Genomic DNA, 61,212 nt, shown 5'->3' with positions numbered 1-61,212 from the left:
CTCTCCCCATCCCTCCACTTCCACTCTCTTGTCCTCACTGCTCTCCTCTCCCCATCCCTCCACTTCCACTCTCTTGTCCTCACTGCTCTCCTCTCCCCATCCCTCCACTTCCACTCTCTTGTCCTCACTGCTCTCCTCTCCCCATCCCTCCACTTCCACTCTCTTGTCCTCACTGCTCTCCTCTCCCCATCCCTCCACTTCCACTCTCTTGTCCTCACTGCTCTCCTCTCCCCATCCCTCCACTTCCACTCTCTTGTCCTCACTGCTCTCCTCTCCCCATCCCTCCACTTCCACTCTCTTGTCCTCACTGCTCTCCTCTCCCCATCCCTCCACTTCCACTCTCTTGTCCTCACTGCTCTCCTCTCCCCATCCCTCCACTTCCACTCTCTTGTCCTCACTGCTCTCCTCTCCCCATCCCTCCACTGCCACACTCTTGTCCTCACTGCTCTCCTCTCCCCATCCCTCCACTGCCACACTCTTGTCCTCACTGCTCTCCTCTCCCCATCCCTCCACTGCCACACTCTTGTCCTCACTGCTCCACCTCCCCATCCCTCCACTGCCACACTCTTGTCCTCACTGCTCTCCCCTCCCCATCCCTCCACTGCCACACTCTTGTCCTCACTGCTCTCCCCTCCCCATCCCTCCACTGCCACTCTCTTGTTTCTCTGTTGAATACCACACCTTTCACTCAGGGGCAGCTCTGGCATGCTCCTCAAAGCACACAGCACCTACTTGCATGAGCAGGCCCTTGATGCTTTGATTAAAGAGGCTCTAAGGCAACCTTTTGCGTCCACACTGCCCTGATGTGGGTCATCCATCCCAGCTCTGGGAAGACACCTCCTGTCCTTACAGAGAGAAGCCACCCTGAAAGCCAGGCCCTTCCCAGGCAGCCCAGCAGGCTCCAGGCACTGAGCTCACACACTGACACCTGCAGAGGGCTGGCCAGGGTTTTACTCCCTTGACACTGCTGTCATTAAAGCAGAGGAGCTGCTCCCTCCTCAGGAACACCAATCAAAGTCCTGCAGGGTTACAGAGCAACCTTTGTCATTGATAATTAAATATTAAAATGCATTCTAATAGGGGGGTTAATTATAGCATCCATACATACTTAAGTCCACTATTATTCATAGCTGCTCATCATGGCCCATTCATCACCCACCAAATCAGCCCAGAATCCCCTGCAAAGTTCCCTTTAAACTTTGTAAACCATCACTGCCCAAAGGGATGCAACCAGCCAGGAGTCTGCCCTCAAGAGCAAGGAGCCACAGCGTTTCTGAAGTCATTGCCTGACCCTCTACCCCTGCAGGAACTGGACAATCACTTCCCCTCCACCCAAACCACTCTGCCTCATGTTGGCCAGCAGGGAAGCAGGCACTGGAGGCTGCTTTTCTACTTTGGGAAGCTGCTCCCAGTGCTGTGGTATTCCAGAGCTCTCTGCCGTGAAGCATTGCAAGCAAGAGTTGTGCAAGAGGAGAGCTGTGTGCTGCACAGCTGCATGGGCACTGCCTGCCTCACTTTGCCCTACAGCTGCTGCAAGAGGTCCTCAGGGTGCTCTTCAAATTTGGTCTAATTGGGGCTTTAATGCTTGGGTAGGTTTAGGGAAACACATTCCCAGTTGGGCTGCTGAAAGACAAAGCCAGGAGAGCTTGCCCATGGGGCTAGAGGGGTTTTAACCCCTTCCCTCCCCTGCAAGGACATAAACAGCACCTGAAAAGGATCCATGGTTTCCCACACAGTTTCTAGGACTCTTCTAGTGCTGAAGGGTCAAAGGCTTCCTAGGGTTTGTCCTCCCTACTCTCCAGCCTGTGTGGTTTGGAACTTTGGCTCCATCAGCAAGGGGCAAGGATTTATGGAACTGGCATTTTGGAAAAACTCCTCCAGACAGTTGCAAGTGCAAAGGACAGGAGACAAAGAACAGAAGCCAACCAAGCTAAAATGGGCCTGAAGTGAGCAAATAGGAGTGGTGAACCCAGAGAATTCCTCAAGAGGGATGAATCCAGCTGGGACCAAAAGGCAGCAGCAAGTAGACAAGAGTTTTCCTGATTTCTACCTCCTCTCTCCTGAGGCAGAGCCATCCCAGAACTGTTAACCCCACACAGACAAAACTAAGGCACAGCTGTCCTGAGCTCACTCTGTGAGGCCAGAGAGAAAGTGCAGCTGTGCACAATGAGCCTGGCCAGAGTCAGGAGCCCTGCAGGTCAGCACAACCCTGGGAAGAGTTTTTTGGCCATAGAGCACAGAGGAGTCTCAAGCAGAGCACAGGAGGTGACTGATGCACTGAAGTGACCTGTACAGGACTTTCTCTGGAGCTGCAGTGATCAGGGGGACACAAACCTCTCAGCTTTCATACTCAGTGCCAAGGAGGAATGCCACAGGCTGAGGGAGCTGGGGGTGCTCAGCCTGGAGAGGAGAAGGCTCCAGGGGGACCTTAGAGCTGCCTTCCACTAGCTGAAGGGATCCTACAGGAAGGCTGCAGAGGGACTTTTCCTGAGGGTGTCTAGAGACAGGCCAAGGGGGAATGGTTTGAAACTGAGGCAGAGCAGGGTTAGACTGGAGCTGAGGAAGAAGTTCTTCAGTAGGAGGTGGTGGGCTGAGGGTGGTTTCTCTTCCCAGTCTCCATCCTTTCTTGAAGCAGATGGGCTGAAACACAACCCCACACTCAGAAGAGAAAATGAAAACATGACCTGGCAGTCATCAGAAGGCTCCCACAACCTTCTCCTTTTCTGCACACCCACATGTCATTGCTACACAAACATGAGCTGCCAGTGTGGGAGACTTTGGGGCAATGTTCCAGCAAGACAGGAGAAACAAACAGCAAAACAAGAGAGCAACAGCATTCTAACAGCTTGCCTGGAAGAGTCAATATTGACTAGCTAGCTGGAAAAAGCCAGCTCATCCTCCTTTTGGGGAGGGCAGTCCTGGCACAGAGCAGCCCTCCCAGGCACACTCTGCTTACAAAACACTGCAGGTTCCTTAGCAAAGGTTTCTGGCAGGTAGCAGCAAGCAGCTGATGTGCACAAGGCCTCTATTCACACAGAAAGGATTCCCAGAGCCTGTCTTAAGCCTCCAGAGAGTAAGCTGGAGACAGGAAAGGGCTTCACATGACACCAAGGGTAAGCAGGATTGGGTTCTCTGCACACCTCCCTGGGCAGCCACTGAGTGAGAACAGATTCCCAGCAACAGTTCTGCAGCAGAACAGGAAACTACACCCAGCTCCTCCTGGGGAGACCCTGGACACTGCTCTGCCCTCTTCTGTCAAGGAGTCCTTCCAAGAGGTTGAACTTCTTGCAGTTCTGCCCTGCTCTCCACAGTTGCATGAAAGGTAGGCATCAGCCCATCCATTTCTTCCCTAAGTTACTTCAACTCTCTCTCACCTGCCTGTGGCCAAAAGCAACCAGGAGGATTGCACCAGTTCCTCCACAATGACTCCCCCATCTCTGCTGGGAAACACAAGCACAGCCTTGGATCCTGGACCAGCTTCCCCAGGAAGACAACTCCTTATACTGCAGAGTGGCAGAAAGAGAGGACATTTGTTAGTGAATTCTGCAAGCCAGGGAGCCTCATGGAAAAGGAAGCAAATAATTGTTAGTTTTCCTTATAGAGAAGCATTAGCAGCAACTGTGGACTCTCTGGAGATAAGAAGATCCAGAAATAATCCCAATTAGGCAGGAAGGTTTTCTGGGTTGCTTTAAGAAAAGGAGAGGACTTGCTTTGCTTTACTTTGTTCAGCTTCTCATTTCTTGTGCACAGTAGCAAAAAGACCACCAGCAGGCCCCCAGGAAGGGAGAAGGGAAACCCTCAGCACCAAGTTTTGTCACTCCAAACTCTTCTGCCCACTGCAGGATTTCAGGCAGGGCACTCTGCTCTCACTCAGTGCAGCACCCAGGATTTGAAGGGGAGATGCCTGCAGCTCCCTAGCCTCATGCATGCCAGCTACAGGCTCCTTTATCCCTCTACAAGCCTCCAGCATGTCCTGGCTGTCCTGTGCTTGCCCCAGTTTGTGCAGAGGACAACACAGGGTGCAGCTGTACAGCTCTGGGGCTTTTCTGTAGAGCAGAGCATTGCCTGACAAGTGCAGGTAAGAGGAGCAGCCCTGGCTTCTGGCAGAAAGCTGAAGTCCTGTGGATCAAATACTGAGTGCACAAAACACAAACTCAGCTCTGCAAGGGAAGATAAAGCACCCCACAGCCAAAGGCACTCCTGGCCCACAGCTGGAAAAGGCAGAGAGCAGCAGCACAGGCAGGGGAGTCGAAGGAATCTGTGCTGGGAAGGTCTGGCATGGGGGGAAGATTGCTGCTTCATTTGGATGGGAAAGCTCCCAGCCTTGAAGGAGGCAGCAGACCTGTTGGGATCCACATGGAATACCTGCACAGTCCAGAGGCCTGCTGCAGGGCTTGGTGAAGCTGGCATTTGGCAAGCCTGGAATCTGTTGCTCCTCAAACAAGGGAGAGCAGGGAAATGCTGTGATCCCTGTTTCATGAGGCATTGAGGCTTCCTCCCAGCCATGCAGGGCCCTGATGGAGCTGAGCAGGGAACTGGACTCAGTATTTGTGTTTCAGCCACCAAAGCAGCTCATACCTACACACTGGAAAGTTCCCTGCTCAGCTGCTCATTGCTACTGCTCTCCCAGCCTGGCATTTACCAGCCTGCTGACATCTCTCATTAGCACAGCCAGAACTGGGGATGCTGGAAGAGCAAGGAGGATGAGCTCAGGTGGGAAGAAGCAGGCAGATCCTGGAGAAGAAGAGATCCCTTTTCCTGGCCTGCTCCTCCAGTGAAGAGCCAGAGAGAAAAGAATGGATATTTATAAGCAAACCTGTCTCTAAGGCAGCACTTTCCAAAGTCTAATAATAGGGCTTGGGTTTGTTTATTGCATGATTCAGATGGCATTGCATAAAGATGCTGGAAAGCTCCTGCCTGTCCCCAGAGCATATTCCTGAGAAGCTGTGAGTTAGAGGAGGGCCTGAATCCAGCTGCAGTGGGTTCAAGCCAGCAGGGTACTGGCACATTGTGTCCCTTCAGAGGTGCAGCCAGAGCCAGCAGAGATGCTGGAGCAGACACAAAAGCCTCCTCCCTTGAAAGAGCCACCCAGCTGCTCCCTGTCCTGAAACAGCAAGGTGAGAAGCCAGGGAGCCAAATCACTGCACCTCTTTGCCCCTTTGGTTTCTCAGCCCTGCAGCAGCACTAGGCAGAGTCCAGGAGCCCATGGTGCCATGTGTGCCTGGTGTGCTGGGGCACCACTGCACCTGCAGCAGTGCAAACAGTGCCAGGGCTGTGGGAAGCTGCCTGTCCCCAAACCAGGGGGAAAACCCAGCTCTGCAGATCACCACTGCCATGCCTGGGCACCACTGGGCTGCTCTCAAAGCAGACCTGGCAGCTGCTTATTAGTTCACCACAAAGCCCACATCCAGTGGCTCTCTTGCTGTTTACTGCTGAGTCAGGTACAAGGTGTGGACAGTGCAGCTCCCCCAGCCAGAGCAGGAGGGAGGATTAAAAACAGGAAAGGTCAAAAACAGCAGCAAGCAGGGCTCTGCAGCACAAAGCAGCACCTGGACAGCATGCTCTGAGGCAGAGTAATTGCAGTGATCCACCCTGCTCTTGGCTAGGCAGGAAATCTTTGCCACCAGCCCATTTCAACCCAGGGCAGAGGAAACTTCCCAGAGAATTCCTCTTGGCTCACTCCAGGCAGGGCAAGTGCTAAAACAATGTGGACAACTAGAAATCAGGGAAGGCCAAAGCAGCTTTCTCTGTGCTGGTGCTAGGATGTTCCCTTGATGTGTTAGCCCCCAATGCTTTTGTCTCTGTGCAGCTTGTAAAGCAACTTTTTTCCACCTGCTTAGACATGGCTGTAACTGGTGACAGGAAAGAGCTAGGCCAGAATTGCAAGCTCCATTTAGTCTCTCTCCTCAAAAGACACCAAATGTGCTGGGTGGAACACAGAGGCTTGGGGTTTTTTTTTTCCTTGCAAAAGGTGTTTGAAACCTGTTTTGTCAATCATGTTTGAACAACCTCCCAGGAATTTCCCCCCAGGCAGGACTGATGGAGTTCAGGACACCTGAGGGACCACACTGCATGAGAACCCAGGCTCTCCAGTCTGGAGTCAGGCATCCAGCACATATTTGGAGGACACCAGGAGGACTCTGCCTCTCCCTCTAGCCTCAGTCCTTGCCCCTTCAAGCTGCCCAGTCCAGCGTTGCCCAGCAGCTATCCTCTGGATGAAGAATCTGGGCAGGAAGGCAGCAGAGGACTGCACTGCTCAAGAGTCCTGCTAGGCTATGATGGATGCTCTCTCATCCTGCACATCCATCCTGACCCTTTTCTTTTATTTTTCTGCTGCTTAGCAGCCACAGCTGGAGTTTGCAAAGCAGACAGATGGGGCCTCATTAGTACCTCTCCAGGCAAGCAGATAGAGACATGTGCAGCTACTCCCAGGGACATGCACTGAATCTCAGCAGGGCTGGGATGATGCTCAGGTTCTGACAGATGCTGAAGGGAAAAGAAATTCACAGCTCTTTCCTCCAGCAGTGCCTGGAGAGCTAGGAGCTCAAACCCACTGAATTTCATTAGCAGAGCCTCTCTCCACTACTGCTTTGAGCCCTCCTTACAGCCACATCACACACACACAACCTCCTGACTCCATTCCTTCCATGGGATGCACCCAAATACTCTGCTTCTGAGGGCAGGACATGCAGCAAGGAAGGAGCTGCTACCAGCAAGGCCACAACCAAGAACTATCTAAGCAGTGGGCTCACCAGAGACACAGCAGGGAGAGGAAACAGCAGATCCTGACCATCTCTGCCCCAGGTACCAACCTTTGGTCTGGTCCCTTCAGTGTCACCCAGAGGATGCTTTAGGACTCTTCTCCCCACCATGCTTTGCAGAAACCTCAATGGAACATGGCAAGTGACTGTGCTTCCCCATGCCTACAGACACAGAGCTTGTCTCTGATGGGACAGAGCAGCTGCCAGCACACCACAGACCTGTCCTAGAACAACCAGCTCCCTGCAGAGCTGCCAGTCACACCTGGAAGCTGGCCCCTGGCACTCCCAGCTAAGCCAGCCCAAAGCCTTCCCAAGCCTACATGCAGCCCTCAACATTTTATTCACCCTTATTCATGCCCAAGGTGTCTGCTCCACACACCTCAGCACCTTTGCCCCTACCTCTTCACACCCTCCCCTCAGCTCCTGCCTTCTAAAAGAGTTCACTTCCACTCATTTTTCCTACAGAAAGAAGCTTTGAACAGGGGAAAATAAAACCCTGAGTCACAGACAGCTTAAGCATCACCTCTGTGGAGGTTCACAGAGGGCATCAGGTTGGAAGTGACCCCCAAAAGTCATCTTGTCAGCAGGGAGACCTCCAACTAGATGAGGCTGCCCAGGGATGCAGTGTCCAGTGACCATCCTTGGGAGCATGTTCTGGTCCAGGAGTGCCCTCTTCTGACAACCCCCAAGCCCAGGCAGGGCTGCTGGGTCAGGCTAGGGGGAGATGACCAATTTGGACATTTGCAAGTGAGCCACAGAAGAAGAGGCAGAAAAAGCAGGAGCAAAACTGAAATGGAGCCTAAAGGCTGCTGCTGCAGCAGACAGGCAGGAGAAAAGAGCTCTGCCCAAAGCTGCCTGCTTCTGAGAGTGCCAACCTCACTGCTGCTGCTTCCTCAGGGGCTCACAGACTGGATGGCTCCAGACAGGATCAAACTTGTTGGCTCAGTGTGCCAGGTCAGACTCTAGCAGCCCTGAAGAAAGCCATGTGGATACCTTCTTGTCCAGAGCTAGCCAGAATAACAGCCAGAGCCTTTCCTCCAAAGAGAGGAGACCAAGGTGGAGTGCACACACACTTCTGATGTGCTACCCAACAGCCCTTCTGCCTGAGGCAGCTCTAAGAGGGGAAGCCAGCTGAGGCAGAGCAGCAGTGTGTGGTGTGACCCTTTAGTCACCAGCTCACCAACCACAAGGCTTTATATGCTTTTTCAGAGCTCACAAATGAGCTGTCCCCAGCCTGCCTCCTCAAAGGGAGATCATCTGTTTGCTTTCATCAGATTCACAGAATGGGTTGGAAGGGACCTTCAAGATCATCCAGTTCCAATCCCCTGCCACGGGCAGGGACACCTCCCACCAGCCCAGGTTGCTCAAGGCTTCATCCAGCCTGGTCTTGAACACCTCCAGAGAGAGGACATCCACAACCTCCCTGGGCAACCTGTTCCAGTGCCTCCCCACCCTCACTATCAAGAACTTCTTCCAGCTTCAACCTCCCCTCCTCAAACTTCCTCATTAGAGTCAAAGCAAAGAGCAAAAACTACCATCAGGATCCCCTCCCACCTCAAGCTTGCTACCGAAACCAGAAAAGCAAACTACAAAAAGCCTTGAAAAAATGTTTTTGTCTTGGATGCAGCTCCACTTTTTGGTACCACAGCACAAGAGGTACAAACTTCATGGCTTCCACACCTGCATTCAAGAAGCAAGATCCTTCACCCACCTTAAAGCTGAGCCAGCCAGGCAGTCCCTGGCTCTGGTGCACTCACTCTTTGGACTTGTGCTGCTCACTCCAAGTCTGCTTATTTACTGCTGACCTCCTTGGGACTGAGGGCTGTTGGCTTTACCTCAGCACTGCAGAGACTACAGCAGCCCCGACTGGAAAAGCTGAGGGCAGCCCAAGCATTTCCTACCACACACCTCACCTGTGGCTCAGCCTTTGCTGGAGAGGCCATTAGCAGCTTCACCTGGCTTCAAGTGGTCTCAGCTGGGATCAAGAGATGGCCTCTGGGCTACATTCTCTGCCCATTAGCAGCACCCACGACAACAATTCTGTGCTAGCAGGGACTGGCTCCTGGAAGGCAGCTTAAGTGACCAAGGCACTAAAGGAGAAGCAACTTGTAGGGGGACTCCAGATGTGACCTTAAATGAGTTGTTGAGGCAAGGCTTTTGCAGCACTGAGGCTCCCAGCTGAAATCAGCATTAAAATGTGAGCTGCTCTTGTCTTCAGCAAGAGAAACCCAAGCCTTGGTTTCACAGACAACCAAAGCACTCTGGTCCCATTAAAACAGCCAACTGACTCAACTCCTGCTTTGGGAGGTCCCTCCCAAAGGCACAGGTTTATCCCACAGAGTGTCTCCTGGACACATCCAGGGACTGAGCAGAAAGCTGGGGACAGACTTCTGAGCAGGGCCTGTTGTGACTGGACAAGAGGTGATGGTTTGAAACTAAATGAAGGAGATTCAGAGCAGGGAGAAAAGAGCTCCTCACCATGAGGGTGGTGAGACCCTGTCCCTGGTTGCCCTGGGGAGTGGTAGATGCCCCATCCCTGGGGTCACTCCAGGGTAAGCTGGGCTCTGGGCAGCCTGCTGTAGTTGCAGCTGTGCGGGCTGATTGCAGGTGGGTTGAAGCAGAGGATCTTGAAAGCTCCCTTGCAACCCAAAGCAGTCCAATGCCAAGATTCCATGGACAGAGCTGTCCCTCTGTGGCTCATGCTGCACCATTCCTTGAGATTCAGGCCATTTCAGATCATTTTCTCTCAGGTGTTTTCCTCTTTTCCCCATTTTTTTTTTTTTTTAACAAATAATGATTCCTAAACATTGTTACCTGAAAAAAAAAAAATCCCTAGGGAAAAACAGGAAAAAAATAGAAGGATAATGGAGGGGCAGGAGAAAAAGAAAGAGAAGCTGAGCTGGATTCTCCCAGTGCCAGACTGCAGGCTGGAGCAGCACTTCAACACTGCCATTCCTTTTTATTTCCCAGTTTTCTCTTCCCTGGTGTAAGAAAGAATTACAGAGGGAGCAGCAGGGATAATGTGGTTGTAGGGGGCTGCTGGGTTTCCAATTGGTTCCTTACCAACAGGTTGTGTGGAGGCAGAGCAGAACCTGACACTGGAAGCAGCTGCTGCACCCTTTTCCCAGCTGGGAGCTGCAGGGAATGAAACCACTTCATGGGAAATCTTTATTAGTGGACCTTACAAGCAGAGCCTTCCCAAAAGAGAACTGAGGATGACTTGGGAGGCAGCTGCCCAAGAGTGTCAGCAGATGCTTTGAGATTGGTTGCTCAGGTGTGTTGCTACCCTCCCATTTTCCTCCTGCTTTGCTTTGACCTCCTGGATTTCAGAATGGTGTAGTTTGCATACCAGGTGTACTGCTCCGAGAGCAGAGGGATGTAGAATGCACGCAGCAGCTTGGAGGACCTAAAAGCAGAAAGACAAAGAAAAGAAAACACCAAATCAGCCTTAAAGTGCTCATTTGGCAGAGGGTTCAAAACCAGACCAAGGCAGCTTTGCAAAGGAGTTGGGCTGAGGAGTCAGTGACAGGAGGAATGCTGCTGGGTCAGGGATAGAGAATCAGAGAGTCACAGAATCAGAGGAGCACAGAGTCAGAGAATCACAGAATCAGAGGAGCAGAGAGTCAGAGAATCAGAATCAGAGAATCACAGAACCAAGGAGCACAGAGTCAGAGAATCACAGAACCAGAGAATCAGAGAGCCAAGGAGCACAGAGTCAAAGAATCACAAATCGGAGAATCAGAATCAGAGAATCACAGAACCAGGGAATCAGAGGAGCACAGAATCAGAGCATCACTGAGTCATAGAATCACAGAATCATAGAATCATTTCAGCTGGAAATCCCTCTAGGATCCTCCAGTCCAACCTTCAACCCAACCCCACCATGGCCACCAAACCATGTCCTCAAGTGCCATTGCCAGAGGTTTCTTGAACACCTCCAGGGATGAGGACTCCACCACCTCTCTGGGCAGCCTGTGCCAATGCCTGACCAATTTCCATTTAACACCTCTAGAAGTTCAAGAATATGAAGCTGATTTTCTCCCTGGTTTGTGCCAGCATCACCAATTTAAGAGCAGCAGCCTGCCCAGTCCTTCAGCCCACTAACCATTCCAGCAGGATTAAGGGGGAGAGAGGGCAGGAAGGTTTTGTAATTCTTGAAGGAAACTTAGATCCTGGCTCTCTGCCCAAAAAGCAGCCAGCAGAGCCCTGGGGGCCTTTGGTAGCAGGCAGGCAGGCAGGCCCTGTCTCTGAGGGTATGCTATGAAGATGAAAGACAGCAGTGATGCATTTAGCTCCTGGCATCTCCTCTTTTCTATCCAATCTTTCTGGCTGCCTTATTCCTCCACACATGTCTGCAGGGCAGATGAAAGCTTTGCTAGGCACTGGCATTCTGAAGTGTTGCTCTGGTGCCTGCTCTCCTGTTGAGGGCACTGAATTAAGGAGGGCTGGACTGCTCCAAAGCCTCCAAGGCAGCTTGCTGCAGGCTGCCAGCAGTCAGCTCCATGCCCTGCTGCTGCTGGATGCTGGCATTTCACAGCACTTCGCAACAATTGGACCAATGGAGTGCTCCAAGCAGGGAGGGTTTAATGGCTGCATCAAATTAGTACCTTTTGTTTGGTTGCTAATTCCTGGAGCTGTGCTAGCTGAGTACATTTTAAATGCAGCTATTCCCTTACTGAGCAAACTCATAGGGAAAGTCAGGTTTCAATGGATGCCCTTCAGCAGCAGCAGCACTAAACCTTGCTAGAAGCTTCCAAAATGTGAAAGCAGGGCTGGGTTGAATCTTGCTTCCTCAGCACTGAAGGTTTATTCTCTTTTATCTCTTTAAAATCAACTTGTTGGGAAACTATCAACCCCTGACAGACCTAAGTCTCATTTCATCCACATAGAGCTTGGAAAAGCAGCAGCAGCAGTAGCACTCAAGTTTCATTTAGAATCACAGAAACCTTTGGGTTGGAAAAGGCCTCTAAGACCATCCAGTCCAACAAGCAACCCAACCCCACCATGGTCACCAAACTATATCCCCAAGTGCCACAGGTTTCTTGAACACCTCCAGGGATGGGGACTCCACCACCTCCCTGGGCAGCCTGTGCCAATCCCTGACCACTCTTGCAGCAAAGAAATTGTTCCTAGCCCTCCCCTAGCACAATTTCAGGCCATTTCCTTTCCTTCTATCACCTGAGACTAGGAAGAGACCAACCTCCCCCTTACTGCAGCCTCCTTTCAGGTCTCCCCTCTTCTCAGGAGCAGGCTGAGTGGGCAGGGCTGGCACACAGGTCCAGACTGTACCTGCTGGTCACTGCAATTCACACAGCCTTGCTGGCACCACAGCCCAGGTTCTGCACATCCAACCCAAGTGACTTCTTCAGCAGAAAGATGAATTGTGTCTGGATTGTTTAGTGCCAGGCAGCAGAGGCTCTCTTTCCAAAATGCAGTCTCAAGAAACAATGGCAGGAAGTGTCCCTGGGAACTCCACCTCCTTGGAGGCTTCTTCTTACAGCCTCACTGTGAATCCAGCAGAGAAGCAGCAGCTCCTCAGCTCCTGCAGCTTGGAGGGAAAGAGCATCCAGGAATGGACTGGTTACAGCTCCTTGCACTGCCACAGCACTACCAGCAAAAGCAGCCTGGCTGGTAGGTCGAGAGGAGATTCTGCTGCTTTGCTCTGTTGAGACCTCACCTGCAGTGCTGTGTCCAGCTCTGGAGACCCTCAGCACAAGGACATGGCCCTGAAGGAGCAGGTCCAGAGGAGGGCCATGAAAATGATCAGGGAGTTGGAGCAGCAACTTTCTCATGGAATAGAGCCTCAGACTGGAGCCAAGCACAAGGCTGCTGCCTCTGCTGCTGCTAACTCTGTGGCAGCAAAGCCCTGGCTGCCTGCTCCCAGCAGCAGCCATGAGAGAACCACAGCTGCTGGTGCACCTATGGCTCAGGAAGTCATGACAGAGTTTTAAACTCAGACAGGGAGCCTTCACCTCCTGTCACCTCCCTTTGCCAGGCTCAGACAGCAGATGGCACGTGGAAGGGGTTGGCATGACAGATGCCAGGGAATATTTATAATGTTCCATTTGCATTTGCTGCTAAGTTTGGCCCCCAGAGACTGTCAATGTGTGCAGCCTCAATCAGCACAGAGCTCCTAAGCAGGATGCTGGCAGCAAGATCAAGGCCATGAAAGCTCCAAGCTGGGTAGCCAAGGGTCTAGTGCAATGCCACTGGAGCCCTGATGCAGCCAAGCAACTGGCAAATTCTGCTCAGCTCTTGCTCTGGGGGGTATCCCACATTCCAGGGGCTGGGATGAATTCTTTGCCATTTGTTTGGGTTCCAGGGGAATATCTGCTCCAGCACCCAGAGCAGCTCCCAGCTGGGACTGGGGTGCAGAGTGAGCAGGAGGCGCAGCAGAGCTGGAACCACTCTGCTCTTGGGTGCTAAACACTTCTGCCAGCTGCTCACTGGGCTGCCAGAGGAAGCATCTCAGTTCTGCCAGGGGAGCCTCTCCTGGGATTGAAAGCAAAGCACTGCCAGGTGAAGAGGTTCCCAGGCTCACAGAGTGACATGAAAGGAAGCAGTTAGATAGGGGAGGGGAGGGGAAGGGAAGGGAAGGGAAGGGAAGGGAAGGGAAGGGAAGGGAAGGGAAGGGAAGGGAAAGGGGAAGGGAAGGGGAAGGGAAGAGGGAAGGGAAGGGGAAGGGAAGGGAAGGGAAGGGGAAGGGAAGGGAAGGGGAAGGGAAGGGAAGGGAAGGGAAGGGAGAAGGGAAGGGAAGGGAAGGGAAGGGAAGAGGGAAGGGAAGGGAAGGGAAGGGAAGGGAAGGGAAGGGAAGGGGAAGGGAGGAAGGGAAGGGAAGGGAAGGGAAGGGAAGGGAAGGGAAGGGAAGGGGTTGCATCCCTGCCACATGGGCAGGACCTAGTTCCTTCCAGCTCTGGGCATGCACAGGAAGCTGATGATCACAGCTCTCTGAGACCCACAAAGCTTTGCACTTTCTCTGGGTGTTGTGCACTACCCATGCACCTAAGAAGCAATGTAGCTACTTGCAGAAGAAAAGTAGGGGAAACATTTCATGCACCATGGAGGAGAGCAGCACCAAAGGGAAGGAGACTATGCATCTTCTCAAAGCAGGGCAATGATATGCTAGGAGAAGGGCACCACATCATTCATTTTGCACTAAGAATAGTTTTTTCAGGGGGTTGTTTTTGTATTTTTTGGAAAACCCAAACATTTGTAGCAAGCAGAGGCTCAGCCTAAAGAGCTGGGAAAATATCTGCTCCTCAGTGGGGAGCTGTACATTTCCCCTTTTCTGTGCCAGCTTCAGAGTGCTCAGCCAATATAGAATTAAATGGACCTTGGCAAAGCAGCTTCCTGAGGAGCATAATTAGCTGGTGGCTCGGAGTGCTCTCTAATTCAATTAGCAGCACCATTTATCAGAGCCAGCTGAGAGCCACACTGGCGCTGGCTGACGTCAGTGTGAGACTGGCAGCCAGTCCCAGAAGCCTCCAGTGCAGCAGGAGGGAACTCAGCTGCTGGGGTCATTTATCCTCAAAGAACAAGGGCTGGAGCCTGGGCTGGGGTGGGGAGCTGCTGGATTTAATTTCTTTCCTTCTTTCCTCCTTTCCTTCCCTTCCTCCTTTCCTCCCTTCCTTCCTCCTTTCCTCCCTTCCTTCCTCCCTTCCTCCTTTCCTCCCTCCTCCTTCCTCCCTCCCTTCCTCCTTCCTCCTCCTTCCCCTCCCTTCCTCCTTCCTCCCTCCTTTCCTCCCTTCCTCCCTTCCTCCCTCCTTTCCTCCCTTCCTTCCTTCCTCCCTCCTTTCCTCCCTTCCTTCCTTCCTCCCTCCTTTCCTCCCTTCCTTCCTTCCTCCCTCCTTTCCTCCTTCCTTCCTCCTCCTTCCTCCCTTCCTGCTTCCTCCCTTTCCTCCTCCTTCCTCCCTCCTTTCCTCCCTTCCTTCCTTCCTCCCTCCTTTCCTCCCTTCCTTCCTTCCTCCCTCCTTTCCTCCCTTCCTTCCTTCCTCCCTCCTTTCCTCCCTTCCTTCCTTCCTCCCTCCTTTCCTCCCTTCCTTCCTTCCTCCCTCCTTTCCTCCCTTCCTTCCTTCCTCCCTCCTTTCCTCCCTTCCTTCCTTCCTCCCTCCTTTCCTCCCTCCTTCCTTCCTCCCTCCTTTCCTCCCTCCCTTCCTTCCTCCCTCCTTTCCTCCCTTCCTTCCTTCCTCCCTCCTTTCCTCCCTTCCTTCCTTCCTCCTTTCCTCCCTTCCTTCCTTCCTCCTTTCCTCCCTTCCTTCCTTCCTCCCTCCTTTCCTCCCTTCCTTCCTTCCTCCCTCCTTTCCTCCCTTCCTTCCTTCCTCCCTCCTCTCCTCCCTTCCTTCCTTCCTCCCTCCTTTCCTCCCTTCCTTCCTCCCTCCTTTCCTCCCTTCCTTCCTCCCTCCTTTCCTCCCTTCCTTCCTTCCTCCCTCCTTTCCTCCCTTCCTTCCTCCTTTCCTCCCTTCCTCCCTCCTTTCCTCCCTTCCTTCCTTCCTCCCTCCTTTCCTTCCTTCCTTCTTCCTTTCCATCCTTCCTTCCTCCTTTCCATCCTTCCTTCCTCCTTTCCTTCCTTCCTTCTTTCCTTCCTTCCTTCTTTCCTCCTTTCCTCCCTTCTTTTTTTCCCCCAAATGCTCCTTGCTCTACAGCCACTGAGCTGCAGACCTGAAATCTCCCCTGGCAGCTTCCTTCCCAGCTCAGTCCCAAGTGACACTGCTCCTGTTGCTCCTTGCCTCTGATCCAAACCAAGCTGCATTTCCATAGAGTGTTTTTTACACTTACTTCATAGCTAGCAGGGGACACTTCCACCTCACTGTGTGGAAGCAGCTGCTGGATTTGAGAGGCAGAGCTGGGGAAGGAGGAGAAGGTAGATACTCAGAGATGGGAGCAGCCTGGATCATTTGAGGAGTTCTTGATGCCTCCTCACTGACTCTGCCCACAGACCTCCGTGTCTGGCCCTGGAGCCCTTCTGAGGCTCCTCTTGCTCCTGATGCTGTGGGTGTGCTGGCAGAAGGGGCCTTGTCCCTCTCTGCAGTATCCAGTTTCAAATGTGACACCTTGGCCTGACAGCCTGGCTAACAGCAGGGCAGACCAAACCTTGCATGGTTTGTTCCTTGTGCTCCTCACTGTCCTGGGAAGCTGTGCCCTCTGCTCTGCATGTGCCCTGCTGCTCTTCTGCATGGGAAGCACAGAACCTGGCAGGCAAGCAGGGTGACAAGGTGGGGGAGACACTGCTGCTTCTCTCATCCCTTGGCATCAGTGATACCCTGCAGGGAAGCACAGGCCCTCCCAGTGCTTCCCTGGCACTCTGCACTCCAGCTGCCTCACCTGCTGGCTGCTGAGGCTTTGCTGACGGGACAGAGCCCAGCACTCCAGACTGCAGGAGCTCTGGAGATACTCACAGCAGGGATGGAAATCAGACCTGCTGCTATGGCAACCTGGCCTCCTCCACTGCTGAAGGCACCACACCTCCCCTCTGCTCCAGCTGTGAAGCACTGATAAGGAGCAGCATGGAGAATTTCCACACAGCACAAGAACAGGAGCAGAGGAGGCTGGCAGGCAACACCAGCAGGGCTAAGGATCGGTCTGCCTCATCTACTCCCAGGTCATGCTTTGCAAACCCTCTTCTGTTCCAGCCTACCACTAATGCTACAGCACCTTTTGTTAAAGGGGACACTCAGCAGGGTCCCCTTCCCTCCTCACCACTTTTAGGTGATCTGCCCTCTGGCCTTGGTGATTGTTTAGCCACGGAGTGTGCTCCCCTTTCCCCACCCTGCCTTCACACCTCATCCTTGCCAGGCTCAGCATGCTCTGAGGCTTCATGATTTTCCTGACTCTCAGATGCTCACAAGCTGCTGTTCCATGGTGAGATGACACTGCTGCTGCCACGAGCCAGCCCATTCCTTCCAGAGCTAACAGCCACAGGGGCTCTCCCCTCCAAAGCCATGAAGGACCACACAGAGAAATGGACATCCCTGTGCTGAGTGAGCTACTGGAGTCTGACTGCAGGTTTCAGAGACTCTTAGGCAAGGAGAAACATGCAGGTTGGGAATCTAGCTGGGGTTTGCAGGTGATCTAAATGCAACACAGAGTATCCTAGAGCAAAGGAAAGAGATTGTAGAGGTTTGCACTGCCAGCTGGGAAGGAGTTACCAGCCTCAGCCTGGTGGCTGTCAGGAAGATGGAGCTCAGACTCTTCTCAGTGGTCCCCAGTGACAGGACAAGAGGCAATGAACATCAATTTGAGCATAAGAAGTTCCATCTAAACATGAGGAGGAACTCAGTGCCTCTGAGGGACTTCAAAGGTCTTCAGATCAGGTCCAAACAATCAGAGCTTGGCTGTTAAGCAGAGGATAGGAAGCTTTCAAACTACAATTCCTTTGTCATCCAGGCAGAAATGTGCATTCAGGGGCATGTGATCTAACACAAGGAGTCCTCTGCAACACTCCTGTGCAGATGCTTCTCTTGCCTCATTCATAAGACTGATTGGCCACCTCCATCCTGCCTTCCCAAAGTCCTGCCTGGATGCAGCAGCAGGTCTCTTGGAAAATACTAGTTCATGAAGGACCGTGCCAAGGAAACTTGTTTGTGTCAGCAAGCTGGGAACATGAGAGCACTCCTGGGAGCTGCTCTCACATGATCACTTTTTCTCACTCTTCAACTGCTTTTACCAGCCACCCCCTCCCCAGAGGGTCCTATTACTAGGAAATAAAAAGGTCTCACAGAAAATAGGAGGGCCCTGAACTCGGTGTTGGGTTTTTACAGAGGTTTTCTTTCCAGTCCTGTTATGACAGCTCCATGAGCAGAGCTGTAAATGGCTACACAACCATCCCCTTCCAGCTGAGGCTTTCTGTATTTGCAGATGAACCACGACCCCCAGTCTGCCAACCCTGACTGCACCTCCTGTTAGCCTGCAGGAGAGCAACTTCAGCCTCAGCTTCCCACAAAAATTCCTCTTCAGACACACAGGGAAACTGTTCAGCGAGCAGCAGAATTCATGGAGGATGGATTCTACCAGAGGTCATCTGCATGGACTCTCAGGTGTGTAACACAGGTGTGGCCTTGCTCACTCTTCACTCAGTGAGGCAGCCTCCCCTCTCTGCCTGCCAGCTCTCAGAGCATTTTAAGAGCTCAGTGCCCTTTCAGACTGCCTTATGCTTGTCTTGAACGTGGCTGGAAGAAGGCTGCAGATTCAAAAGGCTGCTGGAAGTTGGTGACACACCTCTCATTTCTTTAGAAAGCAAAACAAGCAGCACTGCTTCAGCAGTAAGTGCCCAGGGAGGATTCTTATCCAAAGCAATCCTCAACACCCCCCTCAGCTAGCTTCAGCCCAGCAGGCAGCTGTGTGCTGAGCTGCAGCCAGAGGAGTGTGGGCACCAGGGCAGGAGAGGGGATTCTGCCCTTTGACTCTGCTCTGCTCAGACCTCACCTCCAATCCTGCCTCCAGTTCTGGTGTCCCCAGCATAAGAAGGACACAGAGCTGCTGGAGAGAGTCCAGAGGAGGCCACAAAGATGATCCGAGGGCTGCAGCAGCTCTGCTGTGAGGCCAGGCTGAGGGAGCTGGGGGTGTTCAGCCTGGAGAGGAGAAGGCTCCAGGGGGACCTTAGAGCTGCCTTCCACTAGCTGAAAGGATCCTGCAGGAAGGCTGCAGAGAGACTTTTCCTGAGGGTATCTAGAGACAGGCCAAGGGGGAATGGTTTGAAGCTGAGGGAGAGCAGGGTTAGAGTGGAGCTGAGGAAGAAGTTCTTCAGCAGGAGGGTGGTGAGACTCTGGAACAGGTTGCCCAGAGTGGTTATGGAGGTGTTCAAGACCAGGTTGGATAAGGCCTTGAGCAACCTGATCGAGCTGAGAGCTGTCCCTGCTCATGGCAGGGAGGTTGGAGCAGATGATCTCTGAGGTCCTTTCCAACCTGAGCCATTCTGTGATTCTGTGTCTGAGTTTGACAAAGGCTGCACTGAGGCCAGCAAGCTGCCTTACTGAAAGGTGGATGTCAAGCTGGCATTAGCTAATGTCTCTCTCTGCCCTACCCACAGCTGCCTGTGCAAGCAGGTAACTGAACAGGATGAGGTCACAGACCTTCCTCCCCCCTCTCAAATGGGTAAAGCATACCTGGAAGCATCTAGGAATGGCTTGTAGGCAATGGTTACCCACTCTTCCTTGTGGGAGGAATACCTTGGCTCCCTTGGGGTTTCAACTCCTGTATCCAAGTCCACCAGATAGTGGCATTTGGAAATGTCAATCTGCAGAAAGAAAGACATTGGTGTGGTTCATTTCCTGCAGGCTTCTGCTTGGATCAGTTCTTTTATACAGGCTGCTACTTATCAAGGAGAAAGGGGTTCAACTGCTAGCAACAAGTGATGTCAAAATGCAGGATTAAACTATCTTGAATGCTTTCAAGCAAAACCTTTATGGAGGAACACAAGCTATTAACTCCACTGTCACCTAGAAAGGCTGGACAAGATGATCCTTGGGGTCCCAAACTCCACAGTCACCTAGAAAGCTTGGACCAGGTGATCCTTGGGATCCCAAACTCCACTGTCACCTAGAAAGCTTGGACCAGGTGATCCTTGGGATCCCAAACTCCACTGTCACCTAGAAAGCTTGGACCAGATGATCCTTGGGGTCCCTTCCAGCTGGCATTCTGTGGAGCTATGATTCTATTTGGCTGTATTCACTCTGTTGGTCTTTTCCAGTGCTTGCCATCTTTATTCTTTCCTCTTTCCCTTCCCCCATGTATTCTTGCAGCTGTAGGCTCACTAAACCTGAGGAAAAGATCTTGTTTTCTTGCTCTTGTTCATAGGTCAGGAGTAAAAGTTTTTCAAACCCCATTTAGAACTCACATCCAGCAAATCCCTCCTGTCCCAGGCCCCTTTTTGCCTGCTTGCATGACAAATACCAAATTGCAGGGTGCCATTAAGGAACAAGGCTGAAACAAAAGTGTGGTTTGCTGTGTTAGTCACAGGCTGTGCAGCAGCCAGCTGTCTGTGCTAAAAATATGCCACAGGGAAAGATTGGCTCCATGCAATGCACTGCAGCAGACAGCTCCTCTCAGGTGGGAACAGTCCTCCTTCTCATTTCCAGTAACTGCATAATGAGGCTCCAAATAAGAAAGCTTCATCCCAGAAGGCTTTACCCACACAGTTTGCTCCTGTATTACAGCACTGCCTTCCAGCCACTTCTGAGAGCAGATCACAAGTGATGGGCAATGGGCAAGAGGAAATGGCCTGGGATTGTGCCAGGGGAGGTTTAGCTTGGAGATTAGGAACGATTTCTTCCCAGCAAGAGTGGTCAGGCATTGATTGGGACAAGCTGCCCAGGGAGGTGGCGGTGGGGTTTGGTTTGTAACTTCTGTGGTGCCCAGGAAACAAAATGGGGAGAGCCAATCCCAGGCTCACAGGATGTTAAGGGTTGGAAGGGACCTCAGGAGATCATCCAGCCCAACCAGCAGGGGCCAGAGCAGGACCACAGAATCCAGCACAGGTCACACAGGAACACATCCAGATGGGGCTGGAAAGGCTCCAGAGAAGGAGACTCCACAACCTCTCTGGGCAGTCTGCTCCAGGGCTCTGTGACCCTCCCAGTGAAGAAGTTCCTCCTCATGTTGAGGTGGAACCTGCTGTGCTGGAGTTTCCATCCACTGTCCCTTGTCCAGGGGCATTATATTAACACAAACTACAGAGCAAGGTAAGGAAAAGGCAAGAGGGATCTAATCCTTACATATCTGGATGGCTCCTCCCTGTTTTGGTCATTCATGTCAGTGGGGATGATCCGTGTGGCCATGGCTCCCTTGGCAAATGGTTTTGGTAACTGGCCCCTGAATTCTGACAGGATGAACTGGAGCTGCCAGCTGCAGAGAGAAGAGTGTCAGAGAGCCCAGTAGGAAAACCCAAGAGCTGGTAACACTGTGTGAGAAAACCAAAAGCATAACCAAGGACATGTCAGTGACTGCTCAAGGAGCAGGCACAGGACAAATTCTCAGTAGCTTGTGGCCAGCAGAATCTGCTGACAACAAACTTCAGGACCTTTTGTTTTGGAGATGCTGGTGGTAACAGAGATGCAAGGGCTTTAAAGTTGCTCCCATGAACAGTTCTTCTGGGGAGTGCCCCTCATGAATCACAGCAGGATGAAGCTTTGCATGAAGCAACTTACTTGTCTGGCAGGAGAAAGCTGCTAGGGAACCTGTGCCATTCCTTTCCCACACAGACATTAACTGGCCTGCCCTCTGGCACTGTGTGAATGCTTGGGTCAGTAGCAATCCTGTGGAACTCTGGGTACAGGTCCAGGGGCCCATGGTAGCCTGGGGAAGGCAGGAGGTTGCAAAGAAGGTTAGAGAAATAGGTGATAAGGACATGGCTGCTTGTGAGAGACAACAAAAAATGGTTCATACATGACTTTTAACTGGTAACTTCTTGAACAAATCACAGAATGGGTTGGGTTGGAAGGGACCTTCAAGATCATCCAGCTCCAACCCCCCTGCCATGGGCAGGGACACCTTCCAGGGTTCTCAAGTCCTCATCCAACCTGGCCCTGAACACCTCCAGGGAGAGGGCATCCACAGCCTCCCTGGGCAACCTGTGCCAGTGTCTTGCCTCCCTCAATGTCAAGAGTTTCTTCCTAATCTCCAGTCTCAGCCTCTCCTCCTCAAGCTTCAATCCATTCCCTCTTGTCCTACCACTAAAGCCCCTTGTAAACAATCCCTCCCCAGCTCTCCTGGAGCCCCATCAGGTACTGGCTCTGAGGTCTCCCTGGAGCCTTCTCTTCTCCAGGCTGAACAGCCCCAACTCTCCCAACCTGTCCCCACAGGGGAGGTTCTGCAACCCTCTGATCATCTTAGTGTCCTCCTCTGGACCCACTCCAGCAGCTCCAGGTCCTTCTAGTGCTGGGGGGGGAGCAGCAGAACTTCCAAGCTTCCTTCCTTTTGCTGCGCTGCTGCAGTCAAAGCAGCACCACTTTGGGAGGCCTCAAGGCCAAGAGGCAGGAAAGCAGCGGAGAAGTCTGAAGTACCAACCTCTGAACAAGGCAACAGAGCGTGAGAGTGACAAAAGGCCAAAGAGAAGGACAGTCCCCAGGGCCAGCCAGTTGGAGGAGACTGTGTAGTGCTCCAGGCGGTAGCGCTGGAAGATGAAGTGGTAACATTTCTGAGGGGAGAGGGAGAAGAAAGATACAATTACTCCAACACTCTCTTTGTCCTACAGAGCCTTCCAGCCCTGCCTGCACCTCCAGCCACCTTCCTGGTCTTTGGGGTTGGTTTGTTTGTTTTTTCATTCAGAGCAATAAAAGCAAAGCACAGAAATTGCTACGGCTCTGCCACATGTCTTGACTGTGAATCCAGAGGGTCTGAAGAAAGCATCCTCTGCTGTGAGCCAGGCTGAGGGAGCTGGGCTTGGTCAGCCTGCAGAGGAGCTGGGTTTGGTCAGCCTGCAGAAGAGAAGACTCCAGGAGGAGTCTTAGAGTCCAGTCTTAGAGCTGCCTTCCAGCCCCAACCCCCTGCCATGGGCAGGGACACCTCCCACCAGCCCAGGTTGCTCAAGGTCTCACCCAACCTGGCCTTGAACACCTCCAGGCAGGGAACATCCACAACCTCCCTGGGCAACCTGTTCCAGTATCTCCCCTCCCTCATTGTCTAGAATTTCTTCCTAATCTCCAGTCCCAGTCTGCCCTTTTCCAGCTTCAATCCATTCCCTCTCATTCTGCTACCACAAACCCTTGTGCAAAGTCCCTCCTCGTGTCTCAGCTCACCAAAACCATGTTCCACAGACACTCACCTGAAGAGCAGAGAGAGCCACAGCACCAGAGAGGCAGATGAGGGGATAGATGGGAAAGAGAAACCTCTCCTCTTTGTGGGGCTGAGTGAAGAAAATCATGATCCAAATGTACATAGGAGCAAGCGTCAGCCAGTAGGGACGGCCCAGATTCTGAACTGAAAGAAACACTCAGCCAAGTAGTAAGGAAAGAAAAAGGGCTTCATCCTAGTCCCCCACTTGCACAACCCCTCTCACATTCAAAATCTCATTCCTCAGCTCCAGACCATTGCCTTCAGACCCAAACACACCATGTGCTGAGCAGCTACCTTGCTGCAATCCAGCCACCATAGCCGAAGGCAATACAGAATTTGGATCCCAGGGGATTTTTTTCCCCCCTACAATATTACTTATTTCAGCAGCCTTTAAAAGACCAAAAGCAGCAAATAAAGGACAGCAGGTTGGGTGAGGTGTTCAAGGCCAGGCTGGATGAGGCCTTGAGCAGCTGAGTCTAGTTGAGAGCTGTCCCTGCCTGTGGTGGGGAGGTTGGAGGAGATGAGCTCTGAGGTCTCCCTTCCAGGGGGAGCCATTCCATGACTCTGTGAAGAGGTAAAACCCATCAAGAACTCCCAGGTCTAAATGTGTAGCCAGCAATACTGGAATCCCTGCTGTGATCAGAAAGGATCTCCTCTGGACCTACCCTTCCACTCACAAACGTTTTGGTTTTTTTTCCTCTCCAACCTTCATCACCTCATTACAAAAGCCAACAGCCAGAGAAGTCTCTCAGGCACCTTCTGCTGAAGGAAGGAAACAACTGATTCAAAAATAACAACAATTCCCCTGAATTTTAATCACACCAAGGAGGGTTCTTCAGCCCCTGACAATTTGCAGTCCCTTTTCTGCCCCTTTTGCTGCTCCCAACAGCAGAGTTAAGCAATTAGGCTGAGGGCATTTCGCAGACAGCAAGAACAAAGCAGCTGGCAGAACTGCTAAGGCTGCTGAGCAGGAGAACACCGAGGGAGCAGCAGGAGAGCTTGCATTTACAGGACCTCCTGCTGAGCTTTTACTGGCTTCTGACGGTGTGGCAGTCACACCCGAGGCACAGCTAGAAGCAAATCGCCCTGAAGATACATTTTCAGCAAGGATTGGGATGGTTTTGTTTCCTGCATTCAGTAAGATACCAGAGAGGGAAGCACTAAGGGGAGTGATGAATCTGGAGGCTGCTGCTGACGCTTGATGAATCTTCCTGGCAGTGATATAAAAGAGTAGCAATAGAAGAGCCAGCAAAATAGTCCCCAAATAACCACAAAGGCTGCCACTTCCAGCTGCAGGTACAACAATGAGCACACAGCTTCCTTCCCCTTTAAGCATTACTTCTAATGCACATCTGGCTGAGGTACACATCTGTGTACCACACAACTTGCTAAAGCTTACTCTGGGCATGAAGAGTTCAGCCTTGCTAACACATTCTTCTTCAAGTGGAGACAGGGCACCCAGGAATCATCCTCCAGGCCATGTCTCTGCCTTTTTGCAGGCAGCACCTGGGTGGATGCAACTCACTACACCTCCTTTCCACAGCAGCTCCATTGTGGGGTCAAAACTGCAAGTGAGTAAGGAGCTCTAGGAACTTTCCTCTTACTCCAAAGGTTTTGCCTGAGCCTAGTTTCACTTCCAACACAGGGAAGCTGCTCTTTGGCAGGCAAGCTCTCCCTTCAGTAACTCAGGTGGAGATCCAGGCTGCCTGTGCTTGGCTCTCACAGCTGGCTTGCACTCACCATGAAATTTCTGAAGCAGACACTCCATCAGACAAGTCAGTGGCAGCACAAGCAGTGCCAAAATGAATGCCACGTTGAAATTCAGAAAGCCATTGATGAAATAGAAGGTCCAGGGTTCTGTACCTAAAGGGTGAGAAAAGGAAACCAGAGCTTCTAAATACAGGCATGTATGAGATCTGCCTGTACCTGCAGAGTTGTTGCTTCTCTGCCTGACACAGACTGAGATCAGCAGCAGGCATCACAGCTCCCACCAGCCCAGGTTGCTCAGGGCCTCATCCAGCCTGGCCTTGAACACCTCCAGGGAGGGAACATCCACAACCTCCCTGGGCAACCTGTTCCAGGGTCTCCCTACCCTCAGTCAAGAATTTCTTCCTCATCCAGTCTCAATCTCCCCTTTTCCAGCTTCAATCCATTCCCTCTTGTTCTATCACCACAAACCCTTGTGCAAAGTCCCTCCCCAGCTCTCCTGCAGCCACCTTCCTTAAAAAAAGAGGAAGAAAAGGAGTCACATTCCCACTTCACCTCAACAAGCACTGCCACCCAAGGTCATCCAGATGCTGGCTGTGGTCAACACTGTTTAAAATGTCCCTGCTTGACTTTGTTCTTACCATGTAGCTTCAAACAGGACCAAACCAACTCTGCCTCCTGCCACCACACACTTGGGGGTTGTTTGCCAGCTTCAAAGGATGCAAAGTGAAAGAAATCCCACCTTCAGCTGTCATTTATTTGGACTCTGAGCTCAGGATGCTTTCAAACCCTGAACAATAAGGAATGCCAGCTCCTCTCCACTCTCTCTGTGTGATTAGCTCCATCAGTCAGCAAATGACATGTGGGGGCTTTAATCACTGCACTGTTGTGACATGTGTCACATGCCACAGCAATTTCCTGCAATCAGAGCCACTTAAATAGGGTCCATGTTGAAGTTAATCAGACAAGGGAAAAGCAGCAAGGAAAACCCCACACCTCTGCAAGCTCCCACCCCTAAGCATCAGCAGGAGCTGCACTGGGAGTGTCAGAAACATGGCACTGGCCAAGACCAAGCAGCTGAGGTTCTTTTAGGAAACCTTTAGCTGTTAGCTCTGAAAGCAAACAGCAATTACAGGTCTGGATTTTGAGGAGCAGGGAGTCAATGATTAGGAATTCAGCTTCTCTCTCCCTTCACCTGCCTCAGAATTCCTGCAGGTCCCACAGGAGCACAATCCTCAGCCTGTGAAAGGCTGAACATGGGATAGGGTAGATTGGAAGATTACACTGAGTGATGGACATCACAGAGCTACCTGTGTGGCAACACTGCAGCTGTGCCAATGTCCTTTCCTCTTTCTCTAGCCCCTGTTGGTGACTCCATGTTTATGGACCTGCACTAAACAGTCACTGTGACAGATCTTGCTCTGCAGAAGGCAGAGCATTTTAGACCTGAAGTGTATTACCCTTCCTAGCCACCAGGACTGCTGACTGAGGTCCACCTGTGAGGGCAAACGAGGCACTGTGGGGTACCACACTGTAACCCTTCCCTGTGGACACCCAGAAATGTTTACGCAAAGGGACCCTTGGGTACTCCCCAGCCCTGCTGCCTCCAGAGTCTCTTCTGGGGCAGCAGTGCAGGTTTCTAAAGACTTAAAGCAGGGTTAACCCACTCCAGGCACTACTACTGTGGAGCACCAAGGCCTTTCCTTACACAGCAAAGCACTGGAACTGGGTTCCACTGCCTGCTTTCCCACCCCCACTGCTCCAGACAACAGCAACTTCACCACAGGAGACACCAGGACAAGACAGAAAGCTCTTTGCACTAGTCTAAACTGTTACCCTCCAGTGGGTGCAATTAAGCTGCAAAGCACAGCCCAGCCTCACATCTTCAGAGAACAGTGCCAGGGACCCTACTGTCACCCTTCTACCTGCCCTGGATGCTGTGGAAAGTAAAGAGAAGTAACCATGGCTCTCTCTAGCTTGGTCTCTGATTTGGTAGCCTGGGATTCAGGAATGAAGGACCCTCATGATCCACTCCTCCTCCACAATCCAGACACAGCCTGAAAGGCTCAGAGGTGTCCTGAGGGACTCAGCTAAGGAAGAGGGCAGCTGCTCTGATGCCCAGCTTTAATAAAAATCCTACTTTCTCTGATATTTTTTCTATTGTTGACTGAGTTGCCCTTTAGAACTAAGCACTGTAACCTCCCCTCCTTCTCCAGTGAGGGATTTTCCTCTCTGGGTGAGGAGAAAAAAAAAAAAAAAAACACTAAAGAAAGGGAAAAAAAATAGAAAGAAAAGAGAGAACAGTGCATTATAGAGGCAAGGAAAAGAATTCCCAGACACCAGGCAAGAGGCACTGTGATGACTCACCCATTCAGAGACATTCAGTCTCAATGCCTCCCAGGGCAAAATGCTTTTATTCCTCTTATCCACAACGACTCAAGGTGAGCTGAGAAAGAACTGCAAGCTAAAAAAAGAACAACCCCACTGCATGCCTGAAGTCCTAGCCCAGAACACCTTTCAAGAGGTACACTTGAACTCTCCATCCACAGCACTGCACTCACACCATGGCTGATTGAACTTCTGCAAGGACCCCACATGCCTGAGATGAGCAGATGTGGGCTACAGATGTGGGACAGGCTGAAAGAGTTGGGGCTGTTCAGCCTGGAGAGAAGAAGGCTCCAGGGAGACCTTAGAACTGCATTTCAATGTCTGAAGGGGAGCTACATGAAGGCTGGGGAGGGACTGTTCAGAAGGGCTTGGAGTGACAGGACAAGGAGCAATGGTTTGAAAGTGGAGCAGGGGAGATGTAGGTTGGACATCAGGAGGAAGTTCTGCACAAGGAGAGTGGTGAAATCCTAGAACAGGCTGCCCAGGGCTGTGCTTGAGGCTCCATCCATGCAGACATTCAAGATCAGCCTGGATGTGTCCCTGTGCAGCCTGCTCCAGTTGGGGTGTCCCTGCTGCCTGCAGGGGGGTTGGACAAGATGCCCTTTGAGGCTCCCTTCCAACCTGATGCAATCTCTGAATCTGTAAAAACAAAATCCCTGGGAAGAACATTGTGGCCCAGTCAGCTCCTGGCACTGTGGTTCCATGGGGCTGATGGCACTGCCAGGCACTGAGCCAGAAACTGGCTTGAACTTTGTGCTGTGGGAGAGGCTCTGGGAGCAGTTCTAGAAATCAAACCCTCACACCAGTTAACAGAACTCACTAAGCTACCATGCTGCAGCTTGACCACTGCCATGGTGAGGGTGGCTCAGGACAAAGCAGGGGAGTTGTAAATTAGGCTTAACCTAAGATGTCCCTCCCTGTTTGTCACAGGCTAGAAGGCTGCATGCAGAGTGGAGCTGTAGTTCAGCTGTTGAGCAGTAACTAAGGCACAGTAATTTGATCATGAGTCACAGCCCTCATTCTAAGCAAGTCTGATTCAGTGCTGGTACAATAAACATTCTGCTTTCTGCACCTCAGCTGGTTTCAAGCAGGACCCAACAGAGCAAGGTGTCACAAAACCAGCTGCAGCTTACTGTGCCCAAGCTGAACAAAGATTCCCAGAGCACCTCCCCACTGCAAATCACAGCCAAAGCTCTGATCAGAGGAAGTGGGACACAACTTTTGTCACAAATTGTGCCTTCTTAGAACAGAAATGCACCAAAAAACATCCCAAAGCCTCAGAACCAGCTTCAGGGACATATACTTAGGAACTACTTTCCTTTGGCTGCAGAATCCTCACCACCCCAGGGAAACATTCATTGCACAACCTGAATTTATCCAGAAAGGAGTTCATTTGCTAAAGACTAAACAAAAAATAAACAAAATCCAACCTTGCCTCCAGAATTCCCAAAGGAAAAACACTGTGGTGTTTACACTGAGGATGCTGTGGGTTGATGACTCTGCACAACCTCCAGCAGCTCTTGCTGCCATCATGTGAAAGTTGGGAAATCCCAGCTGCAGAGCCAAAAGGGATTGTCCAACCCTTTCATCTCCCCTGCTAGTGTTATTTTTCCCAAGTGTTTTGAAGCTCTCTAAACACACAGTGTTGTTCTGGCCACACTGCCTTAAAGAGCAATTCCAAGCAGGCTTCTCCTACTAGCCTGAGGATGTTGCATGAATGTCACCATGAATAAAACACTTTGGAACAGATTGGTCCCTGGAGGCTTCTGGAAACAACTCATGAACCAGTGTGGAAAAGGTCAGGCACAAGTCCATGCCAAAACCTATCAGAGACAGAGCCTGGAGTTTAGTTGCAGCAAAATTCACAGCAACAGACTTCAGAGCCTTCCTGCAAAGTTGAAACCCTGGCGAGGCAGTTGCTGCCCTGCTGTGCCACAGAGCAAGCAACAAATCAGCACCACCCAGACACAGCCCTTCACATGAACCAACAAATCTGGCCTGCAGGGCACTGCCAGAGAAAGCCTTGCTGCTAACCACTGCTCCTTGAATATCATCTCACAGAATGGGTTGGGTTGGAAGGGACCTTGAAGCTCATCCAGTTCCAACATTGCTGCCATGGACAGGGACACCTCCACCAGCCCAGCTTGCTCAAGGCCTCATCCAGCCTGGCCTTGAACACCTCCAGGGAGAGGGCATCCACAGCCTCCCTGGACAACCTGTCCCAGTGTCTCCCCATCCTCACTGTCAAAAATTTCCTCCTCATCTCCAGTCTCAATCTGCCCTCCTCAAGCTTCAATCCATTCCCTCTCATCCTACCACTACAAACCCTTGTAAAATATCTCAACAGGGCTTAAAGGGATGAGAGAGATGACAGAGAGATCCTGCACCCTAACATCCCTGAAGACTCTGCCAAGCCCTCTGAAGCTCTGCTGGAGACAGAATACTTTTCTACTCTTCAGCTCTAGAAGTACCTGCTAGGAACAGCTGAGCGCAGTGGCAGCTCCCAGGCGAGCACTACAGCATTGCCATCAAGGCTCAGCCCTGAGGTCTGGGTCACAAAGTCTCCTGCATGGGAACTTCTCTTAGGCAGATGATTTGCCTGCAGATTAGATACTTCTGTAACCTCAGATTCTGCTTACAAGCAAAGCCCAGGCCACACACTGCAGCAAGAAAGGAGATTTCCAAGGCACAAGCAGGGACTCAGGGAGTCTGTAGAGACCTGATGTGAAGTGGGAGAACTGTGGGTTCTGCATCCTGTGAGGAACAGCAGCCAAGCAGTCAATCAAAGCAGACAAACACATAGACAGCTGTGCCTACTGCACTCACAAAGCACACAGACACCTTTGCTACTGAAAGTTCTCTGCTGTGACATCTCAGGAGGCTTTGCAGCACTTTGAAACAAACAACAGCAGCTCGATTTCCAGGGCAGAGAACCACGGCAGCGGCCTGCTGATTCCCAGCCCGAGAGTGACATCCTGTGCCAAAAAGCTGCAAGTGCAGCCCTGTGGAGCTTGGAGGCTGGAACGGGTCACCATGGATTGGTAACCAAGAGCTGGTGGGTCCCAGGAGCAACGCAGCAGCCGATTGAAACTGCTGACTCTTTTCCTGTCGTCTTATCTTACACTCACCATAGAGATCAGGTCCGTGAGGGGTGAAGACATTGTATAAAACAATGTTGAGAGGTGCAACTACCAGCTTCCCATAGTGATAACTGTCCACAGCTACCAGTGGCACCTGGAAGAAAGCATCAGCTGTTATTTCAGGTGCCAGAAGCTCTTGGCTGGACTGCCAAGAAGCTCCATCTCCCATTTTCTGAATGGAATCCACCCCTTCCCTTGCAATCCTAGTCCATTCCCTCTTTCAGCTGTCACAGGTGCTTACCAAAAACAGGATCAAGGACACCACACACCAGTTGAAGAAACTTTTCCACCTCTGCTTCAGTATCAACAAGTCAAAGGCAATAGGAAGCCTGAAAGAGAGATCTGGTGTCACCTGGAGACTTTGTCTTTTCCCCACTGCAGGTTTTCCTGCCCCTTGAAAACAAGCAGGGCAGTAGCTGGAAGAAAACCATCACTTCACTGGGCTCTGCTTCTACTCCATAGTCCATATTCCAGTCATCCAACTCAGGTCTTACTCTCTGTACCTTAGGGTCAGGAAATCTCCCCAACCTAAGGTCTTCAAAAGCAAAGCAGTCAGGCTACGGAAGCCTGTAGCCACACTCCTGGACCAGGCTAGCAGCTCAGTCCCTGCTAGTTTCTTCTTTCAGCTCTCCAACCCCTACATTCTCCCCAAGCAGGCAAGAAACATTTGGCAAAGTGCAGAATTCCTGAGCCCTCCTCTCCTTACCCAAGAGCTGCACTGAAGGGCCAGCCCAGAAGGGCTCCAGCGGCCACCCCCAGCACTGCTACAGAGGTCTTGTCCATATACCAACCAGTTATGGCAATCACTGTGGTGTACATGCAGAAACTGCTTGGGAGGAAAGCTGCAACACAGGGAAAGAAAAGGGTTAGCACAGCTTTCCCACAGTGGGAGAACTGCAGGAGGCCAAGATAAGGCTAATCATCTCTCATTCATTGCCCCTGGAGCGGGGATTGGAGACAGGCCACTCTCATTTCAGTGAAAGCAAAACACCAAAAGAGGATTCTGACAAGACCAGAAGGCTTCTTTCCTTGGTGGCACTCAGCACTTGATAGCACCCACAGCTACCACTTGTAACACTTCCTGCACCCTCTGTACTCCACTAGGCTGAGAAAAATGAAATGAACCTGCTCAGGAGGCAGCAGAAAATGGGAGCTGACTGACTGCAGTCCCTGAAACACCTGCGCAGAATGAGGAGACCTCTGACACTGCAAACACAATGAAGGGAAAGTCCTTTCTCCACTGGCCAGAAACAAACTAAAAAAAAGGGCAAACCAGGAAATCTCAGCACTCCTAAGCTTTAAGTTTCTGTATGCACACAATACAGAAAACCTTGGCCCAAAGTCTCTCTCCACACTTCACTCAATACCTGTAGCAGATGTTTCAGAAGTCTGGCAGTGGGTGGCTAGACAAATGGGTACAAGCAGACAGAAGGCACAGGACACAAAGGCACAAGACAGAAGATGATCCTCCTTCCTTGAATTATGTTCAAGGAAGGTAGGCCAGGACTCTGTTTAAATGGCATGGCCCATTGCAGAGAGACTGAGGCAGCAATAGAAACAAACCTGCCCTGGAAAAGGGAAGAGACAAGACAGTGATGCAGGGAACATAATTTGAACCCACATTTATTCTGTCTTCACACCTGCCCTGAGAAATATCTGCAGCAGAATACAACAAATGATTGCTGGAGAATCACAGAACTGTTTGGGCTGGAAAAGCCCTCTGAGATCATCCAGTCCAACCTGCAACCCAACACCACCATGGCCATCAAACCATGTCCCCACGTGCCATGGCCACAGGTTTCTTGAACACCTCCAGGGATGGGGACTCCACCACCTCCCTGGGCAGCCTGTGCCAGTGCCTGAGAGATTTTTGTGCTGCAGATCTTCTTCTCTCTGGACCTGTCTTTGGACAAAGTAATTGCTGGTGTCATTGCTAAGCAAACTTACCTGCAGATGAGCAAAACATCCCTGTGCTGAGTACTAAGAAGGCCAACATCAGGCGGCTCACATGTAGCCCAAACTTCTTGCACACAGCCCTAAGGAAGCAAAAGACTGTTAGATACCACAAAAACATCCTCACTGCATAAAAGAACAGTACCTAAGGCACACACCATAAACCTCACTCACTTGTAGAAGTAGAGTTCACAAATGCAGCTCAGGAAGGCCAGGAAACATCGGAGGAAATAGAAGATAAGAACCTAGGAGACACATTCAGAGTCTGAACAAGGTTTGCAGTGAAAATTATGCAGCTGTTACTAAGCTGGTCTCAAGAACAACAGCTCTGCACAGGATGAAACAAGTTTGGCAGTGGTGAATGAGCCTACTCTGGTAAATCCAGATGCCAAAACAAGGGATGCTGAAGATCCTGGCAGCCCTCTAACACTGAACAGGAAGTTAACTCAGTTCACTGAATTTACCAGAGCTACTCCTCTTTTCTGTTGTCAAAGTATGGCAATGGATACCCAAACAGGATGAACATTCAGTGGTTTCTGTGGCTTCAGTTACAATATCCTTTGCAAAATACTGATTCATTTTTTATAGTTCATTGCAAAAAAAAAAAATAATCAAAGCAGTCATTGCTAGCTGGCATAAAAATCAGTACGGGCTCCTAAAGCATCAGGGTGAAATCCAGAGGGGTGAAGGAGAGCCTGTGGCTGCCAGGTAACTATCCCCAGGCCTGCACACACTCAAGAAGCCAAGGAGCCTGCAGCCCTTCTTGGACAGCTTCCCAATCAAACTGGAGCCTGATAGCACTTCCCTGCAACCTCCCAGTCACTTTTCTTTGGATTCCCTGGGGTCAGCTCACAAACTCTTGAAAATCCTTGCGGGGAAGTTAGTGTTTGCAAACCCATCAGCATTTTGTAAACACTAATTCTCTTCCCTCTGCAAACAAACAAAGCAGCTGTCTGAAATAGACCAAAGGCACGTTTATTCATCAGCAAAGAAGCTTTGCACCCTTTAATTTACCTTGTTAGTCTGCAGAACTCTAGCGTGGAACAAGGCTGGTAAGGCATGAAGCCACAGGTAAGCATAGGAGCGGATGGCATAGGCTGGGGAATATTCCCACGTCTGAAACCCCTTTCCATAAACGAGGTAGTGTGTCTGCAGTGGAGAATAAACACATCAAGAAATACACATCACACGAAGCAGACAGCTTTGCACTTCCCATCTCTGAATTCTTCAGTAAGAAATGTTGTCTTTGAAAGACAGAGATCAGCACAAGGTTGCACTTGCACAGGGCAGCTACAAATTCCTACATTTCTGCAATTTCCAGTGAGGGTGGGGAGACACTGGAACAGGTTGCCCAGGGAGGCTGTGGATGCCCTCTCCCTGGAGGTGTTCAGCCCCAGCTGACGAGGTCTCGAGCAACCTGGGCTGGTGGGAAGTGTCCCTGTTCATGGCAGGGGGTTGGAGCTGGATGACCTTGAAGGTCCCTTCCAACCCATTCTATGAATCTATGAAGGTAAGAAAAATATTTACCGGTTCCCAGTAGTTAAATGTCTCATCACAATCTGAGATGTTGCTCAAGAGAGCTGCACAGAACCGGGCTGAGATGAGACACTTGAAAGCTGTTGATCCTTCAGGGGCCCAAACTTGTCCTGCTTTGCTCCCAGATGACCTAATCCAAAGGAAAAACAAACAAACAAACAAAAGGCAAATATGCAGCGAGAAACCTCAACAACGAGATCGAGACTCGCAATGCGACACCAGGCACTGAAACTGACAGCCGTGTTTGCCACTCTGCCATTTCAGCAGGGTGCAAGCACAGATGAGGCTTTCTCCCACGGAAGCACCATCATCCTCCTCACTGTGCCGGAGCAAAGGTTTGAGTGCTTCACGCACTGCTGCAAGCCATCCTCCCAGCACCTCACTCTCTCCCCCTACAACGGAGAGCACAGCCACGTACTAGCCACGGCAGGCCCGGGAGGAGCTGCAGCGAAGGCAGCGCCACACGCCACGGCCACCCGGCGCGGAGCTCCCTCGGGCCTATGGGCACCGCTGAGCCGGAACACCCAGCAGCGAGGTAATCCCTGGGCGGGTGCTGGCAGCAGACACCGCCCCGCCGGCGCCGGGCCTGCCGTGCCCCCCTGGAACAGCCGGGATCCCGCCCGAGTGACGGCTGCAGAACCCGCCCCCGACAGACGGCCGCGGGGGGAAGGTGCAGCCGCCCGCTGCAGCCCAGCCGCCCGCTGCAGCCCTGCGCTCCACCACCTACTCCGAGCGGCTCTCCTCCGCGCCCGAGGCTTCCGACCGCGGCCGAGCCGACTCCCCGCCGCCGCCAGCCCGCGTCCGTTGCCGGGCCCCTTTGGCGGCCATGCCGAGTACGGGAAGCCGAGCGCCCGCTCCTGCCGCCAGCGGACGAAACGAGAGCAGCGCCGAAGCCGCCGGCCGCCATGCCGGGTGTGGGCACGGGACCGAGCCGCGTGCGCGGGCAGCCGGGTGCGCGCTCTGCTGCGGCCAGCCTCACCCACCTCTGCCCGAGCACCCTTCCCTTCCCATCTCACCCCCATCCCCCTCTCTTTCCCTTTCTCCTCTCCTTTTCCTTCCCTTTTCCCTTTCCCCTTCCCTTCCCAGGCAGCACTGGGCAGGAGAGCAGCTCAACGTGGAACACACTACTGTAAAAGCATTTTATTGGGTACCCCCAGCACTAAATAGCTGGGAATAGGGCAGGAAGAGAAGCTCTTTGGAGGCAGAGGTTCCTTCCCCACACCATGGATGGTTAAGGGTAGATGGAGGAAGCCGGTGGAGCTCAAGAGGGGCTGGGCAGTCACCTCTGGGGGTCAGGTGGTGCTGGAGGCAGCACCTGCTGGGGGGCTGCACTCCTTTAGGGTGCCCTGTTTGGCTTTGTGCTGGGTGACCTCCCTGTAAGCAGGGCTTGGTCTTTGGTTTTGCTGTTGTTGGCCTTTTGCCGCCTTGCTCCTTTGCCTGCCCACGACTGCCAACCCTGGAAGGAGGGTGTGAGCTGGAGCTCCCTTGGACCCTGACCCTTCCCTGTGCACAGACTGTGCCCAGCTCTTGGGAAATACAGCCTCCTTCTCTCAGTGTCATGGGTACAAGTGGCACCACTGAGGGCACTGGGCAAAAACCCAAAACCCAAGGTGAACTGGAAGCAGCAAGAAGATCAGGTCCAGTCTCCCAGATCAGGTCCAGTCTCAGGCCCTGGCAAAAGCTCCACTTCCCAACATGAGGTTTCATCACACACAGAGCAGGAAGGGGCTTGCTCTTCACTAACAGAGAGTTTCCACGTTTAGAACCTGTGCAGGCACTCCCAAGTCCACCCTGCCTGTGCAAGAGGCACTGCCAGAACACGGAGTTATCTCCCCCGAGATGAGGACCACATCTCCCAGCTCAGCACCAAGCGCCTGGGGACAACACCCAAGGCTCTAGCGCACGGTGACAGCCAGGCGCTGCTTTATTTCCTCCCGCAGCAGCAGCTGCATCTCTGCCACCTCCTGGCAGCTCAGGGCTTTGTCACAGGACTGGAAGGTCAGCCTGTAGCAGAGGCTCTTCCGACCGGTCCCTGGCTGCTGGAAGCTGTCCAGTAACTGGATGGACACAACCATTTCACCTGACACCTGCCTGGCAATGGTGTGAAAAGCGACTTCATCAAACTGCTCCCCATCGGGAAGCCAAAAGCTGACGTCATGCACATAGGAAGGTGGATACAAAGAAAAGCTCTTGAAAAGCCTTAACTCTCCTCTAGGAAACTGATGGAGGAACCGTGTGTCTGATGTCCAGAGCATTCTCCAGTCAGCTATTCCACACAGCAGCATGGCTAGGAGGTCAAGGTTCAATGAAGCAAAGACAACAACCAGCTCACTGCTTACTAGCTGATAATGATCTGTTCTTATAACTCCCACACAGGAGCCCGAAGTTTCTACCTCCATACAAATGAGGTACTCAGTTTTACTAAGCTGAGATTCAAAAGCAGCAAAGTCCTTCAGCTCAGCTGTTTCAAAGCTTGTTGCTTCCTCCAGACTGATCTTCAGTTTAAAGCTGGGAAGAGTCTGGTGAAGAGCTTGTATGCTTGATTTAATGTTCTTCACCAACATCTGGATACAGCTGTTCTCTGTACCTCTGTTAACTGCACACACAAAAACCATCTCATGAAAAACAGGCATGGAGTAAGGAGTGATAAGACACTGCCGGAAAACAGGGCCAGAAAGGACATGAAGTGTCCCTGGTGGAAAGGCTCCTCTTTGAATTATTGCCTGAGCATAAGGTAGAAGGGAAGGTCTAAGACAATACTGCTTTGAAGTGTGGTGTCCCTCTTGTACCTTCACCCAGCCATTCTTATCTCTGTCCCTGCAAAAATCAACACGGGAAGATAAAACTGCATTTGCCAGTCCATTAGGCATTTCTTCAGTGCTTGGAGTCTCCTCTGGGCTAAGAGTGATCCAAAAGACATTTGAGGGACAAACACCATTGAAGTGACCTTGATGGAGCAGAGAAAGGCAGCAGTCAATGTCCTCTAGTGGAAAGGCTTCGCTGAGCTCTGCTGTGAGCTTCTCCTTTATTGTCCGTACTGGATGATTTGAATTTAGCTCCAGGAAACCCCTGTGAAAAACAAAAGTGCAAATTACAGACACCACTGGACAGATTTCATTGCAGTGCCTTCCTGTGATCACCACTGGAGTGCAGCAGTTTAGCCAAAGAGGTCTCTGACATGAAGCCAGTTTCTAGGAACTACCTGAAGAAGCCAAGGCTCTTCTCCAAGGTGTTGCAGAGGCTTCAGGACAGCATTTGTCTGCAGGCTGCAATCATGATTTAACTTGCAGAGCACTGGAGCAGGCTGCCCAAAGAGGTCTCCATCTCAGGAGACTTTCAAGTCCCACCTGGACATGTTCCTATGTGATCTGCTTTAGGTGATGCTGCTCTGGTAGGAAGGTTGGACTTGATGATCTTCAGAGGTCCCTTCCAACCCCTACCATTCTGTGATTCTGTGAAGTGTACTTTTGCTGGTAAAAAAGGAATGGGATTTAACAGTCAGCATCACTATGTTTTACTCAGCAAAGGCATCACCAAACTGCAGAAATGGATCAAATTATTCTAGCCCTGGATAGTCTCCAAACTATGCAGCAGTTAATCTAAAAGCTCACCAGTTTTTATCCTAACTAGCCTTAGTGTTGTGGAATTAGCAGACACCAAGGCAGCTCCTGACTTTCTTCCAGAGGACACTAAAAAGCAGATTCAAACTTACCTATTAATTTTATCCACAAGTACTTGGGGTACTTGAAAAGAAACTTTTCTTCTCTCCAGCTCCAGCTCACAGCTCACAGGCTCGAAACACGGCAGTGGTGTGCTTCGTGTGAAGATGTGGTTCAAAGCACCCTTGACACAGAAAGATTTATCTTGGCTCCTGCCAATACACAAAAGCAAAGTCATTGATTTAATATTTCACAAGAAAACATTACTTAAGACCTCACTTGAACTCTGGGGCCCCCAAAAAAAGGACAGGGGTGTGAATATCAACTCTGTAGTTTTGCCTCATGATGGTTACCTGTAGCCTGTACACTGATATCCATGGATAGTTTCTGCTTCAAAAGGATGAACATTACTCAGGATAAATCCAGCTCCTGCTGCCGCAGCCACTACTTGCCAGCTGTTGTGCCATTCCCTCCTTGGCTGATCAGCAGGTGTCCCACCTTGTCCATTGCAAAGAGCCACATGGACTTCTCCTTCCTCTGTCAGCACTTCTGCAGAGCTGGAAGGACCACCACCACCAACAACAAAAAAGAATCCTGCTAGCACACCCAGAAATTTTATAATGCCAGAAAAATCACCTGTAGCACAGCAAGAAACTTGTGTCCTGCAGCCAGTTAGCACAGAACCACTTCTGCTTTACTCACCTACGGAAGAAGCGTGCAAGCAGCTCTCTGTTCTTCACGACCCCAGCCTTCCTCCCACAGTGAGGGAAATTGAAATAAATACAATCAAATTCCCTTTTCTCTGGCAAAAAATACTCCTTCAGCTTGGTGCAGTCCACAGAAAACAAAACTTCTGCTCCTTCAGAAGGGAAAATCAAGACTTTTAATGTTTCTTGTTGCAGAACATTTTAAGCCAAGGTAGCAGTTAAAGTCCTCTAGTCTGTTTTTAAGCATATCAAAGAAGCAGGCATCTTCCCACTCCAGGGCACCATGCAACACCAGAAAGCTTCCTCTACTCTCTTGCAGAGGCTTTAGCTACCTGGCCGTTTGTTTCAGGGCCATTTCAGTCTGATTAGATTTTGGGGTATTTGGAATCTTGGAATGTTTTGGGTTGGATGGGACCTTAAAGACCGTGCAGTTCCAACCCCCGGGCCATGGGCAGGGACACCTCCCACCAACCCAGGTTGCTCAAGACCTCATGCAACCTGGTCTCGAACACAGGGAGGTGGCATCCACGACCTCCCTGGGCTGTTAATAGCTGATTTAGCCTCTTGAACGGTTCCCATTCCTCCGAGATGCTTGGGGTGGTGAAGGGCTCTAAAGTGGCCAGGCAAGTCCCACGGAGGCACCGCAGTGCCAGGTCCCCGGTTTAACGGAGGCAAGCAGCTGCGGAGCCTTCCTTCAGAACGCTTACAGCTAATGGCCGAGTACCAGCCACGCCGCCCCTCTCCCCGTCCCAGCCTCCGGACCGAGGTCGCCGTGCCCGGGGGTCCCCACTACCGCCCTGCTTCGCTCCCCAACGGCCGGCGGAGCCCAGCCGCCAGGACCTACCTGCTTCCCGCAGCCGGCGGATGTTCTCCGCGGCTCCCCCCCGCCCGGACACCTCCTCTTCGCTCTCGTAGCAAGTGGCCAGCACGCAGGTCCCCGCGGCCCCGCAGAGGGACGCCGCGAAGGAGAAGTTGCCCTCCCCGAGCAGCAGGACTCGGCGCACCGCCGCCATCGGCGCGGAAGGTGCGGGCGCTGCTTCATGACGTCTCCGCCGGTCGGAGAGCTCTGCTGCCAGCCTCAGCGCCTCTCGGTGGCGGCCGGGAGGTTCCCTTGAGCCGGCTGCGGGAGCGGCTTCCTCCCTTCTGTCCGCCCTGGAGTTTGCCGGCAGCCGCTCCTCTCAGGGAGCCTCTGCGCCCTGCGCAGGGAGCTGCCCGCGGCCGCGGCGAGGGCAGGAGCGGAAACTGACGAGCGGCGGCAGGCTCGGGATTGCTGTTTGTGTGGCCTCAGCTGCTGCACAGGGCAAGGGCAGTACCTCACAGTCACACAACGGACGGTTTAAAATGGCACGAGGCAAGCTCAGCTATTGCAAGGCAGCTCTAAGATTCCCCCCTGGAGTCGTCTTTTTTCCAGGCTGAACAACCCCAGCTCCCTCAGCCTGTCCTCCTAGCAGAGCTGCTCCAGCCCTGGATATATAAAACGTTAGCCTTTTTTACTTATATTTAGCCATGCTAAATGTAAGTTTTTCTTTTTTTTTTTTTCCCCCCAGTACACTCACAGCTTTGAAACAAAATACTCTTCAGATTACAACGAGGGACGGCATCGGGGGATAAAAAGGAGGTACACAGAACTGAAGCCTAGTCTGCTGGATTTGGAGTGCAGCTAAGAGGAGCTTCTGAACGACATTTGTGCTTAGAGATGACAGAATTGGTTTCTGTCATTTTCTCGTTGTTGAGTTGTGCTCATGTGCCACCCCAGAACAGGTATTTCAGGTCGTTCAGGGAGTGGTATTTTGCATTTCAAGTGTTCTTGCCTAGCTAACCTCATCCTATTTCACTCAAAATGCCAATATTTTGCTCCTGAGTTTGTTAAAAATCCTGCTCTATAGAAAACACTTCCCTCAGCTGTGCTATCTGGATATACTCTCTATTTTGAACTTAGTTCTTCAAGGCTTTTGGGGGTTTATTCTTTTAGGATTTGAACGAGAACCTCAATGGTTTCTGGGCCAACACCCTGAGCTGGAACCTCCTTTGTTCAGCCTCACAACATTAAGCACAGCAGCATTTTCTTTGCTTGTGTCCAGCACTCAGGGAAGGACCAAGAAGGATGCAAGAAAAGCAACAGAGGCTGGGACAATCTGCAGCCTGTGCCTTCAGAGAAGCAGGAGCTCCTAGCAGCACTACAAGGATATCCTTCAAGCAAAATGACCAACCAAAGTTTCCATCTGCACCTGCTCTGAACTGGTTGCAGCCCTTGGATGCTTCTCCATGACATGAGTCACTCTACAGATTTAAGATACAGATGTCTTCCATTCAGTTGTTAATCCCCAGACTTCGAATGGTTTTGATTATCATGAAGTTGTTTTGCCAGCCTAACCTCCACTGGAGAAGCTTTTTGTGTTGCTTGTGAGACACTCTGAAATCCTCTGGCAACAACGAAGGGAAAGGCTCATGCAATTAGATGTTTGCAAAACATTAGAGGAGGGAAGTGAAACTAACAAAGTGTTTCTGAGCAAGACAACAAACTGCCCTGGACACACCTGGAGCTGCCCTGGACACACCTGGAGCTGCCCTGGACACACCTACCATGCCAGCTGTAAGCAAGAATGATACCAAGAATGTTTCCTTGCACAACAACCTTCTTCATCTTTCTTAACCAAACAATTCCCTTGGTCCTCAGCACTCAAACAACAAAAAGAAATGCAGATTGCTTATTCATGTTTTATTTGTTAGTGAACTTACTCAGCATAAATAATAAGAGAAGCCATTCAGTGTGGCTGGCATCTGACGAAAAGTGCCCTGGAATGGCTCCCTCCCCTCAGGGTGACTTTAAGTAGCAGCTACTTCCTTTGGGCTCCGGCGATGGCAGGCTTCTCCTCGCGGGTGATGGGGATGGTGCGCTCCGGGAGGTCGCTTTGTTTCCTTGGGGCACTCACAGTCAGGACACCATCCAGGGAGAGCGATGAGGTTATGGTCAGAGGGTCCACGTCATCTGGGATCCTGTATTTCCTGTTGAACTCCCTGGCAATAAAGCCGTGCTCATCCTTCAAAGGGAGAAGAGAAGGGACAGCCCTGAGTAGAGCTCTTCGCTCAGTTCCCTTTAAAACCCTGGGAGACTGGGAAGCTCCAGCGCTCAAATGAAAACTGCTCGCAGAGTTAGGAGTTTGGATTATGAGATGCCCTTATTAAAGAGCCAGGATGGGGCAAAGTGAGACTCTGCCCTTTCCTGGCTGCTGGTGCCTGCAGGCATCCTCTTTACAGGGGGACTCTATGTTCCAGCTCTTGTGCCAGCCAGAGCCTGGCTTCACTGCACAGTGGTGTGCTGGTGTTCAGAGATTTGTAGATTCATGGAGTGGGTTGGGTTGGAAGGGTCCCTACAGATCATGCAGTTCCAACCCCCTGCCATGGGCAGGGACACCTCCCACCAGCTCAGGTTGCTCAAGGTCTCATCCAGCCTGACCTTGAACACCTCCAGGGAGGGGACATCCACAACCTCCCTGTGCAACCTGTTCCAGTGTCTCCCCACCCTCACTGTCAAAAATTTCTTCCTCATCTCCAGTCTCAATCTCCAGTCTAAATCTGCCTTCCTCAAGCTTCAATCCATTCCTCTCATCCCAGCACTACAAGCCCTTGTAAAGCCATTTCTAAGATGCAACATCTGATGCCAGCCAGGCCTGTTCCTGAGAGCCTCCAGAGTTCTGCTAACAGTGAGCTGACCTCTGCTACAGTGCTTGGTTATTTTCTTAACCAAAACCAAACCAGACCAAAACTATTTGCAGAAGCTGTGTCAGGATTACAGGCTCCCAACAGCCACAAGTAATGCTGTTTTTCCTGACTGACAGATCTGTGCTCCTAGAAGCCCTCAGAGCTGACAATTCCAGTGACAGAGCTACTGGAACATGCAGATTTGCTTCCTTCTGGCAAATAGGAGAGGGTGGAGGTGGGGCTGGGAGATGGGGACAGGCTTTGGACAGGGTTTCTGACTTCTGTCTGCCCAGTTGCCCCACAGGTCTCCAGAGCCAGCAAGCGGTGGGATGACTGACAGCAGAAACACAACCTTTAAGAATTACAAACTGATAGATGAGCCTCATGGAGGCTCATGGTAAGGAAGTAGCTTCATGGTAAGAGGTGAGGGCAATGCTCTGATTCATGATCTGGTCGAAGCATTGCAGTTCATTGACAGCTTTTTGAATGCCTCCCTGAACTTCTGGCCTCATCTCAGAAAGAGGGAGCCCCAGAAATGCCTATTTCAAAGGTGATTTTCCCAGCTCAGTCCTCAGTTGATGTAACATCAGCGATAAATCTCCACCCTGTTGCTACCCAGTCTGGCTTCAGCTGGGGGCAGAGGCAGGGTGGGTTGGGGGTTGCAACAGAGCATCTTCCCTGAGGACTGGTTGATAACAAAGCAGTAGAAGCATTTGAGATGAGCACAGGAGGGGATTGGTTTGCAGCCTCCTCGTTTCCCCAGGGACTCTAGCAGTTAAAGCAGCAGTACCTGGCGCTCCTCGTGTTTCCCATGGATTTCTATCATGTCCCCAAGCACCTTCACTTTGAGCTCCTCAGGGGAGAAATGCTTCACATCGAGATTCACAGAAAATTTGTCCTTCTCCAGCCGCATCTGCAAAAGAAGGAAGAGCAGGTGAGGGGTTGAGCTTGAATAGGCTCCCAGAGAGAGCATTTCAGGGCTCAAGCTGCAATCCACACACACACTGCCTGCTCTTCAGTTTCTCCTGGGATTCTGCTCTGCCTGGCTTTGTCTCTTGCTGCCCTATTATGTTAACATCCATCACTGCAGTATCTAAAATCTCTTAATTCCATGGGAGAAATGTTCTCCTTGGGAGTGAGGAAGAGATTCTCTTAATCTGAATTTGTGAGCTCTGACTTTTTAGTGGTCATGCAGGGTTTGCATCCAGTTCTCTTTACAGAATGTCTGGAGGATTGCAGTTTCTGTGGCTGTGTTTTACAAAGCCTTTCAAGCAAAAGAAACCCCAAAGCTCAGCTGCAGGCTTCCAGGCTTTCCCCTGCACCTCTCCTCATTAGTAAGCAAACTACTGAACATGTCACTGAGAGCAGCACTGCTTCACTGCTCCCAGCTCTTACCTGAGCAGCAGGACTTCTGAGGCACCTGCTGCTAATCTCACCTCCTTCCCTGCACTCTATCACCTCTAGCAAATGCTGCTTTTTGCTGCTTCCTAAGATTGGGTTTACTTTTTTTGCCTGTCTTGGATGTGTTGGTGGGACTCCATGAGCTGGCTGGCTCTGTCTTCCTGCTGCATCCATGGTCAGAGCCTCCTGGAGATTTACTCTGGGATGTGGAGGCAGCCTCTGTGCCAGCTCTAGGCTGGTTTTCACAGTTTGATCTGGGAGTCTAAGTGCTTCCTTTTCATCCTCCTAGATTACTGATGAAGATTTCTTCACTGGGATCTCCAGATGTTATCTGTGCTTATTGTGGCTGCTTTAGTGGAGAGCCAGGCTCTGATCACTAAACCAAGGGAAATATCGTGCAAATACTGGAAAAAAAAAATTACTTTGCTCTTTTTTTTTTTTTTTTCCTTAGAATAGCTCTACAAGTTACTTGCAAGCAAGACAGTTGACCCTCCCCCCCCCAGCAACCAGGAGTTCCCACACTGCCTGACATGAGGATCTGGATCTGGCTACCCCTGCCCACTACTCCTGTGCTGTTTACTTCTCAGGAGAGATCTTTGCCCAGCAGTCAGGGAAATCAGGCTTCCTCCTTTCTCTCCTCAGCTCTCCCAGCCATTTGCCACACGCACTCAGCTCAGTTTGCCTCTGCTCCCAACACCATGGCCATACTTGCCCTCACTCGACTGATCATGCAGAGGTTCTTGCCTGCTGCAGTGGAGCAGAGGCACAAGCACAGCAGCCTCTTCCCCAGCCTTTTCCTAAAAACCACCTCCAAGCAGCTTCCAAGCTCTCAGCTCTCACAGGTCTCCAGCTCCAGCCCCATCAGGCTGTGCCCCCAGCAGCAGGGAAGAGCATGAAGAAGGGAATGTTACCTCAGAGAGTCCTGTCTCTAGCCAGCTGGGCATCCGAAGGATGGGGGATCTCATCAGGAAGGGGCTGAGGCTGGGGGAAGCAGGGAGCAGCTCTGACTCTTGCAGATGCTCTCCAAAAATCTGGTCAAAGATGCGACTCGGTGCCAACCAAGACAGGAAGGGTCTGCGGATGAGGGGGTTGTGAATGGTGATATCCATGGGAGTGCTCTGGAGGAGCCTGGCAAGCCACTGCTGCAGTGCTGTGCCAGGGGCGCCAGGCAGCTTTATACCCGTGCAGCTGGCCTGGCCTTCCCCCCTCCCAGGCCTCTTGAACAGTGGTGTCAGGGATTTTATTGTCCCACTCCTGGGCTGGTCCCTTCGGCAATGCCCAGTAGCTGTCTGGGGGATTTGAACAGACTGCTGAGGAGGAGGGGGAAGGGGAGAAGAAGAAAAGGAGCCTAATGGGGCAGCAGCCAAAGTGCCCTGCTGCCCACGTGCTGTTTATCTGCAGAGTCCCAGGCAGGCTTGGCGGATGTTGCCAGCTGCTTTGGGTGCCAGCAGGATCAATGCAGCTCCTATCTTTGGCTCACAGGGAAAATGACAAGGGGCTGTTGTTCTCACCGCCAGCACCAAGGCTTCAGCTCCCCATATCACCCACCAGTCTGGGAAGAGCTCTGCCTCTTCTTAACAAAGGAAGCCACAGGCCAGTTTTAGCCAGAGAGCAGGAAGAGCTCTCAGGAGGTCTTTGCTGAGGTGCCCCTGGCAGTGCAGCTCCCTGCAGCCCAGCAAGCCCCAGTGTCTTGGTGCACGCCCACTGGGCTGTGTGCAGATGGAGGGTGGCTTTCTCCACAGGGCTTCAGCCCAGCACCTCTGGTCCTTTACTCACTGCAGAAACCACTTTGTGGAGAGAGAGCACAGGAGCCTGACGTTCTGTGACCTCAGAGGATTCCACCAGCGGAGATAAAGCAGCCAACAGCCTGCATGGAGCTGCACTGTGACACACAGGGATGGATGCAAGCTTCTCCTGTCTGCTGTGCCCCTGCAGGAAGCTGATTTCCTATCATTATGCTCCTAATAGGCCTTAATTCCCACATTTATTTTCATTTCTGCCTCGCCTGTGAGCCTAAATCATGAGAATGGGTTCAGCCCAGCAACTGTTCTCAGAGAGCCAGAGCCAGTTTCTGCCTCTTTGAGCTCCCAGGTTCAGTGCAACTCCTGGCTCAGAGGCAGATCATTCTTACTCCCAGCTCACCAGCCCCTCACAGAAGGGTCTGACCTTCTTCCCATCAGCTTGTCTGCAAGGACAGGGAGCAGAATTTGCTCTGTGCTTGCCCCTTTGCCTCCTGCCCCCCCTGCTCAAGGAGAGGATCTCAGAGGCTGGGAGGAGGTTCAGGCTCTTCCCGAGGTGCCCCTGACTGCAGTGGCTGCACTGCCTGCTGGAATGCAGCGAGAAGCTTCCCTCATCACCCGAGCGAGGCGTCCTGGGGCCTGGGCCCGTGGCTATTTTTGGTCCATCTTTTTATCACACACTCCTCCCTGTGCAATCTGCCCAATTAAAACTTTGCAATCTGCAGCCTTCACTCTCAGAGGCAGGGAGTGCTTGGAAGGTCTCTTTCCCAGACACGCCATGGCTGCACGGACTGTGCCCCACGCCTACCCCATGAGTTTGGAGTATGAGTTTGCCAACCCCAGCAAGATCTATGACCAGAACTTTGGAGAAGGTAAGAAAGGAGGTGAGATCCTCTCAGGACTTTTCTCTCCTCTGGGGCAGGAGGGCTGGTAGAGTTCCCCTGGGCAGACTGAGCTCCAGAGCAGGCTAGGGAAGCAGGGGCTAAGGAATTTTGAGGCCAGGTCAAACCAGGGGGGAATATGCAGGGAATAGGCAGTCTCTCTCTTCAGGTCCGCCCCCTCCATCCATGCCCACTGCTGTCTGCCCTGTCCCTCCAGTGGTCTGGCATTCATGCATATGCTGTGCAAACATGGAGCAAAATGCTGTGGGAGTGGGGAGTTGTTGCAGCCAGGGGCTGTGGAGAAAAGCTGAGCTGGGGTGTTCAGCACAAAGCCAGGCAGTGGCTGGCAGAGGGGAAGGAATGTGGGCAGCAGCAGAACCATTCAGCACCAGCACAACAGCGTGAAAATGCAAAAAGCTCCAAGGAAAGCCCCCTGGACAATGGCACACAAAAGGTCTTTAGTTCCTCCAGGCAGTTTCTTCACCATCAGCATTTTCCGTGCCCATCCCTGGCTGTGGGTTTTGCACTGCAGAGCACCCACTGCATCTACCAGTCTCTCTCTGTCCACCCAGCAGCCATGCAAGAGCTGGATGCCAGCCCTTGGCTTGCTGGCAGCTGTTGGCTGTGTGGTGGGAAGCAGTGGCTGGCAGGCATCTACCTCTACCTGTGTTTTAGAGACACAAAAGTAGGAACCACAAGAGACTCCAGCCCTATTGTGCTGATGTGGTGGAGAACCAAGGTGTTTGCCAGGTCCCAGCCTCCTCCTGTCACCATCCCATATCTGCTGCACCCTTTTTCCAACCGGAGATCATAGGATCATAGGGTGTTAGGGGTTGGAAGGGTCCTATGGAGATCATCCAGTCTAACACTCCTGCCAGAGCAGGACCATAGAATCCCACACAGGTCACACAGGAACACATCCAGATGGGGCTGGAAAGTCTCCAGAGAAGGAGACTCCACAACCTCTCTGCGCAGCCTGCTCCAGGGCTCTGGGGCCCTCACAGTCAAGAAGTTCCTCCTCATGCTGAGGTGGAACCTCCTGTGCTGTAGTTTCTATCCATTACCCCTTGTTCTATCATAGGGTACAACTGAGCACAGCCTGTCCCCTCCCTCTTGACCCCCAGCCCTCAGATATTTATAAACATTTCTTAAATCCCCTCTCAGCCTTCTCTTCTCCAGACTCCAGACTCCCCCTGCAGTCCTCACTGAGCCTCCCTTGCAGGTGTGTCCCCCTGTGAGATTCTAGCCCCTGCGCTGTACCACGGCTACTACATCCGGCCTCGGATCAACAAGCAGCTGGATCGAGGCACCTCGGAGGTCAGCCTCAACCACCACCGCTTCCAGGTGTTCCTGGACGTCTGCCACTTCCTGCCCGACGAGCTCAGCGTCCGCACTGTCGACAACCTGCTGGAGGTGGTGGGGCAGCACCCGCAGAAGGCTGACCGCCACGGCTTCATCTCCAGAGAGTTCACCAGGACCTACATCCTCCCGCTGGACGTCGACCCCCTGCGGGTCAAGGCCACCCTGTCCCACGACGGCATCCTGAGCATCGTGGCTCCCCGGACAGGGAAGGAGGTGAAGGCCAGAGTCAACGAGGTGAAGATAACCCAAGAGGAGCGGCCAGTGGGGAAGGAAGAACAGTCTGAGGGAGGAAAAGGGAAGGAAGAATCCTAAAGGCCCCAGATCTGGGCTTGCACAGGGATGGGGTAGGGGGGGACAGGGATGGGGAATCCGTGGTACCAGACCCCTGTTTCTCACCATCGGTGTTTAGCAGGGCTGTGAGGCAGACAGGTAGATGGCAGACCTCTGCTTCTTAAGACTGGTGGCTGGAGAAAGGGACTTGGAAGTGAAAGAAAAAAGAGGGGGACTGAAGTGTGAGTGTAAAGGAGTGGAATGCAAGTCTTCTCCTAGGTCAAGTAGTCACTGAGCACCATGCAGAGTACTCTTCTCCCACCCCAAATGGAAAGGGTCACTCTTACCCCAAACTGTGAGGCTGTGCTGTGTCACAGTGGACTTTTAATAGCTGCTGTGCTCTAAACCAGAAGGGTGCTGGGAAGAGGGAAGAGATGGTCCCAGTGCCTCACTTCTGAGCTGATGGTTGACCTTTGTGGAGGTGGAAGGTGATTGTTGGTCTGTAAAAGCGCCTGCAGCTCTCAGGAGGAAAGAGGAATAAATCAGCCTCTGATCTTCCTTTGTTTGCCTGGATTCATGTTGCTCCTGGCCAAGCCAGGATGGATGGACAGTGCCTCAACTGCTCCAGGTGCAGGGAGCAGAGCAGCAGAGTTCCCACCGAGCTCATCTGTGGAAATGGCATCAGTGGGGACTTGGAGGGACTCTGCCCACAGGACAGCCAGGGGCTCCTCTGCAATTGCCCCCCCTGGGTCAGGTGCAGCTGGGGTTGCTTCTTCTTGTAAGGAGCCCTCAACAGGCAGTAGCCTCGAGGAGAAAAGCTGTAGAGTGATAAATTCTTGGAGGCTCAAGGTGCATTCCCAGACCAGCAGCTGGACTTAGCCCAGGTAAACAAAGGCCAAGCCACGGCTCCTGCTTGCTTCAGCCCTCTCATTCCTGGGTCACGAGGCTTCAACACACAGCCCTGGTGAGGGGAGCGACCACCCCCCAAAGTACCAGGGGGAAAGGCTCTGCTCAGATCCCAGGTGCCTTGCTGACATCCCAGCACTCTCTGCAGAGTCACAGAGGGGATGAGTTTGGCCTCTTTTCCAGGCACCATGATGCCACATGAGAAATGTCTCTGTGGTCCTGTAATGCTGGGCTGGGGATCGTGTGTGCTGCTGCTGGTGGCAGCTGCAGCCTCGGATGGCCCCGGGGGCTCAGCAGGTGCCAGCTGCAAGCCTTGTCTTGTCAAACCCAATTTTGGCAGCCAAAACGCTGTGTCACTGGCCAAATATGGGGGTCCCTGGCATGTCTCAGTGCAGCCCTCCCACAGAGGAGAGAGAAGGTTCCAAGGCCCCTCTGTGGACAGAGCCTCTTCCGTGCTGGAATGTAACCTGCAGGCTTCTGCACTCTGACTCCATGAACACATGGCGCCAGAAATGCCCTGCTCAGGGTCCCCCCCATGCAGCTGCTGAAAGGCTGTTAGAAGGCTGCTCTTTCACTGTTACCAGGCAAAGTGGGATGCAGACCAGAGTGAACCACACTGTGCAGTTATTTTCTGCTTCTCAGGGGCCCCACCAGCAGTGAGGATCAGAGCCAAATTAAGAGCAGCCCTGCCTGCCAGCCTCATGAGAGCAACTGGCAGATCAGACGCCCACCTCCAGTCAGTGCTGCTGAGGGATGCCCTTACTCATGAAGTAGGACCAGATGTAATGTTGCCAGCATTCCAGACACTGACAAAATATAAATCACCTTTACAACAGGCTTTGTGTAAGGTATTAGTAATAATTCCAGAGATAATCCTAGACTAGAGGCTTTCAATCATCCGAAGGAGCTGCTTGTAAGTGCAGGAACAGCCCAGTCCTTAACTGCTCCTCTGTGTAAAAGCTTCTCTCTGCTCCTCAGTGCACACTGGATCAGCCTCATGCACTGCACCAGATACAAACCACAGCCCATTCACAGCAGCACCCCACTCTTGAGTCCCAGGAGGGCTGAGTTCCCAAGCCCATATCCCTTTGGTGAGGGCAGAGCCCTGTGTCTGTCTGTGGGCTGAGCCATGGCCATCATTTCCTTAGCACTCTGCTATAAGAGGATTCCTCAAACTCCCAGCCCTTTATAGCTGTAGCTATAAAAGGCTTTTCTTTGTCTCTGATCTGGCATCTTCTGTGCTGGTGAGAAGAATTCATGGTCCCCTCACTTAATGCAGGCTTCCTGTCACTAGGACAAACACCTCCCATGGATTTGGGATAGGGAAGGTGGGCAACATCTGACCTGCAAGCTAGGCAAAGGGTGCCTGGCTGAAGGAGTGAGCGCACATAGACAGACAATGCAGGCATGGCACATGCCAGGGCAGGAAATGCCACCTGAGGTACCTCAACACTACTGCAATAGAAGCACAGAGTTATTAGTGCTCATTACACAGTTCTGTTCCCTCTCTGACTTTTATCAGCCCTGTCCTTGCTCTCCAATGAGTTCATTCTCTATTGCTGGACACTTGCAGGCTTGTGCTGTGCCAGTTGCACAGCTTGTTACCCAGACAATGCCCTTGAGTACATGAAGGCAGCTGCCTTAAGTGGTGATGCAGTGAGAGGGGCTGGCACTGCCTGGTGTCAGCCCCTGGGCTGTTCCTCTGCACCCTGGCAGGCTGTACTGAAAATAGGGTTTGCTGAGCTGAGGGCTGGAAGCCATCCTCGCTTTCATCCTTGCAGACACAGACGGAGGAGGGAATGCAGAGTGGCAGCCAAATGCTCTCCAGCGCTGCCAATGTTTTTGATGCCTTTCTGTTTCTCTGGTGGAGCTCAAAGCAGCAGCTCCAGTACTTAGGAAAGGGGCTGATGGGAGCAGGCTCCCAGCCTTTATTTTTTTTTTCTTCTCCAAAGAGCAACAAAGGCCAAGTTATCCAAGGAATCCAAACAGGCCCTGGCTCACTAAACCTACAGTGTCTGTGGCTAACCCAGAGATGTGTAGTCTGCAACTTCCCAAGCAGGGACAGACTCCTGGGACCACCCAGTGTTTTCAGGACCCTGAGAACACAAGGTCCTGTTGGGACTGGGCCTGAATCCCATCTGCCTGCATACATCTGATGCTAAATTCTCCCTGGGGTGCTGTGGTGCAACTTCCAGTGACAGGACAAGGAGCAACAGGCACAAACAGGGACACAGGAGGCTCTACCTGAACACGAGGGAAAACTTCTTACCTGTGAGGGTGCTGGAGCCCTGGAGCAGGCTGCCCAAAGAGGTTGTGGAGTCTCCTTCCTTGGAGACTTTCAAAACCAACCTGGACACATTCCTGTTCAACTTGCTCTAGGCAACCCTGCTTTAGCAGGTGGGTTGGACTTGATGATCTCCAGAGGTTCATTCCAACCCCCACTGTTCTGTGATTTCTCCAGCCACATGCTGAGGAAGAGTTTCAGAGCAAGACTCAGGCTCTGCAGCTTATCCAAGCTTCAGCTAAGAAAATAGCTGTGCCCCATGGTCCTTCCAAAGCAGAACCCTTCTCCTGCCACTTCTGGACAGGTACAAGCTTTGCTCTGCACTTGGGCAGGTGATAAATGATGCTGTGAGGCTGGTCAGGAGCATGGGGACAGTTGGGGTAGGGGAGCAGGGCCAGTTCCTGAGCCAGCCTACCAGAAGGGTGAGTTAAAACCTACCCATATGTCAGCACACCCCATCAGGCATGCAGGCCTGCAGAGAACTGAGATGGACTTCCATCTCAAAGATGTGGAGCACAGTTTCTGCTGGAGGACTACATTAAAGTGGCATCTTTCAGTACTAAGTATCAGCTTTCTTGGAGCTGCCAGAGATCAGCTGCCTGTTGATGACCAGCCAGGCTGATGGGCTCTCCACAGGGGTAGAGAGCTAAAGTGCACATTAATGTTCCTGTTTGTCACGCTGAGAGGTGAGCCCCAGAGCTGTATTGCAGCTCCCCAATGATTTGAGGATTCTGTCATTCTCAAAAGCATAAAGTTTTACACTTTCTTCTAGGCAGCTTTATGAAAAAAAAAAAAAAAGAAAAAAGGATTGCCACTAAATGTCCCTGAGGTGGCAGCTGCCTTTCTACCTGCAGCAGAAGCAGCTCAGCTCAGCTGAGAGTTAGACCTGCAAGCCTGCTCTTGCCTTCACTGGGGCATCACAGAATGCATTGGGTTGGAAGGGACCCTCCAAGGTCATCTTGTCCAATCCCCCTGCAGGAGCAGGGATACCTCCAGCTAGAGCAGGCTGCACAGGGCCACATCAAGTCTGACCCCATCAAGTCTGATATTTGATGTCTCCAAGGATGGGGCATCCACAACATCCCTGGGCAACCTGTTCCAGTGTCTCACCACCCTCCTTGTGTAGAACTTCCTCCTGATGTCCAACCTAAATCTGCTCTACAGGCTTCCATTCTAGCCCCTTCCCAGAAACCAGCAGCTCCACACTGGTCCTCACCATGCCAGGGTCTACAGATGCTCCTGCCTGGCAAACACAAACAGAAAGGAGGAAAAATACCCAGCAAAAGGGGAAAAAAAAGACCCCAAAAAAACCCCAAACACCCCAAAAAATCCAAAACTTAGCTGAAGGGGGGAAATGAGAGCAAACCTCCTGTTTTCTGTAAGGGTTATCCCATGCCCAGGCAGCAGGAGGATGAGCTGTGATGCCAGCCTGTGCCACACAGTGTTCTGACATCCAGCAAGAACGGCACGGAGAGCTCCCACTCTGCTGCTTCTCCTTTTGTTCAGGAACATTTGATTTCCCTCCTCCATCCTCTTTTGCATCACTGCTGGCATCAGCAGGATGGCACCGGCGGCAGAGAGGAACAGCAGAGGGACATCCACCGTACAAATCACAAAGCAGAACTTTAGCCCCAGAGGTGCGGCCTGGAGGCATTCTGCTGCTTTGCCCTCTCCTCCTCCTCCCCGGGTAGCAAGAGGTGAGCGCAGGGCTCGGGGCACGGAGAGCCCGGGGCGAGCCCTCCGGTAGATGGCACGCACGGGCCCGGCAAAGCGTCACGGCAGCGAGGGAGCGAAATCTGACACTGCCAGACACTCCCTTGGGATAGCCAGGGGCCGAGCAGGAACCAGGAAATACAGGCTCTGCCCGGCCAGAGAACGCCCCTGCTGCATGGAGAAGGGAGCGACATGGGCAACCTCCCCAGCTGCGGGCGGCCGTGGTGAGTACGGCACCTGCCGGGCACGGGGCTGGCACCCACAGCTCTGGGCACCTACGCGGAACTTTGGGTGCGATTTGCAAGCTTCGCGTCCTTGGGCTGGGTTTGCTCCCGCCTGGCTCCCAGCCCTGCGCCCTGCCAGCCCTCACAGGCACACAGCGAGCGAGCAGCGTCCTTGGGTCGCTGCTGTGCAGGTGCCAGGGTGCAGGTGCCCGGGCGCAGGCAGGTGGGAGCCTGGGGCAGCTCCTGCCTGCCAAAGGCAAGGGTATGGGCAGGTGAAGTGGCTTCGTGGCTCTCATGTCTCAGCCCACACGGGCTGTGGCACCTCCTGGGGCTGGCGGCTTGGGTTCCCGCTGCCACACCAGCAGCTGAGAATAGCTCAGTTCTAGGAAAGCCCCAGGTAAAGTCCCTGCCCTTGCCCCTGCAGTCTCTGGTCAGGTAGGCTGGAGAACACCCTGAGGCATGCCCTTGGCATGCTGCAGAGAGGGGTCCCTGGGGCAGTGCTTGGGCCGTGGGTCAGCTTCCTCATCCTGTTCTCGCCTCCTCCATCCTGCTTTCAGCTCCCCCATCCTGCTCTCAGCTCTCCCATCCTGCTCTCACCTCCTCCATCCTGCTCTCAGCTCTCCCATCCTGCTCTCACCTCCTCCATCCTGTTCTCAGCTCTCCCATCCTGCTCTCAGCTCTCCCATCCTGCTCTCAGGTCCCCCATCCTGCTCTCACCTCCTCCATCCTGCTCTCAGCTCTCCTCCAGCCCCTCTCCCTGTCCACGCCTGCCTGGGTTTTGTTTGTGCTTGAGAAACCCTGGCCATGGCTTTCAGACGGTGTTGCTCTTTCTCCCTGAGAGGGTGGATGGCAGTTTAATCCCTCCCGGCTCATGTTGTGCCCCTGCTTACAGCAAAAGGGCACAGTGGAGCATCATTCAGTGCCAAGTGGAAATATTTTCAGCTCTGAGTGTGGAATATCAGACGAAGCTCCGAGGACATTCTCTGAAACACTGCATTTGTTTAAAAATATTGTAGTGATGGCAAGATTCAGAGCATCATCTAGTGGCTGAAGCAGGGGAGGAGGTTCAGGGCACCCAGGTCCTCCCAGTCAGAGCCCTGAGCTGAAGGACAGAGGAATTTGGGATTTAGGAACAGGAGCTATAGGTGGGAGGTAGAAATCAGGTTGGCATTGACATGGGGACAGGGGAAGGAGCAGTATGGCAGCAGGGACATGTGTGCTGTCATGTAGAGTGTGATGTGCTCCTTGCAGGCTGTGAGTTGGTTACAACATGTTTGACCTGGTTTTGAAAGGAGGGGAGAGGCTTGCCCTGCTCTTGTTTCCTTTGCCACATCCATTCTAATTACTACAGATGGGAGGCTGGGAGATGCCATCTCCTACCTGGCTGTGGTTAGCCTGCAGACAGCCTCAGAACAGCTGCAGCCTACACACTGCCTGCTAATGCAACCAGAATCAGCAAGAGCAGCTTGTAAAGCTCAGACTTCATCCTACCTGCCAGGAAAGGGGTAGGGGCCCTGTTGGTTTTGCTTCCAGTGGTATTTAAAATATTGCACTGCAGAGCTTGCCTCGGTGTTGTAAAGCAGCAAGGTGCTCTTAGCACACAAAGCCTTGTCAGGGTGGGCTCTGGAGACCCCTCCAGCTCACACAGACAGTGGAGGGGGAAGCTGCAAGTGGGGGATCATCACAAGACAAAGCAAAGCTGCCTTGAGCTAGGCCCCCAGCTCCTGGGGTCAGTCCCTCAGATTTTGTCTGTCAAGGATTGGGAGGCCATGAGTGCCCCTGTGGGGCAGCACACAGCAGAGAAGAATCATAGAATGCTCAGGTTGGAAGGGACCTCAGAGATCATCTACTCCAACCTCCCTGTCGTGATAAGGGATACCTCTCAACTAGACTTGGTTGCTCAATGCCTCATCCAGCCTGGCCTTAAACACATCCAGGGAGGAGGCATCCACAGCCTCTCTGGGCAGCCTGTTTCAGAGTCTCACTGCCCTCAAGAAGAACTTCTTCCTCAGCTCCAGTCTAACCCTGCTCTGCTTCAAACCATTCCCCCTTGTCCTGTGCCTAGACACTCTTATGAATAAAAGTCCCTCTGCAGCCTTTCTGTAGGAACTCTTCAGAACCTTCAAGAACACTTCAAGAAGTGCTGGATCCTTTTGCACAGCCTCATGGCCACCCTGCCTTCCCCAAAGCTGCCTTTGGCATCCCCACTCCAGCAGGTCTGGCTAATCATTACTGACCATTTTGAAAGCCTCCAAGTTCTTTGCCCACATTCATGGTGGTGCTTTTTTTTTTTTCCTGTTTTGCCACTGGAGTGCCAAAGGCATTACTGCAAACACTGTCCTGCTCACTCACCCACTGCAACTGCCTCTGAAAGCTGGCAAAGGCAGAGGCTCTGCCTCAGGCACTGCATTGTTCCCTCGTGTGACAGCACTGCCTGGCAAATGCAGACACTTTGGGACGTGGAATGTTCCTTGGGAACCATCTGGTTGCCCTGCAGCCCCATTAAAAGCCCTAAGTGCCCACTTTCAGCTGCTGCCTGTGCCTCAGCAGACACACAGACTGGTGTGACACCTTCCTCTGCCTGCTGTGTTGGTTGATGGCCAGCACCAGATGGACCTCCATAGGGGCAGAAGGAGCCATACAAGGGCTGGCACCTGCTCTCCTCCAGCCCTCAGAGTGTGATGCAAGGCTAACATTTCTTTCATGCATCTGTCTGGCGTGGAATGGGACAGGTTTCTGTTCTGCCAGACAGCCTGTGCTCCCCTGCCAGCCTGTGGGAGCTCAGCTCCTGCCTCTGTTGTTACAGCTGGAATGAATTGGGCTCCTATTTGTTCCATGGGTGGGACACAGCTGTATTTGGCTCCTCTCTTTCTGGTCACACAGGTAGAGCTGAGATCAGAGTTTGGCTTGGCTTGTAAGAAATGCAGAGCTTGTTTAGGTGGAAAAGTGAGAACAGGAAAAGTGTCTGAAAGAGAAAATTAGCACAAGGTCTGGGCAGAGCTGCTCCTTGGGCGATGAGGCCAAAGCAGAGGGTGTGAGGCTGTTGAAGCATCTGTCCCTAAGAGAAGGGGTTTGCACCAGCTGAGATCATGCTCTGCACCCCACAGCACTGATCACACAGCTGCAGAACTGCAGTGAAATCTGTTCTCCTTCACCCAGATGCTATTGGACAGCCAGGCAGGGCTGAAAGGCAAAGAGACTTGGGAGTGTCTGGGGAGTATTAGGTGGGACACAGGAGAAGGAAATACATCCACACATCATCTCTCCTTTGGAGCTTCTCCCTGCAAGCATTGCTCAGGTTCTGGCTTGGCTCAGTAGCTCTTCTCTGAGACATTTCTTGGGCCTTTCTCTCTCATTACCCACAGATGTGGTACCCTGGGGTTGTGCTTTGGGGTTTGTATGTTATGAGAGCTGAGACTGGGGCTTCTCAGGGCTAATGTCTCTCTCTGATTTCAGGAACTGTCCTTCACCTTTTAAAAGAAAGAAAGAAAAGCAAGGTAAGGATTTGTGGAAACGCTTTAGAAAGCAAGAAGAGGTGGAGTGACTGAGCCCCTGGTTAGCTGACATAAGTCAGTGCTGACTGTGAACTGGATCCCTGAGGCTGAGGTTCTGTCCCATACTCATTTGTACCTAAACTTCCTCAAGAGAAGCTTGGTAGGAGCAAGAGGCAAGATTTCTTTACATCTTAAAGCAAGAGGTGTGATGTACCGTGGGACTTGGCAAGTGGAGGGTGAGGGACTTCAGCAGTACCTTTAAAATACCAGAGTCTCACATCAAAACACTTCTGAGTACTCTCAAGTGGCAGCACAGTAGAAGCCTCATCAAACTGAGGCTGCAAACATCCCTCTGACATCACAAAGTGCATTCCCTAAGCAACCCAGTCGTGTCCTGTGGCCTTTGGACCATGTTGGGCAAAATCTGTTTGCCAGGCAGCAAAAGAAAATAACAAAGCTGCAACTGACTTCTCCAAGGTCACTGCAGCTGACAAGGAAGCTCTCTGTGCTGTGTGTGTCCTCCTAGGTTCTGCCAAGAACATTGAGGTCCACAACATGTTGTCATCCGGGGAAACTTTATTTTTACCAAAGAAACAAGCCCAGCCTTTCTTCTGAGACAGGCCTGAGAGACAGCCTGAGGGCTGAGGGTGTCAGATGAGGTGGAAGTTTGATTTGTGTCCAGTACAGAGAGCCCAGGGGCCAGACACTGCATTTCTGCCTTCAGAGGTGGAAAAACAAACAACTGTGTTAACCTGATCCCACTGCTTTTTCTTTTCCAGGAGCTAATGTGAGATATGAGAGCCAACAGCATCAGCCTGGCAGGCAGGTAAACAGCTTTCCAGAGTTGTTTTCCTAGCTGTATGTTGAGAGGACAGCTGAGCGCCACTTCCTAGGCTAGATGGGTTGGGAGCAATGACTGGCCTCATCCTGTATAGGCTCTGGTGGCTGTGGGAATGGTGTGCACTGAAGCACAGTGATGCTGGCCCATGTTTTTCCCCTAAAGTACAGTGGAATCCATAGTGGAATCTTTCTCAGAGCCTGAGGAGCCAGAGGGCTGGATGGTGGTGGTGGCAGTGTGCCAGGTGTCTCTGCCCGGTCTGGGGGAGGCAAGGGTAGCAGCAGCAGCAGCCCAGGGAGCTGACTTTGCAGAGCTTTCTCCCCAAAGGCTCCAACGTACGAAGATGTCCCGGAGTTCCCTGTCTATGCCACAGTGAGCAAGGGCCAGACCGTGCAGCAGGACGACAGCATTCACTATGCAGACATCCAGGTGTTCAGCAAGGCCAGGGAGCGCTCTGCAGCAGAGGTGAAGAACTTACAGATGCAGAATGCCACAGAGTATGCCACCCTCAACTTCCCCCGGCCCAGGCTGAAGTACGACAGCAAGAACGGGACCCTGGTGTAAGAGGCTTGCTGGCCCCCTCCTCCTTCAGCAGCAAAAGGATTTCACAGACTTAGAAATGTGGTGGATGTGAGCTAACCTCGTGGGCACATCAGGTCTCTCTGAGAATCAGAGAATTGTCAGGGTTGGAAGGGACCTCAAGGATCATCCAGTTCCAACCCCCCTTCCAACCTCACACTACATCAGGTTGCTCAGAGCTCCGGCCAGCCCGGCCTTAAAAACTTCCAGGGATGGGGCTTCCACCAGGTACAGGTGAAGGTACGGGGAGGCTGTGTCTGCCTTTCTCTTTGGAGGACACAGACATATTTATTCTCACATAATGAGTAGTCTTCTGTTTGATTCTACTGGCAAAGCTCACCCCTTCTCCTTGGAAGAGCTGCCTCTGAAGCTGGCAACTGCAGCGCTGTGAGAAGACAGAGCTGCTCCAGGGCTGGTGAAAGCTAAAACCACAGCTCAGAGCTGCAGTGAGAAAGTTCCTGCTGTGGCAGAGGAGCAGCTGTGCTGCTCTGAAGATGGATTTGGGGACCTGGCATACAGGATTCAATACTGGGGTAAAGGAGACATTGCCACAGGATTTTATGTCAATGCCAAGAAAATTCTGCAGTGTGCAGAGGAACCTTTTGGCTGTGCTGTCCAGTAGACCTCATCAGGGCCAGGGTAACATTTGGAGGAGAAGGCCCTTTTCTTTATAAAGGATGCAGTATATTTTTTCTACCTGAAAGTGTGGGGGGGTTTTGCCTATACCACCCAGCTGACCTCAGTGGGATTATTGTAATGAGTGCAGCAGAAGGCCCTTCATTTCTAATGGGTACTGGATTCTGTTATTGGAAGGGTTGGTTCTTTTGAGTGCCAAGGATTCCTCTGTCTCCTCTGTCTGCTACTCCAGTTCCCTCCAATTCCCTTCTAGACTCCATGCCCAGAATGAAAACCTTTTTTTCAGACCAAGGAGGATTGAATGGGCACAGGATTTGATTACAATAACGTGCTGGGGAGTCAGGGGACACTCTAGAACTCAGCTGTCAGGTGGGATGCCAGATCTCATTCATCCTGGGCAGCACTTAGGAACCTCGTTCACTGACTCACTGGTACAGGAACTAGAGGGGGACTCTGGCTTCAGTTCTAGTCAAGCCCTCTGCATCCCAGGAAGAAATGGGATTTTTTTAAAGAAACATTAAATATGAACTCCAGTTCAGGAGATTTTTCTAGAGGGTGAATACTCCAATAAATGTAACCCAGCACATTACTGCAGGGCCATGCAGATGGTATTGAAGGTTTTCATCACCCAGCAGAAGATCTGGGTTGGGGGACAAGCAGCTCAGCAAGCACAGACACCAAGGTCAAGCTGCTGGGCTCAGGGTGGTGTCAATTTGTACATCCATCATGTTAAACCAGTTCTGCTGTTGACATGGGCAGGACTTGGGTTTGGCGGTGAGGAATTTGCTTTCACTTGGGTCACTGTTATCTATTGATCAGCTCTTTTGAGATTAGGGCAGAAACTATCTTTTAATGAGTGCCTCCAAGCCTGGAATGGGAATAATTTCTCTCTTATTCCCTGAAGAGCACCAGCCAGCATTTGGTGTTGTTTCTGCAAGAACAGTGGATTGAGATGAGCAAATGCTCTGCAGATTTGTGCAGATGAAACGTGAAAGCCACATGTGCTGCAATAAAGACTTTTTTAAACGACTTGGTGTTGCACTGAATGTGAATTAAAAGCTTCCAACAGCCTGGCTCCTGTGTTTCCTGAGGTGGTTATGTTTGGGTGTTAAAGTATCAAATGTTGCCTGAGCATTAAAGATGTAAATTTCAGTTTGAACTAATCAATTTGCACGTTTTGGGGAAGGCACTTTTTGGGGAGGCTGTTGCCTTCTTAGAGGCACAGAGGCAGTCCTGGGACACTCCTGGCTCTAGGAATGGTTCCTCCCATGGCTCACAGGGTGTTAGGGGTTGGAAGGGACCTTTGAAGATCATAATTCCAACCGCCCCTGCAGGAGCAGGACCATAGGATTCAGCACAGGTCGCACAGGAACACATCCAGATGGGGCTTGAAAGTCTCCAGAGAAGGAGACTCCACAACCTCTCTGGGCAGCCTGCTCCAGGGCTCTGTGACCCTCACAGTGAAGAAGTTCCTCCTCATGTTGAGGTGGAACCTGCTGTGCTGGAGTTTCTATCCATTGCCCCTTGTCCTATCACTGAGCAGAGCCTGTCTCCTCCCTCTTGACACTCAGCCCTCAGATATTGATAGAGATTGATCAGTTCCCCTCTCAGTCTTCTCTTCTCCAGACTAAACAGCCCCAGGGCTCTCAGCCTCTCCTCACAGGGCAGTGCTCCAGTCCCTTCAGCATCCTGGTAGCCCTCTGTTGGACTCTCTCCAGCAGATCCTTGTCCCTCTTGAGCTGGGGAGCCCAAAACTGGACACAATATTCCAGGTGAGGTCTCACTCAGGACAGAGTAGAAGGGGAGGAGAACCTCCCTCGATTTGCTGAACACACTTCTCCTAATGCCCCCCAGGATCCCAGTGTCCCTCTCGGCCACCAGGGCACACTGCTGTCCCATGGAGAACTTGAGGTAGAAGTCAGATTCTTCTCCACAGGGCTCCGTCTCTAAGTGCCACTGCTGCGGATGAATGCCTCCGCGCACAGCAGCCCCTGCGCGCTGCGCCCCCCGCGCCGGCTGCAGGAGGGCCCGGGCCGGCCAGGCGGGGCCAGTGCAGGGCCGTCCCGTCCCGTCCCGTCCCGCCCCCGTCCCCGTCCCCATGGAGAGCGGCGATGCGCCGCGGCCGGGCCCGGCCCGGGCCTGCACTCTCGCCGGCCGCAGGTAGGGCTGCAGGGCACCCCATGGGCTCCATGGTTACCCTGTGCCACCACCTGCCCGGGCTCTCCTTAGCCCCCTCAGGCTTCAAGGGGGAAGGAGCGCTGGTACAGTGCCCTTGGGACGGAGCGGAGCTGTGGCATCCGGCATGGGGACTGTGATGGACACGGTGCCTCCACACACATCACAACCTGCTGCGTCCTCCGTGAGTTTCCAGGAGTCCCTTTTGTGTCTGAACTCTCTTCTGGATGTTTGATGGGGAGCGTGGGAGGGTTGGGCATCCATGGGGACTGTGATGGACAAGGTGCCTCCACGCACATCACAACCTGCTGTGTCCTCCGTGAGTTTCCAGGAGTCCTTTTTGTGTCTGATCTCTGTTCTGGATGCTTGATGGGAGGGGACACTGAGGGACACAAAGGTATTAGCTACACTAAGCAGCACTTTTTGCTGTTGCTTCAGTCCTGGCCTCACAAACCTTTGTTTCTGAATCAGCTGAAACTGACCAGGAGAGGGCAATGCCACCAACCAAACTGGCATCCACCCTGCACGCTTGGAGTGAAGGTCACTCACACCAGGAACAGTTGATGTGGACATCCTTTTGAGATCGCTGGCTCATGCCCTTCAGTTTGCAGTCATCTTCAGGGAGAATTATGAAGCATTACTTTGAGTGAAAAGCTAGGGTTGTGGTTTGGGTTTTGGGTTTTGGGTTTTGGTTTGGTTTTTTTTTTTTTTTGTTTGTTTGTTTTTTTGCAAACGCTCAAAAGCTTTTATTGTTATAAAGCTGAAAGATATAGAATCATAAACTCATGGCAACATAGAATCACAGAGACATAAAATCATAGAAACATAGAATCACAGAAACACAGAATCATAGAATCACAGAATCATAGAGACATAGACTCATAGCATCATAGAATAGTTTGGGTTGAAAGGGACCCTTAAAGATCATCTCATCCAGCCCCTCTGCAGTGAGCAGGGATATCTTCAACTATGATATCAACTTCAAACCTCTTGTCCTATCATATTCCTTGTCAAAAGTCCCTCCCCAGCTTTCTTGTAGCCCCCTTCAGGTACTGGAAGGCTGTTCTGAGGTCTTCCCAGGCTGAACAACTCCAACTCCTCTTCCGGGCTGCAGAACGACTGCTGACAAAGTTCAAGCTGGCAGCTCTTAAGAGCCTTTCCTTTTGCTTTTCTAGCTGAGCAAGGCATCTGCTATTTGCTGCTCCTTGGCTGTCTCCCTGCCCCCACACTATACAGGGCTGGCTGTGTTTGGTGGGTTTGAAAATCTCTTTTCCACAGCAGGTTTTGTGTAAGTAGGGCTGCTGGAAATGGGTTTCAGATGTTTCGCTCCCTCCGTCCTGAGCCTGCATCTCGTAAGCCGACGCGTTTCTATAGGAACCCTGTGACATC

At 52.1% G+C, this 61,212-nt stretch overlaps 5 protein-coding genes across 5 annotated transcripts; 2 read left to right on the top strand and 3 right to left on the bottom strand.

Moving 5' to 3' along the window:
- Window positions 1-10,043: 10,043 nt before the first annotated feature.
- ALG9 (ALG9 alpha-1,2-mannosyltransferase) lies at window positions 10,044-34,160 on the bottom strand. Its single transcript, XM_054395563.1, has 16 exons — window positions 34,142-34,160; window positions 33,981-34,110; window positions 33,245-33,383; window positions 32,732-32,866; window positions 31,892-31,962; window positions 31,712-31,800; window positions 30,471-30,606; window positions 30,006-30,093; window positions 29,753-29,858; window positions 24,270-24,392; window positions 22,519-22,673; window positions 21,762-21,891; window positions 20,903-21,050; window positions 20,471-20,600; window positions 18,863-18,993; window positions 10,044-10,167 (listed from the first exon to the last, which is right to left on the bottom strand). Exons 1-16 carry the CDS (start codon window positions 34,158-34,160, stop codon window positions 10,044-10,046), a joined length of 1,854 nt encoding a protein of 617 aa, XP_054251538.1.
- Window positions 34,161-35,148: 988 nt separating this feature from the next.
- FDXACB1 (ferredoxin-fold anticodon binding domain containing 1) lies at window positions 35,149-38,632 on the bottom strand. The gene is made up of 5 exons (XM_054395562.1): window positions 38,464-38,632; window positions 37,615-37,771; window positions 37,266-37,469; window positions 36,966-37,124; window positions 35,149-36,322 (listed from the first exon to the last, which is right to left on the bottom strand). The coding sequence occupies exons 1-5, from the start codon at window positions 38,630-38,632 to the stop codon at window positions 35,149-35,151; spliced, it is 1,863 nt and encodes a 620-aa protein (XP_054251537.1).
- Window positions 38,633-40,399: 1,767 nt separating this feature from the next.
- Window positions 40,400-43,831, bottom strand: CRYAB (crystallin alpha B). Its single transcript, XM_054395668.1, has 3 exons — window positions 43,634-43,831; window positions 42,112-42,234; window positions 40,400-40,660 (listed from the first exon to the last, which is right to left on the bottom strand). Exons 1-3 carry the CDS (start codon window positions 43,829-43,831, stop codon window positions 40,457-40,459), a joined length of 525 nt encoding a protein of 174 aa, XP_054251643.1. The 3' UTR covers window positions 40,400-40,456.
- Window positions 43,832-45,239: 1,408 nt separating this feature from the next.
- Window positions 45,240-47,016, top strand: HSPB2 (heat shock protein family B (small) member 2). The gene is made up of 2 exons (XM_054395716.1): window positions 45,240-45,333; window positions 46,565-47,016. The coding sequence occupies exons 1-2, from the start codon at window positions 45,240-45,242 to the stop codon at window positions 47,014-47,016; spliced, it is 546 nt and encodes a 181-aa protein (XP_054251691.1).
- Window positions 47,017-52,069: 5,053 nt separating this feature from the next.
- C34H11orf52 (chromosome 34 C11orf52 homolog) lies at window positions 52,070-56,997 on the top strand. Its single transcript, XM_054395724.1, has 4 exons — window positions 52,070-52,101; window positions 55,558-55,598; window positions 56,375-56,421; window positions 56,761-56,997. Exons 1-4 carry the CDS (start codon window positions 52,070-52,072, stop codon window positions 56,995-56,997), a joined length of 357 nt encoding a protein of 118 aa, XP_054251699.1.
- Window positions 56,998-61,212: the final 4,215 nt, after the last annotated feature.

Source organism: Indicator indicator, chromosome 34 (genome assembly GCF_027791375.1).
Source record: "Indicator indicator isolate 239-I01 chromosome 34, UM_Iind_1.1, whole genome shotgun sequence".
Taxonomy (NCBI): Eukaryota; Metazoa; Chordata; class Aves; order Piciformes; family Indicatoridae; genus Indicator; species Indicator indicator.
This window is presented reverse-complemented; position numbering and strand designations above follow the sequence as displayed.

Bases quoted from the DNA above. Each gene is read 5' to 3' on its own strand.
- FDXACB1 (XM_054395562.1), bottom strand. From the start codon at position 38,632: ATGGCGGCGGTGCGCCGAGTCCTGCTGCTCGGGGAGGGCAACTTCTCC. The intron at 37,772-38,463 runs GTAGGTCCTGGC...TCCCTTCTGAAG, and splicing joins CCGCCGGCTGCGGGAAGCAG to GAGCAGAAGTTTTGTTTTCT. The intron at 37,125-37,265 runs GTAACCATCATG...GTGTATTGGCAG, and splicing joins TATCAGTGTACAGGCTACAG to GAGCCAAGATAAATCTTTCT.
- CRYAB (XM_054395668.1), bottom strand. From the start codon at position 43,831: ATGGATATCACCATTCACAACCCCCTCATCCGCAGACCCTTCCTGTCT. The intron at 42,235-43,633 runs GTAACATTCCCT...CTTCTTTTGCAG, and splicing joins TAGAGACAGGACTCTCTGAG to ATGCGGCTGGAGAAGGACAA. The intron at 40,661-42,111 runs GTACTGCTGCTT...CTCCCTTTGAAG, and splicing joins GGAAACACGAGGAGCGCCAG to GATGAGCACGGCTTTATTGC.
- C34H11orf52 (XM_054395724.1), top strand. From the start codon at position 52,070: ATGGGCAACCTCCCCAGCTGCGGGCGGCCGTG. The intron at 52,102-55,557 runs GTGAGTACGGCA...CTCTGATTTCAG, and splicing joins CCCAGCTGCGGGCGGCCGTG to GAACTGTCCTTCACCTTTTA. The intron at 55,599-56,374 runs GTAAGGATTTGT...TTTCTTTTCCAG, and splicing joins AAGAAAGAAAGAAAAGCAAG to GAGCTAATGTGAGATATGAG.
- HSPB2 (XM_054395716.1), top strand. From the start codon at position 45,240: ATGGCTGCACGGACTGTGCCCCACGCCTACCCCATGAGTTTGGAGTAT. The intron at 45,334-46,564 runs GTAAGAAAGGAG...CCTCCCTTGCAG, and splicing joins TGACCAGAACTTTGGAGAAG to GTGTGTCCCCCTGTGAGATT.
- ALG9 (XM_054395563.1), bottom strand. The intron at 31,963-32,731 runs GTAAATTAAAGG...TGTGTCTCCTAG, and splicing joins GAGTTCTGCAGACTAACAAG to GTTCTTATCTTCTATTTCCT. The intron at 21,051-21,761 runs GTTGGTACTTCA...TGCCTTCCCCAG, and splicing joins CTCTGTTGCCTTGTTCAGAG to GCTACCATGGGCCCCTGGAC.